The sequence below is a fragment of the Theobroma cacao genome, chromosome 5 (assembly GCF_000208745.1).
Source record: "Theobroma cacao cultivar B97-61/B2 chromosome 5, Criollo_cocoa_genome_V2, whole genome shotgun sequence".
Lineage (NCBI taxonomy): Eukaryota > Viridiplantae > Streptophyta > Magnoliopsida > Malvales > Malvaceae > Theobroma > Theobroma cacao.
This window is the reverse complement of record NC_030854.1, coordinates 34,260,384-34,327,773: the sequence shown is the minus strand read 5'-3', so window position 1 is coordinate 34,327,773 and position 67,390 is coordinate 34,260,384. Positions and strand designations below refer to the sequence as shown.

General features: G+C 35.0%; 11 protein-coding genes across 13 annotated transcripts; 7 read left to right on the top strand and 4 right to left on the bottom strand.

Moving 5' to 3' along the window:
- On the top strand, window positions 1,622-8,723 carry LOC18599812 (protein RRP6-like 2). The gene is made up of 14 exons (XM_007029951.2): window positions 1,622-2,335; window positions 3,261-3,416; window positions 3,640-3,798; window positions 3,873-3,956; window positions 4,467-4,546; window positions 4,659-4,709; window positions 5,300-5,408; window positions 5,886-5,968; window positions 6,073-6,118; window positions 6,297-6,384; window positions 6,468-6,637; window positions 7,127-7,423; window positions 7,505-7,606; window positions 7,848-8,723. Exons 1-14 carry the CDS (start codon window positions 1,622-1,624, stop codon window positions 8,469-8,471), a joined length of 2,763 nt encoding a protein of 920 aa, XP_007030013.2. The 3' UTR covers window positions 8,472-8,723.
- On the top strand, window positions 8,961-11,909 carry LOC18599811 (membrin-11). Of its 2 annotated transcripts, XM_007029950.2 has the most exons (5): window positions 8,961-9,344; window positions 10,571-10,691; window positions 10,812-10,961; window positions 11,314-11,509; window positions 11,594-11,909. In XM_007029950.2, exons 1-4 carry the CDS (start codon window positions 9,091-9,093, stop codon window positions 11,473-11,475), a joined length of 687 nt encoding a protein of 228 aa, XP_007030012.1. In that variant the 5' UTR covers window positions 8,961-9,090; the 3' UTR covers window positions 11,476-11,509; window positions 11,594-11,909. The 2 variants fall into 2 exon arrangements, with proteins under 2 accessions (XP_007030012.1, XP_017977150.1); XM_018121661.1 differs by having other exon boundaries at window positions 11,314-11,848.
- Window positions 14,885-18,422, top strand: LOC18599809 (plant cysteine oxidase 2). The gene is made up of 5 exons (XM_007029947.2): window positions 14,885-15,476; window positions 16,926-17,047; window positions 17,476-17,632; window positions 17,722-17,925; window positions 18,026-18,422. The coding sequence occupies exons 1-5, from the start codon at window positions 15,230-15,232 to the stop codon at window positions 18,157-18,159; spliced, it is 864 nt and encodes a 287-aa protein (XP_007030009.2). The 5' UTR covers window positions 14,885-15,229; the 3' UTR covers window positions 18,160-18,422.
- Window positions 22,541-29,222, top strand: LOC18599808 (probable inactive leucine-rich repeat receptor-like protein kinase At3g03770). Its single transcript, XM_007029946.2, has 9 exons — window positions 22,541-23,246; window positions 23,526-25,060; window positions 25,382-25,515; window positions 26,135-26,375; window positions 26,802-27,007; window positions 27,128-27,177; window positions 27,574-27,685; window positions 28,288-28,580; window positions 28,760-29,222. The coding sequence occupies exons 2-8, from the start codon at window positions 23,707-23,709 to the stop codon at window positions 28,564-28,566; spliced, it is 2,376 nt and encodes a 791-aa protein (XP_007030008.2). The 5' UTR covers window positions 22,541-23,246; window positions 23,526-23,706; the 3' UTR covers window positions 28,567-28,580; window positions 28,760-29,222.
- On the bottom strand, window positions 29,577-33,981 carry LOC18599807 (ubiquitin-conjugating enzyme E2 2). The gene is made up of 5 exons (XM_007029944.2): window positions 33,597-33,981; window positions 33,471-33,496; window positions 32,411-32,500; window positions 32,219-32,307; window positions 29,577-30,181 (listed from the first exon to the last, which is right to left on the bottom strand). Exons 1-5 carry the CDS (start codon window positions 33,719-33,721, stop codon window positions 30,053-30,055), a joined length of 459 nt encoding a protein of 152 aa, XP_007030006.1. The 5' UTR covers window positions 33,722-33,981; the 3' UTR covers window positions 29,577-30,052.
- LOC18599806 (LOB domain-containing protein 20) lies at window positions 34,378-36,066 on the bottom strand. The gene is made up of 2 exons (XM_007029943.2): window positions 35,596-36,066; window positions 34,378-34,786 (listed from the first exon to the last, which is right to left on the bottom strand). Exons 1-2 carry the CDS (start codon window positions 35,977-35,979, stop codon window positions 34,460-34,462), a joined length of 711 nt encoding a protein of 236 aa, XP_007030005.1. The 5' UTR covers window positions 35,980-36,066; the 3' UTR covers window positions 34,378-34,459.
- LOC18599805 (histone-lysine N-methyltransferase SUVR3) lies at window positions 36,618-39,412 on the bottom strand. Its single transcript, XM_007029941.2, has 2 exons — window positions 38,578-39,412; window positions 36,618-37,594 (listed from the first exon to the last, which is right to left on the bottom strand). Exons 1-2 carry the CDS (start codon window positions 39,320-39,322, stop codon window positions 37,206-37,208), a joined length of 1,134 nt encoding a protein of 377 aa, XP_007030003.2. The 5' UTR covers window positions 39,323-39,412; the 3' UTR covers window positions 36,618-37,205.
- Window positions 40,388-44,911, bottom strand: LOC18599804 (probable zinc metalloprotease EGY1, chloroplastic). The gene is made up of 10 exons (XM_007029937.2): window positions 44,380-44,911; window positions 43,414-43,878; window positions 43,129-43,269; window positions 42,816-42,917; window positions 41,946-42,157; window positions 41,715-41,765; window positions 41,560-41,629; window positions 40,901-40,969; window positions 40,750-40,800; window positions 40,388-40,660 (listed from the first exon to the last, which is right to left on the bottom strand). Exons 1-10 carry the CDS (start codon window positions 44,737-44,739, stop codon window positions 40,502-40,504), a joined length of 1,680 nt encoding a protein of 559 aa, XP_007029999.2. The 5' UTR covers window positions 44,740-44,911; the 3' UTR covers window positions 40,388-40,501.
- LOC18599803 lies at window positions 47,492-52,510 on the top strand. Its single transcript, XM_007029935.2, has 10 exons — window positions 47,492-47,662; window positions 48,466-48,688; window positions 48,852-49,009; window positions 49,128-49,273; window positions 49,739-49,801; window positions 49,888-49,980; window positions 50,247-50,408; window positions 51,090-51,181; window positions 51,646-51,815; window positions 51,928-52,510. The coding sequence occupies exons 1-10, from the start codon at window positions 47,569-47,571 to the stop codon at window positions 52,233-52,235; spliced, it is 1,509 nt and encodes a 502-aa protein (XP_007029997.2). The 5' UTR covers window positions 47,492-47,568; the 3' UTR covers window positions 52,236-52,510.
- LOC18599802 (BTB/POZ and MATH domain-containing protein 4) lies at window positions 53,333-58,391 on the top strand. 2 transcript variants are annotated; one of them, XM_007029934.2, is made up of 5 exons: window positions 53,333-53,830; window positions 56,241-56,586; window positions 56,738-57,017; window positions 57,670-57,718; window positions 57,801-58,391. In XM_007029934.2, exons 1-5 carry the CDS (start codon window positions 53,457-53,459, stop codon window positions 57,823-57,825), a joined length of 1,074 nt encoding a protein of 357 aa, XP_007029996.1. In that variant the 5' UTR covers window positions 53,333-53,456; the 3' UTR covers window positions 57,826-58,391. The 2 variants fall into 2 exon arrangements, with proteins under 2 accessions (XP_007029996.1, XP_007029995.1); XM_007029933.2 differs by lacking the exon at window positions 57,670-57,718 and having other exon boundaries at window positions 53,336-53,830.
- Window positions 58,697-65,557, top strand: LOC18599801 (cationic amino acid transporter 4, vacuolar). The gene is made up of 14 exons (XM_018121602.1): window positions 58,697-59,089; window positions 59,567-59,768; window positions 59,937-60,021; window positions 60,136-60,276; window positions 60,405-60,523; window positions 60,607-60,703; window positions 61,755-61,927; window positions 62,032-62,098; window positions 62,359-62,517; window positions 62,650-62,914; window positions 63,307-63,415; window positions 64,357-64,469; window positions 64,813-64,888; window positions 64,992-65,557. The coding sequence occupies exons 1-14, from the start codon at window positions 58,942-58,944 to the stop codon at window positions 65,146-65,148; spliced, it is 1,911 nt and encodes a 636-aa protein (XP_017977091.1). The 5' UTR covers window positions 58,697-58,941; the 3' UTR covers window positions 65,149-65,557.

The following is a 67,390-nucleotide window of genomic DNA, read 5'->3' as shown; positions in this document are numbered from 1 at the left end:
AAATTTAGCCAAGTGATTCTACACCTGTTATGCCATTGAACTTTGCCATAAAGCATGGAATAGTGTTTCCTCTACGTGACAGCATTGGCATTTAGAAGCCAATTGAATGCCTTTGGCTTTAAACTTTAGTTCAATTGGTATTCAACCATGTACAAACCGCCACAACAAAAAGAAAGGACTGAGAGAAATGCTTTTATGCCAAATAAGATTATGAACATTGTCTGCTAGTTATTGTTGACGAATCAATTATCATGCACTTTTAAAAGTAAAGTCATCATGAGAAGTAGATACCTAATAAGCAACATAATCTTTAGAGTTTTCAATAGAAATTTTCATAATATCCTCAATCAAAAAATCAAAGAGTACTACTTGAAATTTTCCTTCATCCCATCCATCATTGTCATTAAAATAGTTAGCATTAAGCATTGAATGCAAATGAAAAAGAACAAAGTTACCAAAAGTTGTTCTCCCATCCAATAATTGTGCTAGGAAAAAAATTTCGCTTTTCCAAAGAATATTCTCTTCAGTAATGCTGCAGGCACTTTTCAATCACTTTCACGATTGAGAGTCATAGAGTCTAGCATTGGTTTGCATTGGTACTTGTCCAGTGTAGTACTTAGCTTTCCTGAAACGTGTCCATAAGCCATTAATCGTGCGAAAACACCACCAAAGTTTGATAAAAAAAGCTTCAAAAGACATCTAATCCACGAAAGCAAATTTTTTTCCCGCAATGTCCAATACATAGGTTTTGAATCTATTGAGTCACACCAAAGAAAACTATTGAATAATCATTTAATTTTTTCCACAACACAAACATTTGGTTTGAGAACTTGTAGAAGGTATATCGGTATTGATGAAAAGACATATTTTATCAAGAATTATTTTTATTAATGATAATTAGTTGATCTTTAATTATTAAAATTTATTTTATTTAAAATAAAAATATAAAAATTTAATTAAATATAATAAAAAATAAAATTTATTTAATTTTTTAAAAATAATTTATGTTAACTTTTTTATTAAAATTTTAATACTATATTTTGCATTAATTTTCATTCAATTTGCATTAATTATTGACCCAATAGAGAGTCAAATTAATGACAAAATATTTGTTTTTAAACTTGATATAAAACATATTGAAAAATCACATAAATAATGTTGATTTCAACTTAAAAAAAAAATATGACAAAAACACATGAATAATAAAAAAAGTTTCTATTTTGCAAGGTTATTATTTTTATTATTATATGTTATTATCTCATAAAAATATTATATAAATAAAAAGATTTAGTAATTGAAAATATAAGTAAAATAGAATAAATCATGCATTTCTTTGTGTATGAAAATTAATTTTTCAATTTTCTAAAAAGATTTCTATCTGATTTTATTTTTATTTTTTTTTACTTTTATAAAAAATAAAAATAATTTGCAACAAAGTAACAATAAAGCTACTAGAAGACAGCCCCCTTTTAACTCTTTTCAGTTTCTTTGATAAAAGATTTTTTTTTCTTGTCTTCCTCGATGGGAATAAAAAAGAAAAAGAGCCAAAAATCCCTAAAACCCTAACCTTTCGTCACCCAAAACCCTAAAAACCAAGAACAACAACATCGATCCAAGAACAATGGAATCCCAATCTGAACCTTCAAAAAGTTTTCAATCTCTTCAAGCCCTAGCTTCAGGCCCTCTCTCTTCTTCTGTTTCCTCACTCTCTTCCTCTTCTCAAACCCTTCCTTCCAATCAAGACTTTCATTTCTTCTACAATTTCGATCAATTCAAGCTCCCCATTGATCAAATCGACAATACGTCACATTCCTTGCTCGAATCCATCGGCTCATCGGCTAAAGCCTGGGGCTCCAACAAGGCGATTAATTTCCCTAACAAAATTGAAAATATCGCCGATGATGAAGCTTATGATTGGACGGTTAATATCATCGACGAATGCTTAGAGCGAGTCGACTTGTACACGGACGAATTTCAAAAGATTAGAAAGAAACAAGAGGAAACGGGTCGGGTTAACGGGGCGGATGCGGATACTGATGGGTTTCAGGTGGTTCACGGGAAGAAGAAGAAGAAAGGGGCTGGTGGGTTAGTGAGAGACTCGGCTGGTGACATAGTGGGTGGAAAGGAATGTGGGGCTTCGAGTTCTTCTGAAGTGAAGGTGAAGAAAGGGGCGTTGGCTGCGGGGACGACGGCAAAAGCGAAGGTGCCGTTTCATATACCAACGATACGGAGGCCGCAAGAAGAGTATAATATACTTGTTAATAATTCGAATCAGCCTTTTGAACATGTTTGGTTGCAAAGGAGTGAGGATGGGCAGCGTTTTGTTCATCCACTGGTTGGTTTTTTCTTGTTTAATATATATATATATATATTTTAAGTCGTTTATTTTCTGTATTTTCTTGGCGTTAGTCACTTTTGTATGTCGTAGTTGTTTTATATTTTCTTTCATAATATTTCTGTATTGTTTGGATAACCCAATTTTGTATCTTATAGGATATATTTTCACAGTTTTTTTGTTTGTTTGGATAAGTTGACGTGTGTTTAGTAGTTTTGATGGTCGTGAACAGGATTAGAATAGTTGGACATATTTGAAATGCTTTTATTTGCACTTTATATATATATATATATATAGCTATTGTTAGCTTCTGATTAGTAATATGTTTGTATATTTTCTGGGGCATGAATTTCTGCAGTGAGAATCATTAAAATAGTTATTTTAGCATTTTCATCGCTCAGAAATGATTCTCACGGACAGAAGAATAAATAAGGAGAAGGCACCTCACATGGTTAAAATTTAAAAAAAAAAAGAAGATGAAGAAGGAGAATATACCTGTCTTTACATTTTCTTTTTAGAGTTAAGGCACCTTACCTGGTTACACAAAGGAAAAAGAATATTAGCAAAATAGATGATTGAGGTAATAGTGTTCCTGATGGTTTTATAGGAAGTCAGTTGTTAAATGAAGGTCATCTTTCTTATTTTCTTTGTTGGTGCAAATGGTGACCATTTATGAAGGTCACCATTTACTAATAGGAACTAGAAGATGGGAATGCTATAATTGTTTTTGAGAATGCTGTTCTTAAGGGCTACCTTAGTAACATTATTTGTAGATGGATTTGATAAAAATTTTCACTTTTATTTGGTTGTTATATCTTGGTATCTCACACACACTCAACTCTGTTCTTGTAAATAACTGGCTGATTTATATCCTGTAAATTTGTTGTGCTTGCCAAAATAAGAGAAAACACTTTTTTTTTTACAGGATAAGCTGTCTGTTATGGATTTTGTGGACACAGATATAGCAAATATTGAGCCCATAAACCCCCCCTCAATTGAGTCCACCCCATTCAAGCTTGTGGAGGAAGTAAAAGATTTGAAGGAGTTAGTGGCTAAATTACGCAGTGTGAATGAATTTGCGGTAAAAATCAGACAGCTTTTTATATGACTTTATGTGTAATGTTGATTCCGCCAGAATGCATGGTATGGTTTAGAATGAAGTGTTTTCCTGGTCTGAAGAAAGGCGAATATGTTTTGGGGATCAGGGCTACCGGTTTGACTGGACTTTCTATGCATCAAACATAGGATTTTTTTAGCATGGGACCTCTTTGCATGTAGTTTAATTTCTGTTTAAATATTCTCAGGTTGATTTGGAGCATAACCAATATCGATCTTTTCAAGGATTGACTTGCTTGATGCAAATTTCTACCAGAACTGAGGATTTTATTGTAGATACTTTGAAGCTTCGAATTCATGTTGGCCCATATCTTAGGGAAGTATTCAAGGATCCCACCAAGAAAAAGGTTGGTCTCTTGATATCTGCCTTTTTTTTTAATGATGAGTCCATTGCATTGTTTGATATCCTTAATTCAACTAGGTTATGCATGGAGCAGACCGTGATATTGTGTGGCTACAACGGGACTTTGGCATATATTTGTGCAATCTCTTTGACACTGGGCAGGTTTTATACTGTCAACCCACCACTTCTCTGAACTTGAAGATTTAATTTGAGAATTTTTTTTAAATTCTTAGTTTTTTGGTATATTTAAGAATTTATGTTTTATGTGGCACCATGTTAACTTTTTCTATGAAATCATTTGTTAGGGTTAACTAGCGTGTGAGAATAAATTAGTGGAAAATGGTATCTAAGACAATACATGACAACTCTGTGCTTTTGGTCCAGATGATTGAACTAATTTAACCAGTTTTATGGATGATTATGACGATGCTATTATCATTGGAACTCATTGAAGAAGTTAAAATATGCTATAGCCTTGAAAGTCTTACCACCTACAACATATTTGTAGAACCTAATTACCATTCACTAAGTGCCATTATTTTGATTGGAAATGCTTTTGCTTAGTTTTGAGTGCAGTTAGAATATACTTGAAGTGATTGTTTTTAATTTGAATTTAAAATCCGTGTTGGACACCTACTGATATGTTGACTTATGCTTTTGCGTGGTCCTCAGGCCTCAAGGGTTTTGAAATTGGAAAGAAATAGTTTGGAGTATCTTCTGCATCACTTTTGTGGAGTTACTGCCAACAAAGAGTAGGTCTTCATTTAAATTTGTTTGATCTTCTTCTTGTTTATACGTGCTACTTCTCTCCTCTTTGATCTGCTTTTCTACCTTCTTTAAGATTGATTAGTTAACTCATTGCAGATACCAGAATGCAGATTGGAGATTGCGTCCTCTTCCTGATGAAATGATCAGGTAACATTGCTTCTGGAACCTGGATCTTTTGCCTTCTCTGTTTCACCCTTCAGTTGCCTTTCTGTTTCTCTCACTCTCTGTAATTAAATAATGTCTAATTGCTGCACTTGCATTAGTCCTTAAGGTCAATGATTGACTACTATTGACCACTTTGTCTAGAAAGAGAGAAAATAAAAGTGATTGCTTTACTTGTAAATTTGACAACATCTTCGATACATGTGTGTCCACATTTTTATTTCCTGTGCTCAAAGTAGTGCTTGCAGTCAAGGCTAAACTCAACACATCAAACTTATCAGTGAAGGAAAAAAATTAACAATATAATTTATAAGATCATCACTACTGACATTTTATATGTTTTATGAGAAACAATCAAACAGTAAGATCTAAATAGTAGTTAGTTTCGAATTATTAATCAATATTAAGTAAAAGCACTTTGCTCTTTATTTATGATTGTACTTTTGATTCTAAAATACTATACTCACTTTAAGCTTGAAGAAAGTTTCAAGGGTCTGTGATTGGAAATATTGAGGAGGAAACTTTCATTGTTGTCTGTCAACTAATTGTTTCTTTTTATAATATTTTTATGACAGATATGCTAGAGAAGACACACACTATTTGCTGTACATTTATGATTTGATGAGAATCAAATTGCTGTCAATGCCTAAGGAATCTGAACACTGTGATGCTCCTTTGGTAGAGGTATGATGCTAAAAATCATTATTTATTGCATTTTCTATGTTGGCCATGGCATGTGATATCATACATATTCTGACCGTTCTAGAAGAAAAGAAGCTAAGAGATTTTAATAGTCTTATTTTTTAGTTACATTCATGTTTGTGTTTTCCATATTCCTCTGGCTTCTGACATTTTATTTTGTTCAAGCAGCAATGTATAATCTAAGCTGAGGCTATGTATTGGAAATTTATGTGTTGATTAACTATTGCATATGAATATAATCTGATTCTTTGGGATACCATGCTTAGGTTTCCTTGAGAACAATGTTTACAGAGTACATGTAATTTTGTTGAATATTTTTTTTCTATAAACTACTCTTTCTCTTTTGGGTCTTCTCCTTTCAAAATAAATTTACATGGATGTATGAATTTGTGTAATTTTTTGCTTTCTGGTATTTATTGTTGACTGTTATCTTATTAGCAAAGGTTTTCTTGCTAGCAGGTCTACAAGCGAAGTTCTGAGGTATGCTTGCAACTTTATGAGAAAGAGCTGCTGACGGAGAATTCATATCTCCATATATATGGGTTTGTTACTTTCTCAACTAGCACACTGCATAGTTGCATGAAATTTGAAATGTCTTATGTAAACTCAAACTAAATAATGGCATTGATTCTGCTATTTGATACAGGTTGCTGGGGGCTGGTTTCAATGCTGAGCAGCTAGCCATTGTTGCTGTAAGTTCTTTTTTTGTTTCATGTACTTTGAAAATAACATATGGATTGGTTGGTTAGCCACAAGAAATGTCCAATTTTAATTCAGATACATGTGTTTGATGTGAAGCCTCACTAGCAAAAATAGATGAATGTGGTATCCTTTTTTTTGGCTTATATGTCTTACTTAAATGGCTTACAGGCACTTTGTGAATGGCGAGATATTATTGCCCGTGCAGAGGATGAAAGTACTGGTTATGTATTGCCAAACAAAACACTTCTTGAAATCGGTAGGAACTTTTCAAGTTTTCATCAACCTCCAATATGTATCTTGGTTTTACTGGTACTTATTGTTATTTCTTACGGGTAAAAGCCAAGCAGATGCCTGTGACTGCTAGCAAGTTACGTCGACTGTTGAAATCAAAACACCCATATGTGGAGCGAAATCTTGGTTCAGTTGTTACCATCATCAGGCATTCTATGCAGAATGCTATTGTGTTTGAAGAAGCTGCTCAACAACTTAGAATGGGGCGTGTGCTAAATGTAAGAGTCATTACACTGAAATGATCATCCTGATACGTTGTTCATATATTTTGTGAATCTGTTCTATTTTTGTCATTATCTCATTGTGTTTTCGCTCTTCAAATGGGTTTTGATTATCGTCCAGAAAAAAAAGAAAGCTTTGCGAATTGTAGTTGGTTGTTCGTATAACTTAATAACTAAGACAACTTATAGCGTCCAATATACAATTATCTATCAAAACTATAAATGAAGAATATGTCGATTAATTGATTCAATATAAATCTGATAAAATCTTATCGAAAAGGCAATAGAAACTCTATGTTATTTGCAAGAATGGGTTGAAAAATTGTTGATTTTGTACCTTTTCTTTGTGCTGCTTTGCCATTACTGTTTGTTTCGATAAATTGGCAATGGGTTGAAAATATGTTAATTTCTAGAAGTACTTTTTTGCCCCTGCTACCGCTTTATCATTACTGTTTGTTTAGACGACTGAAAGATATCTTTTTGCAGGCATCAGAAGAACATGTAGTAGTTAATGAGGGAGCTAAAATCTTACCTCCTGAGACTTCTACAGACTTGACAATGGCAAATGATAAGACAGAAATCACAGATGGTGGCATGGTGGGACCTGCTTGTCCACAAAATAATGGAAGCAGTATTGCTGGAAGTGACAGAAACAAAAATAGATTCTCTTTTGAGCAGCCAATAGCGAATGGTCCCTCAATGTATGCCAGAGAAAGTCTTGCCATCTCAGGGCAGAGTGGAGAAATAAATGCTTGCACAGTTATGCCACCTTCAGCAAAGATTGTAAGTTGTTAACCCTTTCATAGATGCATGGTGATCTATATTTTATGAGTTGCTGCTTGCTAAATTATCTGTTCCATGTAGGATACTGGAGCCACTGTTCAGGTTCTAAAGAAACCAAGCCGTGGCTTTGGGGCATTTCTGGGGAATGCTGCCGCAAAAAAGAAATTTGAAGCTGATAAAAAGGTGAGCCTAGTTATTCTGCTGCAATTTTTTGTCTGCTGCCTTTTTTAGAAAAGTCAATCTCTCTCTCTCTCTCTCATGCGCTACCTGCTGGCATTCGGTTCTTTGTGAAAGTGAAACTTGTCGAAAAGCTCAGCTGCAGTCCATGCACATGGTTTTAAAATAGTTGCATTCCTGTATAATTGCATTCTTTTACTTGTTATTATGGAAAGCAATTCCGTTCTAACTTGGTTTTGCTATTTAGGACAAGGAAGAGAGTAAGTTGGAGCAGATCAGATCTTCAGTGAATCTTTCATTTCACTCATTTTTGGGTACAGAGGAGCAGTCAAAACCTGCAGTGAAGGAGCCAAATAGAGTTCCAGAAGTTTCACAACCTGAAGAACCTCCTGCTGTGGTAGCTACGGAGTCGACTTTAGAAGATATTATAATGTTGGAAGATAATTCAAATAAAGAAGAATCAATTGATGGTAGCCCGGAAGTTACTGGTACACCCGGGGGGGAGAGTTCTGTGGCACCTTCTTTTGAAACAAATAAAGAAGATATGGCTATATCCCTATCTGAGTTATCTACAAGCTTCGAACAATGCTTTGAGACCAGTAATCAAAACAGAAAAATGGTTAAAGTCAAGAAATCAAAAGAACCAAGTGGTCTTCAAATAAAGCCATTTGATTATGAAGCAGCCAGGAAACAGGCTAGGTTTGGAGAAGATGCAGAGGAAGAATCAGGAAGCCAACTCAATTCCGCGGGTAAGAAGAAATGTTCAGCTGTCGGTAGGCTGCAAATAGAAGATGGGAGTAAACAATTTCCGCAAGCTAGACGACGTCAAGCTTTTCCTGCATCTGGTAATAGAAGTGCTACTTTCCGCTGAGGATAAATCATATCCTGTAAGACAAATGAAAAAGAATTTTGCATTTCAAAAGAAAGAAGCAATATCAATAGAAACTGATTGTTTTTTTCTGTCTGATTAGCAGTGGCTCCCTCATTAAATTATGCTACATAAGAAGCTGTTTAGACTTGTTGAGAGGAGAAATGAAAGCTATACTTGAGATTTTAGGAGGCTGAAAACTTCCAAGATAGCTTATTTATTGGAAGTAAATGATTTTTAGATTTTGGATAAAAATTAGAAATGTGGCATTTCATATTTTAATTATATTTGTCTTTTTTCATATAAAAGGAAAAAAAGAAGAAGAAAGATTGACAAAAAACACTCGTAAAAAAGAAAAAGCCAAAGGGTGAAATTGAAATTTTCATTTGCATAACCGGATAAAAGAAAAAAAGAAAATGAAAAATGGCAGTATGCAATTTTAATGACGTGGCGGTATATTATAGGCTCAATGATTGTTCTCGAAAACAAGTTTTTATTACCTGTGACCTGTCCAAACAAATTCAAAAACCGCTATTCGGTGAACACCAGAAATCTCTATTTCCTTAGTCTGGCTCTACGTCCTTTTCTAGAAGAAAAACAAGAGAAAGCTTTTTAGGAAATTATGGCAGCGATCGAAGGAGGAGGGACATTATCAGAAGTCTATCAAAGCGCGCGAAAGCTACTGCTTCGTGCAAGGGACGGGATCGAGCGCTTAGAGAGGCTCGAGAGCTCCGTCTCCGCCGGCGGAGGACTCGACTCTCCCGAGCTCTCTTTCGCCGTCAAAAAGGATATATCGCAGATCCACTCCCTATGCTCCGATATGGATCGCCTCTGGCGTTCCATCGCCGCCAAATCACAACGCGATCTTTGGAAAAGGTATCATCAAACACGTTATTCAATCACATTTTTTTCTAATTTCAGAAAATTAGTTTTTATAATTAGTTGCTAAGGTGACAAAATTGTTATAGTTATTTTATGCAAATTCTTATTAGGCGTTAAATTTCTAACAATTATCTTCAATTGTCAATTTGATTCGTTGTGTTGCTGTTGTTTCTTTTGAGTTTTGATTATAGTATTGTTTTCAAAGATAGGGATTTCGGCTGAGGCCTTGGACAATGGATGTTGTTTTGATTGCTTCTGTTTAAAAAAAAAAAAAAAACTTTCCTAGGGAAATTGCTTATAATGTCTGATTCTTTCAATGAATTCAAGAAATAAATTAATAATAATTTGAATGTTTTAGTTTTAATTTTGTAGGAATTTTGGCATATGGTGTAGTCTTTATAACGCATATTTATTGTCATTTATCATTGAGAATTATGCAGGAGAGGGGGAGGCGGCATGTTTAGAATGCTGAATTGTCAATTACCATACTACTATATTGATGGTTGTTTTACTTATAGTGTTCATAAAAAGAAAAAGAACAAAAAAAAGAAGGAAAACTGGTGTGAAGCCCTGTGATTAAGTTTAGTTTTTCTTATGAATGGTTCAGTCAATGGTTTGCATACTGGGTGACTTGGAACAAATTTCCATAAGACAGATTAGTGTAAGCAACTGACACCTAAGCTTGATAAATTGCAATAGAGGACAGCTTTGCAGTTGCACTAGAAGTCAAATTTCACACTTCATAGACCCAAATATCGAACAGTAGGTTATTAGAAAATCAAATTTAAAACATCTGAAAGAGAACCACCATTTGAAACCAACAGGTTAACTTTAGAAGGAAAACTATTTTGAAGCTTACTGACACAACCTTCTTTACATGCAGTCAGCTCTCTATGTCCAATTGTCAATTATTTTTGAGTTTTAACAAAGTTTCTCAGAAATAAAGACCAACATTTTCACTTGGTTCTAAGTTCTAACTATTTTGGTTACCTTGAGAAACATCTGCTTAGGTCTATGCCTACTGGTTTAGGTTCTTTTTATACTGGGTTATGCTTTGTCCAAGTGCTCTCATTTCCTTTTCCTTTGGTGAAACTTGAAAGGAGTTAGAGCTGTTATGATTTGTGATTTTATTAACTATGCCTATTGATGTTGTTGATAACTCAATATCAATGTAAGTTTGATGGCCTTACATCTTTAGGCTATTTATGTTTTGCCAATAGAAAAGTGGAACAAATGGTGGAGGAGGCTGACTCTTTGAAAGAGAGTCTGGACAAATATTCTATGAGGAATCAGAGACGAATGTTGGAAGCAAAGGAAAGAGCTGAATTGCTTGGGAGAGCTGTATGCAAACCTTTTCTATTTTTGTTTCTGTTTTTCTTGACAATTTGGTTAATATGCTATATGATGTTCTTTTTTGGAAGAGAATTTGATTTTTGTGATGAATTCACTTTATTCATTTAGAATGGAGAGTCAGCTCATGTCTTGAGAATTTTTGATGAGGAAGCACAAGCAATGCAATCAGTTCGAAACTCATCAAGGATGTTACAAGAATCTTTTGCAACTGGAACAGCTATCCTATCCAAATATTCAGAACAAAGAGAACGCCTCAAGGTATACACAATGAGATCCTTATCTCTTCAATATCTATGCTGGCATAGGCATAAGCACAAGAAGTTGAATGCACTCAAATCACATTTGAACTTACATGGTTCAAATGATAATTTAACAAATGCAGTTAGTTAATCTCACAGCAGATCTAATAGTTTTAATATAGGTTAAGTTACTGATTTTATTAGTGGTAGTGGCTATACTTGGGTTTTATTTTCTCTATCCCTCCCTCCCCTGCTCAATTACAAGCTATCTCATACAGAATTACTACCCTATATTAGCATTTTATGGTCTGCATTAATTATTGGGTGCTGTATCAGTTTTTAATTTTAACCAACTTTTGGTTATTGTTCAGAGAGCACAACGAAAGGCTTTGGATGTCCTTAACACAGTTGGCCTCTCCAACTCTGTCTTGAGGCTCATTGAGAGGAGGAACCGTGTTGATAGATGGATCAAATATGTGGGGATGGTTTTGACAGTCATCATCTTGTATTTCTTCTGGAAGTGGACCCGCTGAAACTCTTGTTCAATTCACTTTTCCTCCTTACATGGTACAAACACGTTTGTTTTCTCGATCTCTTCTCATGTTAAGAAAGCAAATAGTACAAGTTTTGATGTGAAGAGCTTTCATATAGAACGGATGACAAAAAATGGACTTTGCCGATTCAAACTTGCACTGAACGGAAGTTGCTGGTTCTTAAAATGCACTCAAAAGCCGAGATATGAATATGTGGAAAGAGTTGCAAGAAAAGATGACCAGAAATATTACAGCTTGCCTACTAACGCTTTATGGATGCTTGATAATTGATACGAGTCAGGATTTTAGATTGTAAGCTTTTAATCATTACTTGAGAAACAGTCATATGTTGGCTAAAAATGCCATTCACCCATCTCTCATAGTGTTACTACTCGAAATTATAAAAATTTACTCAAAAAGTTGCTTGGTGTGAATTGTGAGTCGTGAAATATAGTTATGATGGTTAATGAACCCCAGAAAGAGTTATTAAATTGAGAAACGTACTAGCTAATTGGATGATGAAAGGACAACTGAGATTGGTAAAATCATATGTATTGCTAGGCAAATATCCAAGGATCGGTTCCAGTTGGCTTAAGCCATGACCCAAGAGATATCTATGAGTACGGGTTATGACTGTAGGGCTGTGCTGGGCCCAAAAGACTGGAAAAACGATGAACTATTGGGTCTGGATAAGTTTAATCTGGACTAACAAAAGAGGTACAAATGGAGGTCCCTCCTTTTGTATTGGGATGATGACCCATAATCAGTAGTCAGTTTCATCAATTGTCAACGTCGTTGGAGACTTCACTTTTATCTACTGCAAGTAGGCACGACATGGCCATTGCCACTTGCTAAAAAGGGATAAAACCTTTTAATTAAACCATTCACTGATTTCATTTGTAAGTACTAAAAAGGATCATACAACTTGTTGTTGAATCCCATATGAATTATGTTATTTTCCACCGAAAAATAATTGATGGAAACGGTCTGATTAGACGGAATGACATGGAATATAAATTAAACTAAAGCTCAAAAAGCATTTAATTTTTTTGTTTTAATCTTCCGAGGTTTACCCCTTTTACCATTTCTGAATTAACTTTTCCATTTGAATCCATACTAGTTCCCATTACAAACATCAAATTTCAAATAATATATAACATGAGATCATAGCTGAGTAATGATGCCACCAATTGAGGGATCCTAATATTAAAATTTTCCAACCTTTGTTTCTCCTTTCTACACACAGTCACAGAAAACTGTAATCCCAACAAACAGTCCACTGAAAGCTTGAAAACCATTTGATAAAAAAGTAAAGAGGTTTTAAGAAAAGAGAAATAAAATTACCAAAGATAAAAAAAAAAAAGAAGAAACCGAAATTGACTTTTTGTTAAAAAAAATTCCCTGACAAATGTCAATGCCTTCAAGTCTTGAGGCTTAAAAGAGTCGAAAACAGGTTGGTTTGGTGCTGAAACGTGCCTTGATGCATCCCCCTCTTTGCCACACCCCGATCCCCCATGTGGCTGCCACGTGAAGTTGCTTCTCTAAGTTATCTTCCTATGTTCTAACCAATTTGTCTAAAACACCCTCCCTCCCTTCCTTCTTTTATTTATTTTTAAATAATAAATTTTAATATTAGAGATTCATTAATGCCTTTTCTTTACCTTCACCCTTTGAAAACATTCTCATCATCACCTGTCAAAACTATCCTAACATATTTTTCTTTTCTTCTTCATTTGTCATCCGAATCCAATGCCTACTTTTTCTTGTTACCGCTCCCTGTCCCTGGTTTTGGAAAGTGGGGTCCAGTCTAAAGAAAGCTTAACATTACATGGATGGACAGCTGTGGATGGAGGTGGAGAGGAACGAGATGAACTGACATGACCTCCAGTATCTTCCCAACAAGCAAGCTGCTTCTGCCGCTTTTTCTCACATCCGAAATCTAAAGTACAATACAAACAAGTCTATAAAGGGAGACAAACCATGTCTACCCATCTCACATATTTATTGTGAAAATGAGAAAGAAATTGAACAAATTAATTTGGTAAATAAATTGCTCATTTAAATATTCTTAAATTTTTACTTTTATATGTTTACCAGACACTATTTTAATTAAATGATCCACAGTGTATTAGACATAAAAATTTTTATTTTTATTAAGTGTTTTTTTTTGTTTTTATATTTTCAAAAGTTAATTAGCATTTAGTGTAAAAATAAAATACTAATTGAATACAATATTTATAGTTGATTACAAATGAAGATATGATGAAATGGAAGATCATTCAAGAGGTGGACCATTTTCAATATTAATTTTAATAGTAACGTTATGTTTATATTAGAATACATTATTGTTGTATGGATAATATTTTCATTTTTTTTACATATATATTTGAAACTAATTCCGAAGATTCAGCTTATTTGTTGGATGTGAGATTGACAAATAAATCAGCTAAAGTCAAATCAGTGGAAAATATAATCCATGCTATAAAATGTTCTTAAATAATAGTTTCTTCCCATTTTTTCTCTTTAAAGTTTGATTTTTTATTTAAATTAAAAATTCAACTTTAGAATTTAAATATTATTTTAATGATAAATGTATATATTACATAGCAATCATCCTCCTACCAAAAGACTAACCTAACATGTATACAGTGCTCATATTTATAAATTTTTTAAGATTTCATACATATTCGATGTGAAATTGAAATATTATACTTACATCTTTTGAAACATTTAAACTATTTTAGTTAATTTTTGTTTGAAAGTGTTTCATATAAATTGAATTTAAATCAAGTTCGTTATGTCACGTGATTATTACTTTTTTTAAAAAATTTAACTGATAAATTGTACAACTCAACATTCATAATTTTTTAAAATATAAATATTTGACGTAACAAATATATCATCTAATAATAATATAATTATTAAAATTTAAGTTAGTGCTTAATTAAAACCGGCCTGTCTTAATATAAAATCACGTGTATAAGCAAATGTAAAATAAAAAAATAAAAAAAATCATTTTTTTCCTATTTTCTAGCAAAAAAGTGAAACTAACGACAGCATCTTTTAAAAAAGGCCGCTCACCAACTGAAATCCAGGGCCATTTTCGTCAATTCACCATTCGTTAAAATTCCACACTCGTACGAAGAAAAACCAGGGGTCGCTTAACAGGCAGTTTTCAACTCTCAATCTTGGGGGCGGGAAGCTGCCTTTCCATATCCAAATACACGTAAAAATATTAAACCACAAAAATATCTAAAAAATCCAAAATTAAAAATTAAAAAATAAAACAGACTTTTCCTCATTCTTTTGCTTTTTTTTTTTCACTCGTTTTGCGTTGTTTGTTTTCTTTGCTTTTTATTGCTTTTTTTTAATATATTTTTTTAATTTTTTTTTCTAGAACTAGGAAAAGCTTTTTTCCCCTGTTCTTCATGGCCCCCGGTTTTGCTATTTCTCCACCCTTATATACCACCTTTGCTCCCTACAGTTTTCCGCAATCTTCACATTTCTTCAGTCTTTTCTTCTCTCTTGTCTTTGCCAATATCAAGGCTTATCTTCTTGATTCAAACGAACCAGTTTTCAATCTCGTAACCAAAACCATAAAAAACTCCACTTTTTTTCCTTGTGTTTTTTAAGGTTCTGTTATGGGTTTGGACTGGTTTCTGCTTTGACCGAAGATTATTTTTGTTGAGTTTCGAATTCTAGGTTTTGCACGAAAACAAGTGATCTTGAATAAACTTTTAGGGAGCTAAACTTTATGATGGTTGAGGCTGGTGGATTGGTGGAGCAAAGAAAGGATACTATGACTATGAGGCATGTAAACAGCAAGGTGAGGTACGTTAACAAGCCAATCAAGAAGCTCAGACGCAAGAAGAGAAGCAAGCCTGTTGTGTCAAGAGTTCCTAGACTACTGCCAGAGCTCTTTGTTGCTTGTAGGGAAGTCTTCAAAGGCCCTGGAAATGTTCCTCCTCCTTCTGATGTAGACAAGCTTTGCAGCATTCTTGGTAAGTTACCAGAATTTAGTGTTTTTTTTTTTTAAATTGCTTGATTTTTGTTAGAAACTGGTTTGGCTTTGGTCACTCTGGTGTAGTGCATATTATCCCATGAAGCACTTTATCTTTGACAAATCAAAGAGGCTACGCAGTATTTGTTTTTTAATGGACAGATTCAAAGAACATGTCTGTTGCACCCGGCTTTACTAAGCTACCGAGAATATTTAATGCTTAAATATGGATATGGACCTAGACCATCTAATCTAATAGTAAAGTGAAATAATTTTCCAGTTTTGTCTGAGCTTTATGGATCATTTATTGATGTAGCAGGTAATAGCAGTAATAGTTTTGGTTTTACATACCAAATGCAGATATACTTTTCAAAAGTGGCCGGATAGCCTGGATTCTAGTACTCAGATGTAGTATTTAGGGATGTGTTAAGATTTTTTTAGTGGAAATCTAGTTTCTGTCATTTACTGCTCTTCTAATACACCCACATCAGTTAAGTTGTGTCAAATGTTTGCTTTTAAATGGAATCCTCAATCATATACGTGCATGCCATTTGAAAACAAAAGACATAAAAAGGGGGATCTTTGAGAAGTCTTAGCTGTTTATACATAGACCAACGGGTTTCAGTCATTTGGCACTTGGGTTTTTCTCAGTGTTCCAGGGAGCAATAATGGATGTAGTACTAAAGCATAGAGTCTGATGATAAGAATAAGGTGACCCAAAACAACAGAAAGAAACAAAAAAAGAAAAAGAGAGAGAAAGAGAGATGATACTTGATAATGCTTCTAGATCGGGAATTCAGGTTAGTCGTGGCCTTTTTGCGTCCATAGGTGTTGCCTCTTGAGTGGATACCCAACAGTCACAAAAACTTTTAAGCCTTTTTACTCATATCTTTGCTTTAAGGCCGCAACAATTCTTGTCCCTTTTCAATCCCACGTGACAATGTGATCTACCTTAATGGCTACTTCATCAAAAAAATCTGATCTAATTGTTATATTATATTATTAAACGAAAATTCAAAATAAACTAAGAAATGGATAATCAAAAGCAATTTTTTTTAATTATCTAGAAAATTGATTTAAGTAGGGAAAATCTCTACTATTTTTTAGTATTGGAAAGGATTCTCCTTTGCCCTCTTTAAGGACTACTGATCCTGCCGGCCATGGCTGTATTGGACCCAAAGCATTCATTTCTCAAAGCAATCTATTAAAGCACCTTTAATTTGTTGCATCTTTAAGCTATATTAAATAGTGTGATAAGAAGGGTTTCCAATTTCTATGTGCGCAAACTGGTTTTGGATTTAATGAATGAAAAATTTTGTTGAATATTCTATGCTCCTTGTGCATGGTGTATGAGTTTTATATCATTTTTCTTTTACTTAAGTGATTAATTTAGTTGCATTAGTAATGGAACCGACAATGACATTTTTTTTTTATTTTACTTACTTTGTAGATAGGATGAAGCCAGAAGACGTTGGGCTTAGCAAAAATCTGCAGTTCTTCAAGGCAAGGGGTGCGGTGACAGGGACTCCTAGGGTCACATACACGACTATATACCAATGTGATGAGTTCTCGGTAAGAGATTGGCTATCTCTCATTAATTATTTGGTGATATTTTTGATTGAATTTGAAGCTTGGCAATTAGCCATTAGGCTAAAAGATCAGTTCCTTCAAAATCTTTACTATTTTGGGCTTTGACTGTTTACCTAACGTATACTAGCATCTACTCTTAAGAGATGGAGGTTGGCAAGTTTTGGGTTGCAATAGGCAAGTGGGAGAGGGTAAACGAATGCAAGAGTGTGGAGTCAATGTGAAAACTCTATCAAAATAAGGAACTTAGTTAATTATTTATAAAATTTACGTAGTTTAAGATTATCAGGTATTTTGAATATCACATTTATTGGAAAATGACAAAGTATTGGGAGTAATTTCATTTTCCTTGTTGTAGTCATACCTGGTTGATTTTTCCGCTGCTGATATTGTTTCTTGCTTCTCTTGTGCAGTTATGCATTTTCTTTCTTCCTGAAAAGGCTGTCATCCCTCTCCATAATCATCCAGGGATGACCGTGTTCAGCAAACTTTTACTAGGAAAAATGCATATAAAATCGTATGATTGGGTTGATCCTGTGCATTCTGAAGACCCTGTGCCACCCTCCCAACGTGAGAATCTCTATCTTTGCTTGCGTCGTTACATGCATGCATGCAACTGATTTGAGTCTTGACCTTGCTGTGATTATTCGTTTTTGCAGCGAGATTGGCGAGGTTGAAAGCTGATAGTGTCTTCACCGCCCCATGCGACACCTCTGTGTTGTATCCTACAGCAGGAGGCAATATCCATCAATTCACAGCTATAACTCCTTGTGCAGTGCTTGATGTTCTTGGTCCTCCTTATTCTAAAGAAGACGATCGAGATTGCTCCTATTACAGAGATGTCCCATGCTCAGCTTTCCCAAGTAAGTGAGGCTTTCGATCACTTTCAAACCGCAATCCATGTAAATTCATCTTAGGGATTCTCTCATGGACAATAATTAACATGCCAATTGGATGGTGCAGATGGAGAAACTACAGTGAGGGAAGAAGAAGAGGGTGACCTTTTTGGATGGTTGGAAGAAATCCAAGTGCCAGAGAATTCAAAGATGGATAGAATTGAGTACTTGGGTCCACAGATTGCAGAAACTAGTTTCTAATTAATGTATCTAATGTTAATTACCTTTCCATATGAAAAGAGACGGGAGTAAAAGAAAAAAGAAAAAGAAAAGGTCCAGACTAGCAAGAATCCATATATATATTTTTTATTTCTTTTGTTTTATGCTATGATAGTTAGCCTTGTAGATAAGTAGAAAACATATAGTAAGTGTTTTTGGATGGTTTTCTTGGGAACATTTACACATTTTTCTTGAGAAACTAGAGGCAGTACTGGTTTGCCAGGTTGGGCTCGTGGTTTATCATATCTTTTTCTGTGGTTTTCAGAAGATGGGTTGAGACTCAAAAGATCGATTCAATTTTGACCAGAGAAAGGTTGGCAGTAGGAATAACTTTGTCCACCTATGCCACCTGTTGTCTTTGTGGGTTTAGATATTTTTTTTATTAGCTTGACAAATCCATAGATATTTATACTTGCAAATTAAGGTATTAAGAATCTGCCTCTGAATTAAAAACTAATAATCCATTGATCAATTATGTTATGGTTTCATACGTAACATCAGTTGAAACTTGAAACATGCAATGCGAAGTTTCCCATATTGACGATGCAAATTCTATACCAAGAAGCAAGTATCATGCATTTTTATTTGACAATATTGGATATGAATAAATAGAAGAAAATCAAAGACAAGATTCTGTTGGAATTTGTCATTTGTCATTTGACGGTTTCTTTGTTATGTTTACATGACGCGTGTTATTTCTTAGGTCTATATTATAGACCATAAATTGTAAACAAACCTTAATAGTTAATAGATAGGACACATTTGGCTGGTATCGTGGACCTTTTTCTCATGGTACCAATGGTGTCCAATAACTCACATTTTATAATTATTTAATTACTAGTATAAGTTAGTTAAGTTGGTCCTTCCATTTATGGTTAATAAGTTAAAATGGAATATATTTGAATAATACCTGTGTTAAATGACCGAAATTAGAAGAGAGGAAATAGAAATAATAACTTTTAATGAAAATAATATAAACTTTACATATCTTAATTCAAACTATTTAAACTAGTATATGTGTATTAATCGTTCTCACATATACTCACATCCTATTTAAAGAGAAATATGTGCACACAAATTGACTTGGGCCTTCTGGACATGTAAGGACTGCCTGCCCTTTCCTTCAAAAGCACATCCTATATTGGGCTGGCCCATTTGAAATTGTTGTCTTCCTAACCCCACCAATAGCCCATGGAAAGTAAGTAATATTTTTTTCTCTTTTTATATTTGCAAATTAAAGTGGACCATCACAGTTGTTCTATTTTGTTGCAGTTGAAGCTGTGCTTGATTTCTCTAAAGTTTGCAGAGTTATTTTAACTTGTTACTTGTGTCACGTTTTTAAGTTAAAAGACACGTCATTTTAAGTGAAGAAAACTTTTTATTTATAAATTTAAAATATATCTCATATTTTATTGATATGAAATCTATGATAATTACGTGACCCTAAAAGTATAATGAGCTAAACAAATCTCTTATTTGTGACCATTTTAACGTTCAAAATCGTGCTCCGTTCTCCAATTCAATAATTTCCATCAATACCATCTCTCGTTTGTTCTTAATGAATTGAAAATTTTCGAATTCTACTCATTAAAAGTTAATAGAATTCATCTAGAAATAAGTATTTTCACAATAATATAATTAAAAAATGTTTTTTAATATAAAAAGAATATGAATGATGAAGATTTGTATCCTAGGTGTATTCAAAAGTATAAAGTTCAAGCTTGCCATGAAAGAGACAATTGCAGATTCGTAAAACAGACCTTAAAGGAATGAGAATAACACATGATACACAGGAAAGGGACAAGAGCTACACATGAAGGAATCGAAAATGCCAAAACTATCCTTGTTATGTGTAATGCTACATGCAAAAACCTAGGGGTACCCCAGACATTTTCGTCCACTAGGAAGGAAGGATGTCCAAATCTAAGGCCATTGTAAAGTCACTAAAGAAAATCCAATCTCTCCCATCAAAAACCTTCCAGCAATAAACATTCAATTATATTGGATTTGAAGTTTTGGAATTTTTGACTATTTTCTAAGGAAATGATTCAGCAATGAAAGTGAAAGGCAAAAAGAAAGAAAAGGACATTGTTTACAGGGGAAACACCAGCACCCCCACACCTNAAAAGAAACCTTAAGAATATCTCAAATCTATGGTGAGCTTTTGTTGCTTCATTTTCTAACTTTAATAAGTGGGTCTTGAATTCTTTTAGGAAGTTCCCCAATTGTTAATCCACTCAATTGTACTTTGCCTTTTCCCTGTTGAGTTCCACTTCCAAGCTGGTAGGTGTCACTTTTCCTGCAGGAGCTACCAGTGATGTTAGCCAAAATAATTATGCAAAGACATTTATGAATTCAGTTTTCAACTATGCTGCATCTAATACACTTCACCTAATCAAAAAATAAAAAAAAACCCAACTTTGTTATTTTGGTTGTAATTTAAGTAATCACATCAGAAAGCAATGATAATTTTAAGTTAAATTAGTGAAGTAAACATACCTATTGCATTCTTAAGTTTATATGAAATAATTTGTGTTTTAAGGGAGAAAAAACAGTACAGGTAATAAGGAGATGGAAGTACTGAGAGACAGGCTGGCTAGCGTGACAATAGAAGATGCCTGCTTGAGTTTCAAGATAATAATTCAACAAGTCAAGAATTTGATATATCACCAATTAATCATGCCACATGCTAATTGCACTTGCCAAGAAAAAAATTAGCATTGTCCTTTTTTCTGTCATAAAGAAAATTATGTTCTTTATCATTCGACAGTCTAGGATTCAGTTTTACAAATAAATTTCTGACAAGTGGGGTTTTAAGCCAGATTGCAGAGATAGTAATATTTATGGTTGCTGATGATCTGTGTTCAGTATTTGAATCCTGTTTCTTCTTTGATGCTTTTTGGTTTTGTGTGGAGAGTGTGGGGGATGCTGATAGACTTGGAGAGCATGCATTAATAAAGACACTGAGGTTGACTACCAACTTGTTGAGTTCTGGTAGATTTTTCCTAAAATTTACTTCAGGCAAACAATGTAGAACCACTTTCTCTTTTTTTTTTTTCCCATCTTTAAGCCCAACATGCTCTTACTAAAAATTTCCAATACATGGCAAACTCATCTTTCTTGCAGAGTAACTAGTTCTACGAAAGGTGCAGGAGTATATAATCAAGTCCAGCACTTGGTTTGTTTGTTCTTTTTTTTCGTCTTACAAGGAGGTAATTAAGACATTAATGCATCTACTTTTTCTATATATATATGCAGTTTCTTCATATTGTATGTGCCATCTAACAGTTAAAAGTTAAGTTGAGGGATTTTCAGATATGGTGTAAGTACTCATTGATCAATTAAGAGGTCAAAACAATTACTATACACAAGAAAAAGAATTTGTTGTAGGACACCTGGAACAGCTACTTCAACATTGAGGCAATGGGGAGTAAAATTTGTTGATTTTAGGTTGTTTATTTTAGATTGGAAGCCTTTATAATTTTGCAAGAGATGGGGGGATGGCCTTTGCTGTAGGGCATGTTTGGGTGGCTTTTCGGCCCGCAGATAGGGTCCAGAAGCTTGAGGTACAATGAATAATTGACACAAAGGCGGCTTGGTACTGTGGCATCTTAAATAATCCAGGCTTTTTAATTATAACTTGAATGATTTCCAAGGTAAAGAATAAGAGAGAGTTGTAGCATAACAAGGTCTTTACAACTTCCTACCATATATATATATATATATATATATAAACAAATGATGGGTTAGTATAGTTGCCAAATTTTACACATGGTGTCTCTCAAGAAAAAATAATAATTCTAGTACTTTGCTGAAGCTGGTGACAGTGTTACCAATCTTATAATAATGGAACAAACTAAATCTCAAAATGAGAAGTTAAATGCAAGCGGTGCTAGCAGCAAAGCAGAGAGAAAGAAGGAAAAGAAAAAGGGAAAGGCGCCAAAAGTAACAGACTGAAACATGGAAGTGGGGTCCCAGCTCAAAGTAGACAGGACCTTGGAAAGCCAAAGTTTACCAGACCCAGAAAGCGAAAGCTTACATTACAGTCTGTGCTGATATGCCTTAACACATTTTTATTTACAACATAAACTTTTCAGTAATCCATTGTTTATCCAAATCTGATAAACTTCACTATAACAAGGTTTTGTTATATAACTAAACCTGTTTGCATGGCAATTTGAATTATGGGGAATAAAGGGTCCTTCTATCTTCTGCAGGAATCCTTCTTCTTTTTGTTTTTCCTTTCTTTTGCTTTTATAACTCCAGCCATAGCTTCTCTTTAAGACCCTCTAAGGGGAAAAAGGAGAAAAAAGTACGGTGACAAAGTTATAGAAAGAGAAAGAAACTAGTTTGGGAGTTTCTCTCTCTCTCCATCTCTCTTTTTTTTTTTTTTGTGTTGAGAAGGAAAACGTAAAATGTCGGTTTGTGGGATTTACAGGTCAGCTTTGGTGTGAAATATTTGGCTGTTACAAGTTTCTCTGAACCCGTGTCACTTGGTTGTCTTGGCTTGCATTATCCAGAAACTGACTCTGGTTTTGGAGAAAAAATTTTCTCCTTGTGTCAGTAGGATCCAGAGCTCCCTGAGTAGTTGTATGGTTGATAAGTTTTTGGGTTTTTTCCTTTTTTTTGGGTTGTAGTGTGTGGTCAAAAAGAGTTAGAGGACAATTCTAAAAAGAAAAAAGAAACAAACTGAAGTGGGTTTTGGTTGGGGGGTTTGAGTGTGGTGAACAGGCGAAGTGTGCAAGCAAGTGGAAGTCCACAATCTGAATTTAATTTGAGTTAATTTGACAGTTATGGTCTATTTTTGGGGAGCACTTTCTTTTATGGATTTTGGAAGGGAATTTTTTCATTTTGTAGTCAGAGTTATTGATTCTTAAGACCAGCACTTTCTTCTTTGTTCTATTTTGGAGTCTTTGTGACTAGTTAAAAGTCTCAGGTGCTCTCCAGCAAGAAATTTCGTGTCCTAATTTGTCTGCATTTACCTTTTGAGGAGTGTTAAGAAGAAAGAGATGCTGTTTTGCAGGGCACATCAGTTAAGCTGGGGTCTGTTCAATCTGCTCTCTCAAGAGGTAAGATTTCTATAATTTTTGAAACAAGTTATGGTACTGACCATTGAGAACACTACATAAAAATTGTGTTATAAAATAATAAATGCAGTCAAAACTTCTTATAAGCAATAGGCCTCTAGAAATAATAAATTTTTGTGGACTATATTTGATTTTGTTTGAGTGTCTCTTTAGTGCTGAGTATCTCTACTTGAAAGACAATTATATGCCAAATTTTAAAATCTCAGTTTTCTATTGAGTTTGTTTCTTTTCCCAATATTATGTTGATGGTAATGTTTGCAGAGCTTCCTCAATGTGATCTTGGGAGTGTGAGCTTCAGTGATTGATAGCTACAAACCCTTTCTGCTGTTTCTGCATATGTGGAGAAAATATGGCAAGATTGCTACCAATTTTGAGTTGATGGTATCTCTGCAACTTATGTTCATTTTCTAATCCTTCAAAGCTGCTCAGTGCTTTTCCTCTAATGCCGGTTCTGTGTATGCTTCCAATGGCTAAAGGATTCAAGCACCTATTCCTAGTTCTTGCTATAATCTTCCTTTTAATCCATCACTCAGAGCAACTTCAGTCCTCCCAGACTCATACCCTTTTAAGACTTAAATTGCTTTTGAATTATCCAGATATTTTAAGTAGCTGGAATAGCACCATAGACTTCTGCAACACTGAACCTACATTGCAAGTAACCGTGGTATGCTATGAAGACAGCATAACTCAGCTACATATAATTGGAATAAAAGGAACTCCTTTGCTACCTAGAAACTTTTCCATGGATTCCTTTGTCACAACCCTTGTTAAGCTTCCCGACTTGAAAGTCCTTACATTGGTTTCTTTTGGTTTATGGGGGCCATTGCCCGGTAAAATTGCACGTTTATCCTCACTGGAAATACTTAACATGACTTCAAATTTCCTATATGGAGCAATCCCTCATGAGCTTTCAACTGTAACTAGCCTTCAAACACTCATACTTGATGATAACATGTTCTCTGGTTGGCTACCTGAATGGCTAGGTTCATTTCCAATTCTGACTGTTCTTAGTTTGAGGAAGAATTTATTCAATGGCTCCCTGCCTGATTCTTTTAGCAGTTTGAAGAATCTTAGAGTTCTTGCACTTTCACATAACCACTTCTATGGAGAAGTGCCTGATTTTAGCAGTTTAACAAATCTTCAAGAGCTTGATCTAGAAGAAAATGCATTTGGACCTCGGTTTCCTCAGCTTGGCAACAAGTTGGTTCGCCTTATACTGGGAAAGAACAGGTTTAGGTCTGGCATTCCTTCCGAATTGAGCTCCTATTACCAACTTCAATGGCTGGACCTGTCATTCAATAGATTTGTTGGGCCATTTCCGCCAACATTGTTATCCCTACCTTCTGTTACTTATGTGAATACTGCAAACAACAAACTCACTGGGAAGCTTTTTGAAAATACTTCTTGCAATGTGGAACTAGAATTTGTAGATTTATCGTCAAATCTTTTGACTGGACACTTGCCCAGCTGTCTTTCAGATTCTAAAGACAGAGTCTTCCTGTATGCTCGGAATTGTCTGGCAACTGGAAAGGAAAATCAACATCCTCTTTCCTTCTGTCGAAATGAAGCCTTAGCTGTGGGAATCTTACCCCAGCATAAGAAGAGTAAACTTTCTAAAGTAGCTCTTTCCTTGGGCATAACTGGAGGAATTATTGGTGGAATAGTGCTTCTTGGTCTCATTTTCATATTTGGTAGAAGGTTGAATGCAAAGAAGACAACCAATAAACCTACTACAAGATTGATTGCAGAGAAAGCATCATCAACCGGGTACACGTCAAAGCTACTATCTGATGCAAGTAAGGACCCTCTCTGCCTCTCTTTCTCTATTTACAAACAATCACTCCAAATAGACTTGCATGACCATGAAAGTTATGTTTAGTTGGGTCATAAGAAGACTTTTTCAGGTTGAAGTTCAAATATCAAAGTTTAACAAAATGTCACTCGCTGAATATGAAATTGTTAGATTCAACAACCCTCTAAGCATCTCACTTGTTGGGTTAGTTCAAATGCAATGCAGAAAACAGAAGCAAAAAAATAAGTAAATAAATAATGAATGTGGCCTACCATAGTTTTCATTAGTTGCAATTCTGATCACATGATTTTTGGCTACTTTGAAGGGTATATATCTCAAACAATGAAGCTGGGAGCACTTGGCCTTCCAGCTTATCGAACCTTTTCATTGGAAGAACTTGAGGATGCTACAAACAACTTTGACACAACTGCTTTCATGGGTGAAGGTTCTCAAGGGCAGGTATGCGATATGGTTAACATATACCTGATATTTTCGCATTGTGGCAGCATATTTTACTCCCATGATTTTCTCCAACCATATTCATGAAGTTCTATTTCACATTCGTGATAGGTTTTCTTATTACACTTCCTCTCATACCAGACTTTTCTGGCTGGTTGACTCCATATGACTTATTTTCAGGCTTTCTGTTTTGTAAACTAATATTGGTTTAAATAACCTTTGTCCTTTGTTTCTTGTTTTTTGATCAACCCTTTTGCTTTTTTTTTTTCCTTTTTTAAAAATTTAAAACCAATTGCTGGCCCATTGACTTCTATTATAATGAACTGAATTGAAAGTTGAATGATTCTCTGATATAGTATCGAAGTTTGTTTAAAGTGGTGGACTGATTGTCAAATCCCAATAGCCTTGTCATTGGAAAAACTAATTCCAACACATGGTAAGAAGTGAGCCTGTGCTTCCGCAATTTGCAAAAGCATAATGTGCTTGCATGTACATTGTTGAAATCATTGAATAGCTTTAGTGGCCCTGGTTTTGTCTTTATTCTTATTATCTACATCCAAAATAAGGGGAAAAAAAATTCCTTTGTAAATCCTTTAACATATTCCATTTACGATTTCAGATGTATAGAGGTTGGCTGAAAGATGGCACCTTTGTGGCCATTAGATGCCTGAAAATGAAGAAAAGCCACAGCACTCAAAGCTTGATGCACCATGTAGAGCTGATTTCAAAATTAAGACATCGCCATTTAGTTAGTGCTCTTGGACACTGCTTTGAGTGCTACCTGGATGATTCAAGTGTCAGCAGAATATTTCTCATTTTTGAATATGTACCAAATGGCACTCTGAGGAGCTGGGTATCTGGTAATTCTGAATCTCTATGTTAAATTTTTCTGTACAGAAAATATTTGAGGCTACACTGTTTGAACCCTTCTTCTTTGCACTGGTTTAGGCTACATCTTAGTGAGACTGGACACATGAATTTTCCTCTTGAGGAAATTTCACTTTTTTATTCTTTGTGTGGAAGAATTCTTTTCTGCACCTTTTGCTCATTTGAGTGGATCATTTATAAGTGTGAAGCAATTATCTTGGTTATCAAAATGAGTGACTGGTTTGTTCTGTTTGTTTAGCTGTTGTTCATCAACAAGACAACAGCATCCAATCTGTTTAACATTTTAGAGACATAAAAGCAACATTTCATTTTCCTGTCCTCCATCCAGAAAGACCTGAATGCTTATTTTATCATTTATAGTTTGGATGGTTTGTTATCTCTTTCATTCTGGTTGGCAGAAGAACATGCCAGACGATCACTTACATGGGCTCAACGCATATCTGCTGCAATAGGGATAGCAAAGGGCATCCAATTTTTGCACACAGGGATCGTGCCTGGTGTGTACTCAAATAAACTGAAAATTACTGATATTTTGTTGGACCAGAACCTCATTGCAAAAATTAGCAGTTACAACCTGCCCTTATTAGCAGAGAGTGCAGGAAAGGTATGAACGATGAAGAAATTTTTTTACAAAAAAATTTAACAGATTTTAGTTCTGTAGGGACTTTTTGCTTCCTTGAAGTGAACCTTGTGAGATAATACTTAGTCCTACTCATTCTTGCAGGTTGGTCATGGAACTTTTGCTCTACCCAAGGATCCAAGTAATAGTGCAAGGTTTGTAATGGCAAATCCTGTATGAGACTGAAGTTCTACAGTTATAGTTCAAACAGATATTGTTCAACTAAGATGCCCATATTGCTTTTTAGCGTGTAAATGGCCCTTTAAAGTCTCACGAACAAGTGACTACATACCATCGTACTTGTATTTATCTGTATATGATTTGCTCAGAGGTAAAATTCATGTATACAAGATCAATAACATTTATTTGTATAAGTAAAGACTTCCATTAATTTGAACTCTAATTCTGCACATCATTCTTCCTGTGAAATGGTGCTATCATATTCCCTCCCTCAATGTTCATCCCTGCAGAGTTAAGTCAGTGTCAATAATAGAACCATCTAAAATATGATGTTTCATTAAATTGTTGCCTTTGCTTTTGTTACTTGACAGGGTAAGTTATGACTATAAGGTTGATGTCTATGATTTTGGAGTGATTTTACTCGAAATGATTCTGGGGAGGCCATTGAAAACCAAGAATGAGGTGCAAATTCTTAAAAACCAGGTAAATCATAGTTTTACTTTGTTCTAATTGTGAGTTCCAAGTCTCTTTCCATTTTTTTTTTTCATTTCTCACACCAAAAAAAAGGCACATTCATGACAGACACCAGAAACATTGAAATTCAGATATGAACTTAGAACTCATACAAGTTAGTCTCAAACAGATATATGTGTTACACTTTTAATGACCCTTTTGTCAAAGAGGTCAGCCAAGGTTTTGTAATGTTCATTAAAGGGATCAGGAAGAGGAAGAAGAAAGATTTTCGTTTCTTTTTTCTAACTTTTCCTGGAATTCTAGCATAGGAAGACACAATTATTCTCTTATTCTTGTCAATTGTTTGTCATTCTTTTCTACAAGTACTAGGTTTTGCATTGTTAGATGGAAATCATGAATAATACTTGTTTCTGGCCACCAAATAATACTTGTTTAGCAGGCAATGTTATTTGAGAAATTAGAAGCAACAGAGAGAATTATTGTCATAGCTGCTTCCTAGTGTCAGATAATTGAATGTTGTGTTACCTTTATACAATAAGAACATATATTGGTTTTGACTGTACAAAGAAACTCAAACATTTCCTTATTCATTGTCCTTTAATCCTGTGCAGTTACAAGCAATCTTAGCAACTGATGATGTAACTAGAAGAATGGTTGCTGATCAAGCAGTTCAGAAGTCTTGCTCAGATCAGTCATTGAAGACAATGATGGAAATTTGTGTCAGATGTCTGCTAAAGGACCCAACAGAGAGGCCATCGGTTGAGGATGTGCTGTGGAACTTGCAATTTGCTGCTCAAGTTCAAGACGCATGGCGGGGAGATTCACAGAGCAGTGAAGGATCTCCAGGTTCTCCTTCCCAAGCCCCACACCTTCGTGTTGCATTCCGTTAGCAGTAACTTTTCAGGTATTTCTATTATCAGGTTGTTGAACTTGTTTTTTTGTTACTCTGATTTAGAGTGTCAATGTGAACTGAAATCTGTAATTTCCTTTTGACAAATGATAATCACAAATTGATGAAAGGTAGAATCTAGGGTCTTTCATAATTTCACGCAGTAACTGAAACCTTATAATCTTTCTGTGCAGGGTATGGCAATCACAAGAGGACAGTAAGGAAAATGCTCCACTGGATTGGGAGGATGCAAAAGAGAAAGGTAGGAAAAAGTTTTAATCCAATGGTTGATTGGTTATGTACTATATTTCGAAACTTGACCATCGGATTAAAAAATTTTCCATCATGTCCCCTTTCTATCCTCCCTACCAAGCAAAGCCTCAGGAGGATTTTCTCACTGGTGCTGCTAAATCCTTTCATGCCAGCTATCTAAGCCTTGGGAGCGTTTTTCTCCTCACAGTCACAGGCTCATACTCCTCCCTATATCTCATTTTGTGATTTGTCAAAGTTATATAGTTACTTGACAAGTTGGAAATTCCAGAACCAAATTGTCTATACTAGTTTTCTGAGAAATGCAGAAAGCTGTCTTTTTGCCATACTATCGTCTCAATTCTTTTGCGGTAAGTTCATAATTAAACTTGATAACTATCTGAACAATTGCTGCCAAGCCTGATTGCCATGGATTAGCTGCATCTGCTCTCTATCATTGCTTTGTCGATTATCATAAACAATGTATAGAAATGAAAGAAATAAATCAAATGACAAATGCCCAAAGACAGTTTTGTTTGTAATCACTGAACATTCAACCAGAAGTTCCATTATTTCATATACCTGACATTCCCAGCAGATTGATTAAAATATATGGCAACATTGTCATTCTTTTTTTATGGATATTTTTAAAAATGCAGCTTACATCTCATTCATTCGTTACAGAAAGGGGTCCACAGTATTAATGGCAGTAGGAGGAAATGCAAAACAAAACGTTTATAATCACATTATACCCAACATTAATGAACTCAAAACACAAGTGCATGTTATTCACAAAGATAAGCAAAACAACCAGCAAATCTGACTAGATTTAAGCAAAACAGGAGTTCCTAGCAGCCATTCACATTGTTTGAATTATCTTACTAACTCAATTACAATGAAAAGCTCCTCCAATTCGGTCTCTAAGAGCAAGGATTCTCTTGCCTGGGACATTAGTACTACAAAGATACTCATATACAGACTAGAGAAACTGACAGCTACATTACAAGAAAGATGAGTAAAGAATAGGATTCAACATTCAGAAATCCGCAAAAGCAAAACTGTCTTAGAGGCAGAAATTAAATCATTCAAAGAAATCGTCTTTGCACAATGCACACGAAAACAGACTATAGTACTCCAATCCCTAACAAAAGGTTCGGAAAACAGTCTTCAACTTCACAAGCACCACCAGCATATTTTATTTTCACAGAATGACACAGGTTACTGGTGCTTTACTGGACTCAGTCAGCGGTCCAGCTCTGCTCCACAATTTCACGCACTCTTCGGTTGTATTCCCGCTTATTCTCACTAAACATACGAGCAGCTTCAGAGTTTGCTGGAGAGTTTGGGTTTGGATCACAAAGTAGAGACTGGCAAAAGCACAACAATGTCGTTAGCACCTTTAATTTGCATTAGCTCAGAACCTCTCTCGACTTTTAAGCAAACTAAGTTGATCAAACTGCATAATGACAGTTAACAAGAAACCATTTATACACAACAGAGTCTTGATTGGAGCCCACTTTCCAAATGCTTGCTTAATGTTGATCAGAACACTACAACTTAATCACAAATTTCAAAGTTATTCCAATCAAATGCAATAATTTAATGACTGATCACAGGATGAAGCTGCGTGAGGATCAGCAAGCATCCTAGATCTCTTCATCCACCGTAAAAATGATTAAACTTGATCAAACATATCATGGCATAACTAATTCAGCCAAAATGTGCAAAGCCTTATACTGGCTGCCTACTGACAAGGATGCTGAACCATGGGTTGAAAGACATAGGCTTGCCTACTTTACACGGCTTATAGTCATCGGCGCAAATCTTCCCATGTTTTTTTGAAAAGTAAATGGATAAGATGCCAAGGATATAAGAGTCATTCGTCAACCAAGGGAAAAGATGAAAAAGAGAAATATGAACTGCAAAGAGTCAATAAAGCCTAAAAAGGAGCCACAAAGGAAGGATATGCATGTTATTCCCATTTTTACTCAAAGAATTTGAAAACAGCATGGGCTCCCACCATGCGGAACTAATTCTTTCCTTCTTATTTTTCTGATATTCAAGTTCCTTCCTAAAAAGCTGGCTTCTGCAGATATACCTTAGATTTTAAAAGAATTGGACTTGTTTCTATCTCCTTGTTAACAGTTTTTGGTGCTCTCTTGTATATTTCCCTTCTAGGTAAATACGTAACAGGGCAGCACCCTTTCCGACATTATGACTCATTACTTTCATTGGTTAGAAAATGAAGGAGAGTTGACAGAACAAAGCTCAGGCCATAGTGCCTGATGCCATTCCCTCAAGTATCTTTTGAAAAAGTTAGTGAACATACAAGTCCACTAGCATTATAGAAAATTCTTTGAAATATATTAAAGGCTAAATGCACATATGCCACTAGGACCACATAGGTCACTCTTTTTTTTTATTGAGTCTGTTGATACTCCAGGTCAAACAACGCTATGAGTGATCACACAAGCTTATACTATTAACATCTGACCACCTGCACTCACATGATAAAAAGAGGACATTTTTATGTATACAGGGAGAACACCTCAATCCTTGAAGTTTGGTCCATCATGGGTAAGCACTTTGTTTAAAGCACCAAGACATTCTTACCTATGACAAGAAATTTGATAATGACTACACATTGGACTTTTCTTCAGAGACAAAATACTGTAGGGCAGCTAAAAAGGAGAAATAAACAAAAATAAAAGGTAAGAGGAATATGACACCCTGCCCATTTCCAAATTTTGGCCTACCATTAAATCACAGTACATAACCCTACAGCCTGCATATACAGCATTATATGTTTAGCACACATGTCTCCTCCTGCATCCGTAGTTTATATTGCATTACCCTCACAACCACTCCAGTCCTTTCCGAAGGACTAAAGTTTGACATGTCATGCTTCCACGGTTCAATTATTTTCAGGGAGCCCAATCATTGGCTTTTCTAAACCTTTATGTTTGCCATGTGCCTAGGTTGTCAATGAATCTCCTTGTACGTTTTACATGTCACATCTTTCTTTCCTTTCTCTTATCTTTTTTCTTCAAAAAAAAAAAACGTAAACACTGAACACAGGCACACAGCAACAGTCAAATGACTATGCAGTAAATATTAATAACTGAACAAATTTCAATTAAGGTTTCTCAAATTGATATGCATTAAAAATCTAATTGAGACGACCAGAATATCAATCAAAAGTATGCTTATTGCATCAATGGTTTTTTTGCAGAAATCAGATGAGCAAAGGTGAACGACCCACTCATGTAAAGACATAGATAACTCATAACGTTTTAATTTGAAATTCAACAAAGGGCAAACATCACAGTCAAGGAAGCCATTGATGAGAAACAAAATTTCTTCAGAAAGTAAATAAAAAGGTAAAAAGGCATAGAATGCTGCACCTGGATAGAGGTGAGTATAGCTGCAACATCATATATTGGACTCCACTGATTTTGTAAAATATCCAGACAAATACTTCCGTCTGCATAGACTGATCAAACCATGACTGATCATTAGATGGTAAAAGAAACAAAACAGAAACAATTTGCAGCTAAGGCCACAAATAAAATCAATGAACAACATCTTGTACATACTATTTGGATGAAACATTCTCGAGATGAACCGGACCGTTGGAGGTTTATTTGGATAATCCTCTGTAAACTGCAAAGTCAACTTGAACGTACCTGAGAAATCTCAAGAAATTCCTCGTGTTACATGAGAAATACAAACTAATTTATTATCCTAAAAACATGAAAACTAAAATACCACCTAGAAGGTAAACTGAAAGAATAACCAGGCAATAGAAAACAAGATAACTAGGATACTAGAAAACATGAGATCTCTATACACCATAACGTCAACAATTTTATTGAGTCTTAACCTTGCTAACCCTACCCCATCATACCCACCCAAGCCCCTAAAACTCTCTTTCCAGTCTTTCCACTCAAAGCACCAAGTCATAGCAACAAAATGAATTTCCCACAAATTTTACCATTTGAAAGGTCATAGTTTCAAGTTCCAATTATTAAACGTAACAATTCCACAAGTTACAGCAACAATTTCAGGTAACAGGGTAAGAAAACCCCTAAATTTAAACAAATAGGCAATGGAATGAAGGTGACTTGCTAATGCTTGGAACTAAACTGACCAAACAAACATTCAAAGGCAGATAGCATCAAAGAAAAGCAGAGAAAGTGCAATTGGTATAATAGCCAAAACCCATGATCAATTCACATTAATCAGCATCCACATCAATAGAAAACACATGAGGATCTAAAATAAACTCCAAAGCCATAAACCACAAATACTTCATGGACAATTAAACAGATTCCACAAAGATTCAACTACACTCCATCTTCACCAACTCAAGTAAATCATGTGCGTCTGAATTATGGATCTATGTATGCTAGTTTATGCATGCATGTAGCAAAACACAAAACAGCTCAAATTTCAAGGTAAAACGACCAAAGCAACATAATCAATTGCATAACCCAAAAAGTTATGCAATTCCAACAAAAGTTACATAATTAATGCAGTTCAAATTACACAATTCCAACAAAAGCCCATAAGAAACCATCAATTGCATAACAAACAAAACTAAAAATTAATAAGGTTCAAGAAAAACAAGACAAAAAAAAAAGAACGAATTTTTACCTCCATCCCAAGGAGTATCATCAGGCCTGCCCAAAAAAAAATCAAAAATCAAAAACCATAACCAAATCAAAAAGGGAAAAAAAGAAGCAAATGAAAGACAAAGAAATGAAGAAAATTCAGATATACCCAAAAATAACAGCGTTCCAAAGCATGATATTATTATCTTGAGGAGCCCCACTAATACCAGCAGGTGGATCCTGCTGGAGCCTCTTGAAGTCTCTCATCAGCCTCTTCCTTGCTGGGGTAGACATAGGCTTCCTTCTTTTCTAAAACCAACCAACAGAAAAAAGCAAAAGAAAATAAAAAGAAAACAAAAACCCAGGTTTCTTTTACAGAGAAAAAGAGATCTGAGGGAAATCTAAGAAAGAATCGTCTCTGGGATTTCCCGGGTTTCACAAAAGAGAGGTCAAGCTTGCGTTTCTTTTTTCCTTTCCTTCTCTCTCTCTCTCTCTCTCTCTCTCTCCCTCTCTCTCTCTTCTTCAGCTTGGGAGTGCGGGTTTATTTGTATTTGTACGTGGAAAAGGACGAAGTCGATTTTAGGGAAAAGAAAAATGAAAACATGGGGTAGTGATGATGTGACTGCATGGTCAGGTGAGTTTTGGAACGGGCAAATAGTGTCTCGCCACATCATTGCCGACTAATTGTACTTCTTCTTTTTCTGGTTTTTCTTCTTAATTGTACATATTATCTTCTTTCCTTTTTGTTACTTACATTAACCTAAGCAAGTAGGAAAAATATAAGATTATTCCATTAATTTGTCATTCACCTATATTAATATCTCATATAAACCTTGGTATATATGTTTATGTTATGCTTTTGGGAATGATAATATACGAATAGAAATGGTTTTGCATATAACGTCCTGAGGAGCACTGCATGGGCATGGCACATATGTATTCTCTATATATATAAAAGTTTTATTAATTTTATAATGGAAATGAAAAAGGAAAGACAAAAAAAATCCTAAAGTTTATCTTCGGTGAATAAGTTCATTGGCGGAAAATGGCCGGAATCCGGCTCTCTTCTTCATCATCTTCGTCGTCATGGCATGGCCTGGAGAGCTGATCGAGACGGTCCAGGCTTTGAGAGGATGGTGCAGTTTCAGCCACGAGGTCAAAACTGGAGGTGAAGTTGCTCATGTGGATGAGGCTATTGGAAGCTGAGGAGTTGTTTGAGTATGCTGGCTGCAGCAATCCAATATGCTGTTGCTGTTGCTGCTGCTGTTGCTGGGAGCTTTGGAGGGCATTTGCCATGGCAAATCGACTGTTAATCAGTTGGTTTTGCACCATTGCTAGCTCAGCTTGTAGAGAAGCTACCTGCAAAAAGCATCACAATGATTTTCTATCAACTATAAGCAAATAGAATATATATGAATTACTTTTAGCAATCATAAAGAATATTTTAGCAAATTTTTGGTCAGATTAGCACTTTTTTACTAAGAAATCATTGGAACAATCTTTTGGTGTTGATCTTATAGTTGGTAAAGAAAACTTAAACATTAACCTAGCTAACGATAATTAAAGCACAAATAACTTAATATCTTGCTGTGAATAACAAAATTTTCCTTATAATTTAAGGAAGATCATAATATGATTTTCACTTTTATGACAAAAAACTGTGCAGAGAGCAACTCTTGTCTTGTTTCAATATTAAATTCATATTGCCTAGTCTATATGTAAGCATTAAATTCAATATATGTGACTATACTTTCTTGTAAGGTAAGTAATTACAAGGTCTTAATAATTAACTCAACAATTAGTGCATGACTTTTTATCGCTGAAATTCTCTTCCCAAATAAAGAAAAAAAGTAGATTAATTTCATTTGTTTAATAATTATGACCTTTAATTTGGTCCAGCATAATGCTAATAGAATGAGAAAAACGTGAAGGCGCAGGGTCCATTGGTTCCTTTTCAAACAGTATGCAACTCAAAAGAAGATGTAGGTATAGCAAGAAAACAACTTAGCCAACATCATTTTGCAAACTTTTTCCTGAAAACAATCATCTTCTCCTGTCTTTTTCCCTTGATATTTTTGTTTAAATTCTAAAGATTTAATTGGCTTCCATTGAAAAAACCAACAAAGAGGAAGAAACTAATTACTATGGTAATGCATGTGTAGATTAACCTGTTGTTGTAAAGAAAGTATGGTTGAGACACAACCATAAACCGGGTCCGATAGCCTGGCCTGAGCTTCATACGATATCGTGACCACAGCATCGTGTCTCCGGTTCACCGGAATGTGAAGCAAGAGCTTCGACACGTTACTAGCTCCGAACACCTTGTGCACGGCAGCAAACCTGGCTGCACCCTGGTCTGAGCCAAAGTGGGGTGCAAATATGCACCCACTAATACACTTCCTCCTCAAGAACTTGCATGCCCCACATGGTGCTGCTGGGACTGGGGCAGGTGCCGCCACCACCGGCTCATCAGCCTCGACCAGCATGGTCGCATGCTTGCTGGTGCCCTTCCTACGAGTTTCAGACATGCCATGGCATTGTGGCTCGGCCATTTGAGGGATGTTAGTGTTAGGGTTGGGGTTAAAAAGAGAGCGCAAATGAGAAAGGTGGTGAGTTTGGTTGCTTATATGTGAGAAAAAATGTTGAGGAGGGCACGTTTGTCTCGTGAATGGGGTTGCCAAGAGAACTGTGGTAAGCTTCCTTTTCTGTCTTTCTTTTTCTTTTGTCTTTTTTCAAATATAAAACACTTTATAATATAAAAACTAAATACAGAAAGAGAGCAGGGGCGTTATGGTTGGTGGAGGGGTAGTGAAATGGGAAGAGGCTGGGTGGTGTGAGGGGCACGTGCAAAGGGAGTGGCTTTGTTTGAGCTGGGAGTTGGGTCATGGTTAAATTAGTAGTTTAATGAAGGTGTTAGATATGGGGATTATATAAAAATGGTAAAAGAAAGTAATGAGAAGTTCATTTGTAAGAGTCGAGGAGGGTTGTCTTTATGGGAGGGCACAAGATTTGTGCTGCCCGTGGCGTGTGGGATTAGTAGCTTGCTACCAAACTTGCAAGGATGTCATGCCATGAGTGAAGTTCCAAGCTGTGAAGTTTCAGCCTTTAGTCCTTTCTTGTAGTAACGATTTATATAAGAGGAAATTGCAACATCTTATTTGCGTTCTTCAGCTTCATTTTCATTACTAGATTTAGTAATAATTCTTCTAATACTCGTTACAGAACAAAAAGAAAGACTCCTATGTCTGAGTAATACAAAAATGGAACTGAGAATAGTTTTTCCCACTGAACTTGTACCATGCCAAGCCAACCAAGCTACAACAAATGACATCTTAGAACAGACATTCTCTAGCTGTATTTGAGAAAAGAAAAGAAGAGTAAGAGAGCAGGACAGAGTAGATTTTCTGAGACAAACGAAATTTTACAAAATTGTTAACAGTTAACAGATAGAGAAAAAGATCACAAGTTGTTGCTATTCAAGTACAATTAGCAAGCTAGGTAATTTATGCTGTCAAAAGGATGAACTTCAATTTTGCGTTCACTGAGGGATTAGAGTTTTGAGTAAAGAATTCTTAAACATTCAAAAGTTAAAAGTCCTGGTGCTCTCCTTGTACTGTCAAAAAGCAAAGGCTCTAGCATGGTTCTCTTGGAAAGACACAGCAGAAGATTAGCCCATCAATTGGGCATAGCTATACATTTAGACAATCAATATACCTTTTGTGAACATCACCAGTCAATTGTGCAGCAATGCTTTCTGTTAATGACAGCTTGGGTGCTTTCAAGTATGTTCTGAAGGTAAAGTTCCAAGACAACAAGAGCTTCCACAGAAACATTGCAAGCCCTTAGGCTTAACTCTAATTTCCCCATAGCTAAAAGTGAGCTCCTCATCTTCATTTATGTCTTTTGAAGCAAAGAAACAAAGACGAGGCAACAAAGCTCCTGAGCTTCTCACAAGTACTGTGGATAGATTACCACCATCACAAGAATGGTTAATGAAGCGAGCAACATTTCCGACTCTTGTGGCATCTATATTAATCCTTAAGCATGCCTTCCCCGATGGAAGATGTTCTCTCACAACTAGAAGAGCGGAAGAAAAGTGGCCGCCTGAAGCAAGTTCATCATAGATTTGTTGCCTCCTCCTAGCTTCTTTGGTTGTTAAAAGCTCACCTATCCAACCAAATTGCAAAGAGAACAGCATTTAAGGACTGATCTCCAAAGATACAAATCATGTACCAGCTGTGCATAACTGAGGAATAACAGACACAATTACTTCCATCCAAAATATTTCTCGCAGAAAATTTTTCTAGATAGCTTGTTCTTCTAAATGCTTTGAGGACACTGAATGATGTGCACAAAGAACAAAACTAAAGAGAGACGATGAAGAGGAGGTGAAGAAACAATTACAATTAAAGCCTCAGCATGTTGTCTCCAGTTAGGTTTGCAACAGCTTTCTGAATCATGTAAAAATTCAGCACCAATATTAATCCAATAACACTAACATGGCTTTCTGTTTAGCAGAGCATAGAAAGATTAAGGTCGTATGACAGTAAGAACCAGAAAGCAAGAAGGTGCAAACGGCAACAACCAGGAAGCAGAAATGGGGATGATAGTATGATACAAGGCAAACCATCAGCCTGATCAGTAAGAATTAACAACCCCAACTTTGCTAAAGATAGCAAGTTGTTACACATTGGTGACATGAAGCAAAATAGCGTGGGGCAAAAAGGGGGAGAAACAGAAAGCTAGCTGCATTGCTGGAGGAGAATATTATATCATGTAGCCTGCATTATTAATTTGTGATGGTGCTGTCTTTATATTATGTGCATACATATATTCAAACTTCAAAATTTCTATGCTTTCTACAAGTCATCATATTGTTTTCTTGTAATGTTCAAGGATTTCCCTGGCATTAAGCCCTGACCAAACTCATGCTTCTATTCTTAAAAACAGAGCCATCTTTTAAGAATCATCAATTTACCCAAAAAAACACATACAAGTGACACTCTTCTGACAAAGCAACTAAATTTAACTGAGAGAAAGATACTAAAACAGTAAATCATCACAACCTTTCATATTAAAAAATTTATTTTGGGGTAAAAATATATGTAACTGAAGGAAAAAAAAAAAGGCTAAACTTTCAAATTAGGTACCTGCATACTCACAGACGAATTGCCCCCGCTGAATCCATTGAGCAGCATATAAGCTCCAACCTTTTCTTACATCTTTCACAATCTTCAACTGAACTCGTATCCCTCTCTGACTCGGCCGATTCCCACACTCCAACCCGCATCGGCAACTCGGTCCACACTCACTCAGTATCCCCATCCACTCGGCCCCCTCCAACTCCATGCACGGACATCCAATCACATTATCTTCAGTCACCTTTAAACACCTCTCACACACGCACGCCGACTCGCCCACCACACTCACCCACATCGAATCATCAGCCACTCGACTCCGTTGAAAATAAGCACAACCCATTTCAGCATCCGAAGAGCTCGACCCGGAAAGAGCCTGACCTTGCGACGAGTTGGGACCGAGTTGACTCAGTAAGTTGTTGGGTCCCCAAGATTGACGCTGTAAATAAGGAAAAGAAGGAGAGGGGATGATTTGAGAAGGGGTGTAGATGAAGTAGGCATATGGGTATTGATCGACTGTGTTGTGAAATGGGATAGGAAGGTTTTCAAAGGATCTGGAAGCGTCGAGGGAGCGGTGGAGAGTGACGGAAAGGGCGAGTTGGTGAAGGGTTTTGCAGGTGAAGGAGATGGTAGCCAGTTCTTGAGGGTTCAGCCATGGAAGGATCAGGACTGCGCATTGAAACAATGGGTGGTTCAAGCCTTGGCTTTTTGGGGCTAGTTCGTTTAGGTGCGATTTTTTGGGCGGAGGCGGCAACATGGAGACCGGAGAGTGATCTGGTTTGGTTTGTTTCGGTTTAGAACGTTAGAGCTGCTAATTATGGGATGAGTTTGGGCTAAAAGAAATGATTACATTTGGATTTGTTGTTTCGACGTCAAAATTATTGATGAAAAAATAATATATTATAATGTTTGATACATAAGATAAAGTATTGATTAAAATTTTTAAAAAATTTAGTACACTTACATGTTTTTTAATATAAAATTTTAAATTTTGTCCTTTAAAATAATGAATAATATTTGGATACTTATTATTTAAATTTTAAAACTATGTGAGATTACTAAAATTGTATTTTTTGTAATAATACTTAAAACTATTAAAAATAATCATATTTTATAATAATTATGATTTTTGTAATAATATCTAAAACTATTAAAATCAATTATTTTTGCTGCTCAGTATGCATGAACGTTACAAAGAAAAATGGACATTGTGATTGCTCTAAAGTTCAAATTAAACAAACACCAAACTTACTTCGAGCCGGCAATATTTGGCGCTTCAAATAAGGAAAAGAAGGAGACATAATGATTTTTTTAAAAAGGGAGTGCAGATGAAGTAGGCAAAAGCGTACTGATCCACTGTGTCGTGAAATGGGATGGAAAGGCTTGTAATGGATCTGGAAGCGTCGGGGGAGCGATGGAGAGTGATGGGACCGGCGAGTTGGTGATGGTGAGGGGGATGATTGCTAGTTCTCGAGGGGTCCGCCATGGCAGAAAATGGTTACAATTGAATTTGTTGTTTCGGCCTCAATTTTCTTTTTCTTTCAAAACTTGCTATTGAATTTGCATTGTTGCTTATGATTATGAATGATCCTTCAAACGAATCACTGCCGATGCCAATCAATTGCCAAGCATTCATATCTAATAGACGACAATTACCATGAAAGAGAACGAAAGAAATCCTGTTGAGGAGATGTTAGACCAATTTAAAGGTTTAATACTCCAATGAATCTGGAACCAAAAATTATGAACAATGAAGAGAAAATGATGAACGAGGCAACCAAGAAAAGGCAAAACAATAAGGAGAATGATGTACAAGAACAGATACAAATTGAAAACATGACTTGCTTTGGCTATTATTTGAATTTCATATGGCTTTATATCAAAATTGGCTTTACTAAAATTTCTATCTCAATATCCTACATAATAGTAACATATATCAAAATGTGTTTACAAGGCCTATACCTAGCTCTTCAGCTAGCTCATCCCATATAGGAAGCAGCGTCAATACAACAAGGAAAATAGCTACTGTAACTGCCGTTTTCCTCCACGTTCCGACCTCAGTTACATCATTTAAGCAGGATTTTTCTGGAGTCCTCTGAGCGATTGTGATTAAAGTAAAATGATCAGAAAGATGATTTTTGATTGTACTTTTTAAATTCTTTTACTAAGTTTTGATTGGCATACCTGACATATCAGCACATAGAGCCCCCAAGGAAGTGATAAAGGTCCTCCAATCTGCAAATAAGATAGAAGAGAGTAGCTGCATCATACAAAAGATAGAGGTAATTGGTTTATAATGCACGGTCCAGGATGACTCTAACTAGTAGGCACATACCACTCCTAATCCAAGCAGTGTGTAAGTTGTCAGACCAAACCCAACCAATGCACCTTTTCCGAAAGCACCCTGAAAAAAATGTGTCTATCATAAATCTTGGACATAGAATGAGATAATTAAAGCTAATTCATGCATGATCAAATTAAAGTTGCCATATCTCAATTTGTTTATAACACTTGGAGCGTAAATAACAGTCTAATTAGAGTACCTATACATGTCAGAACAATATGCGTATTAGCAATTGGCCTTTATGACAAATAATAGAAATACTCAACTATTAGAGCATTAAAAGAAAAGAAGAGTTGTTGACATACATTTTCCCTTTAGGCTATGAAAGGATAATTTCTTTATAGAAGTGGCAGGAGGCTTACCGCCCCATAAATTATATATTTTGTTTCCCCTGTTTCTTATACTTCAATCTAAATTTCCTCTATCCCTATCCCTGATTTGACCCTATTATCTATATTCTCTCTACCAACCTACCCTGGTAATGGTATGATTATCCCAAGATATCATCAAAGCTTGAGGATGCACAGAAGAGAAAAGGCTAATGACTTGAAGACGCTAATTCTTCCGTTCTCTCTAATCAGTATGATGCAAAAGTAAGGGAGAAAAAAGAATAATAATTCTGCAGCTCTAAGATAGAGAGAATAGGGTACCTGCACAGCCCTGCCACCATCAAGACATCCCACAGGAAGCATATTAAAAGCTGTTGTGGTTAAGCCACACCTGCAATGATAACTTGTATAGTAAGCATATCGAGAAATCCAGACTAAGATTTAAGGTAAGAAGATAATCAGGAATTAAACCCTACCATCCTGCAATCACAAGAGGATGAATCGATACTGTTGCAGCATGCATTGCCCTGCACATTGACAACGTAATTTGTCCATTAAATATTTTCATCACAAAAATAAGATCTCAATGACCTCACATGCTACATCTTTTAGATTCATCCAAGAGGAATAGTGGAAAACAACATCATTGGCTCCTTGGATTTCATCAAAGCTCATGCATTTAAAGCTGTTGAAGCAAAAGGACATACGCATAACCAAGAGTCGCTCTACTGATGAGCCCAAGAAGCAACGAACCCTGAAACAGCATACTAGGAACCTGCACCAAGTCCCCAGCAGCATCAGGATTTGATGAAAGCAACAGACCAACAGCAAACATGGAAAAGGACAGTGCAGCACCAGCAAATGGGCCCGCAAGGGAAATATCAACTTTTGTACTCCGATCAGGAAGAATAGATTTGAACTGCAGGAAGTAAGAGTTGAGGAACACCTTCAGAGATAGCACTTGAAAAGATAAAATATTTCAGTTGGATATTCCTCATTCCTTGTATCAAGTCAAGCCAAGAAAACAGATATAGAGAGATAAAGCCGAAAATAACTGAAGAAAGGGTCAAGGAAAATATTTGACAGTCAAGAATATAATATCTATGCTGTGCCTGAAATGTAAATAAGATATTATATTTCAGGAAACAAAGACAAGGTCATTTTGACCCTAAGGAGGAGAAGAGGGGGTAAGAGGGACAGTGACAAGAATGAAGTTTGTTGAGAGAGATATTTTGAATCATCCAAAGATGAATCTCAAGACAATATGCTTAACTTAAGAAACCATAACAACTACACATCTATCACTACTGATCATATAAGGACAGTTTACACCACATGAAACAAAGGCTTCAAGTTAGTGGGACATTGGAATTATGAATTTCTTGCTCAATTCTCAATGTAGCCCATACAGCTACAAATTAAGTTTGTGCGTCTTGTGGCTTGAATATCCTATTTATACAAGAAGGGAACCATCAGATGGTTGAACAAGTGCACCTCGTGAAGACAGAAAATATTTAAAGTTAATCAGACATAGCATTCTACCTTGAGTTGCCATACAGGAAATAAGTCACACTCACCTGAGTAATTGCCCCGAAACTTCCAAGAGTAATGTTTGGAATGAAGAAAGGAATGCTTAGTTTTACTTTCTTTGGAAAAGCAGCCAGAAAGTGCCCAACTTCCTGCAGGCAACAAAATTCATGAAATAGAAAAGTCAAACATAAGTGCATTGTAAATGCTAAAATAGATCGAGTTTGGTGATGTTACATATAGGCATACAATTTTTATAAAATATATCAGACACAAAACTGATTAATAATTGACAAATTGCAAATCTAAAACTGGAAAGGGAAACTGGCTCTGGAAACCATCAAAAAGCATGGATACGCATACATGAAATAAAAGAACCCCCAAAACACCATATGCTAGGGGCAATGCTGACTCCACAAATGGGTATAGTAGTTCCATATCTGGTGGTTCAATAGCATTTGGATCTGTAAAGTATTTCGCAATCTCTGGAGGAAGTCGGTTTATCTGTAAAGCAGATTGCACACTATCAATATCTGATATCCAGATTGACAAAGATGGTATATCCAGAAAAATGCAGAAAATATAACTTCTTCTATATTCTATAGATCAATGCATCAATGTCAAAGTGTTTCTACGAAAATGAAATACCTGAGATGCAATACCTAACTCCACACTGGAACCTATAGTCAGGAGGAACAGCAAAAGAGCTATCACATATTGCCAAAGGGTAGTTGGCCCAGGTTCAGAAACCTCTTTCCTCAATAAACCAAAGCTAACACGTGGCCCACCACGTGGGTCCGGTGCTTCTGAATCAGGCTCCTCAACCATGTAAAGATTGTATTTATCACCCATAATCTCAGCCAATTGAGTCTGGAGTTTGGTAAACACATCTTCTCTTTTTCCTCTTATATTTCCCAGAAAAAGGATGCCCTCACCAAGGTCTCCAAATGACTCTTCTTTAGTTACCCAAAATGTTGAATAGCCAAAAAGCTTGTCCTTAATGAGCTTTACATCAGAAGGGTCAACTTTCTCAGGTCCAAGAAGCTCCATCAATTTAAAAGAATCAATTTGGAAATCACTGTAGCCTGATCCAAGAGGAGCTATATTTGGTGGCTGAAAAAAGGAAAGCATTGATATATTAGAATCATAAATGTCATTGCATATCTTACAAACACGCACTATTCTCACAAACATTCACTCTCTTCACTCATCCCATTATTATGTACAAAATTTAGCTACATATATTCGTTCATATTAAAGAAAGCTTCACTTGGTTGCTACTTACAAAATATTACTTGCTTTTTAAAATTAGTTTTTTGCTCCCTAAAAGTTGTTGAAAAGAATCAATTAAAAATGAATAGATGGCAAAGACGCAGCAGCAATTCTAACATAATTGTTCTATATAACAGTAAAATCAGGCATTTGGTTTGCCATGATAATTTAATTTTTCTATGAACATTTCTCTCCTTTTCTTTCTTTTTCCTAAAACAATTTTTTGCACTTATTTTTTAACTAATTTTCGCCCAAAATGGCAACTAAATTTATGCCTTTAAAATTTAACTATTAAAATATCACTAATAAATGCAACAATAAAAAAGAAGCAAAACACCGTACCCTTGAGGAAACAGACGGAGGCGGGTCATTGCCGATGCTCCTCTCCTCCGGCGCTGTTTCTCCTGTCGGCGACGCCGTCGTGACGATGGATTCTTTAGATGAAGAAGAATTATTCTCCTTAACGTCTCCATCATTATTGGTGTAATCACCGTCATCATTATTACCGCCGCTAAAACATCTGATTTTGAAAAACTTTTCCTGTGAAACTTCCTTGGAAATTATTCCTGTAAACAAAAGACACAAATTCCTCTTCACTTTCCTCGACTCGAAAACTTCGACGCGAACTCTTTCGCGGAAGATTGAACTGGAACTGGAGCGGAAATTCACCGCGCTAAAACTACAGCTCGTGAGAGTTCCCATCCAATCCAAAACCTCCAAGCAAGTTACTTGTAAAAAATTGAAAAATGAAAAAGAAAAAGGTTCGAATTTTTTTATTTTTTCTGGGTTTTGAACAGAGAGTTGAGCTCAATGTTTTATCTTCTTCGTCGCTGGATATTCAATAAGAAATATCTTTTTGTGCTTTTTTGTTTTTTGTTTCCTTAATTGGATTTTGATCTTTGCTAGTTTGACGGCTTGTCCTAGTTTATTTTTCCACCTGGATATGTGGGTCCTGGTTAATTTATCCAACTGCAGGATTTTTTTTTTTATAGTTTCACGTCAATTACATTTTAAATGCAATGTTGATTAATTCCTTTTCTCTGAAGATTAATGTTGATTACTTCCTAATAAAGAATTAATGAAATTTGATTGATTTAAACCCATTATATTTTTAATTTTCATTAGATAATGAACATTTGGCTAACGTCGAATTCAAAATTTAAATCTCTTTCTTTTAATAAAATAATTAATAAAATTTGAGAATTGATGATGATTTTAAAAAAGGTAAAATACTCTAAATTTTTAAATTTTAATTAAAATTTCAAACAGGTCTATTAAATTTTAAAAAATATTCTCCATTCCAAAAATGTAAATACAATTAATAAAATTTATGAAAAATTTAAAATATTTTTTTATTTTTAATTTAAATTTTATTTTAAAAAATAAAAAAATAGCACCTAGGAGCACTTCCTCAAGGAGCACCTATTTTTTAAAATTAATAAAAAAAATTAAAATTAATAAAAAATAAATTTATTATTTTAATATTATCACGTCATCAAATTAATAAAAATACTAACAATTAATTAACAACTAAATCTATCTATTTAGTTGAAGATATTTCTTTAAAACGTAATGCCTATTTCAAAAACTAATAAATCTATTTAGAATTTCGATTAAAACATAAAAAAATTGAAGTATTTTACTTTTTTAAAGACTATGTAATTTTGTAGTTTTCTTATTCTCGTTTTGTAAAAAGACTTGTATATAATACATAATATTTAAAAATTTTGAACTATTTAAAAATTTTTAAATAAATTTTTATTTTTTTATTACATTTAATCAATTTGTTATATTTTTATTTTAGACTAAATAAACTTTTATAACTAATGATTGAATAAATATTGTTAGTCAAAATAATATTTATATTTTTACGTCATGTAACATATTGACATATTTTAATGAATGATGACATGATATAATGATATATCCACATTACATTTTCACTTTTCATATTAACGTAAAATAACAAGTAATATTTTTTTTTCATTGATAGTCAATCAATCATAGTCACAAAACTTATTTGTTACAAAATAAAATTATAAAAACTTTTTTTTTAATTTGGGAAAGAGGGATTTGAACTTTGCTCTCTAAGCAGGAATATTATGCATCAATTAATAAGTCAAATATTTGAGGTATATATATAAAAACTTGATTGAACGTAATATAATAATAAAAATATGTAATACTTAAAAAAACTTTAAACGAAAATTTAAATAAATTTTTTTTCTTTTATTATGTTCAATTAAGTCTCTGTAGTTTATTTTCAAACCAAATTACAAATAAATCATTATACTTTTATTGAGTTAATTAAGGTCTTATGATTAATGACTAATTTAGTCAAAATGTCATATGGTATACTCACAAGTCATAATTGATTATAATGTATCATACTAATGTGACATTATAACATGCTCATATAATATTTTCACCATCTATGTTAATGTCACATCATTGTCATATAAATATAAAATGATAGATGGTATTTTGACTAATGATGATTAATAAATCATTAGTCATCAGAGGTTATTTGATCAAAAAATAAAAATATAATTACTTAATTAAATACAATAAAAAAGTAAGAACTTATTTAAATTGTCTTAAATAGTTTAGAGATTTTTTTTAGTATTATTCCTAATAAAAATTCATTTACATTTTTTTAATAGATGAATAACTTTATAAAAGTATTACTTATATATTTAAATTACATTAATTATAAGCTAAAACCATTCCAAGTCCATTTAGAGGAATTAACCAATTCAAATTTGTGAATTTAAAGAATAGCTCACTTATTCTTTCCTTTGATGCTTTCAAAATTGAAACACATATTGAAATTTGAATCTAATTTTAGTAACTGATCAAATTCATAATATATTATTAATTTTTTTGGAATCTACATTATTTATCATTTTGTTAATAATTAGTTATAAGCTGCTACCTTCTATATATAAAAAAAAAACCTTATATGCTACTAGCTTTTTTTGTTAATTTATCAATAGGTCAAAGAAAGGGTTTATATATGTCATATGTGTTTGAAGAATGTTGAAATATTACATTAGTGCATAACCCCTAACTTTATTACTACTTTAATTTAGTAATTGCCTTCTCATTTAATTTTTAATGAATCTTTATAATTCTATCTTATGGTGTTCCAACATAACTTCAAGTTTGCTAGATTTGTAGACTGTAAAATTTAATGCAACTTTGTTTTATTTGGAACTTTCTATGCAATTTGTTTTATTTTATTACCTGAAACATAATTACTGGTTATTGTTGGTATGTAGTTGTAAAAACTAAATAAATATCTATACAAAAAATGAATAATTATTTAATCACGTGTCTAATTCGTGTCTTAACATTAGTATTGAGTTAATGTTAAATTACGCTACGCGGACGTGACACGTAGCTGAAGTTGGTATTAAACAAAGCGCGCTTTCCTCTTAAAGTTTCCTTTCGCCTTCTTTTTCAAGCTCCCTTCTGCCTTTTTCATTTAACTCAGAGAGAAGAGAGGCGGAGGAGGGGCTGAGACTGACGATGGTGGCCTTTTCTTCTCCTCTTCTCCTCTTCTTCTTCTTATTCCCTCTCTTATTTCTCGCACGGGCTTCTCATGTGACCACCCACTTCAAAGGTATCTTTCTTTTTATTCATTTTTTATTTTTTCATTTTCCTCATGGGATTTCAAACTTTAGATAGTAGCATGCTATTTGGTTGCTGATTATATGATGGAAAAGGAAAAAGGGTTTAGCGAATTTAGTTTTGGTTTTTTCTTTTTAATTTTCGGAACAGTTTTATCTTTCAAACGGGCTGTTCTTCATTGTTTGGTTTGAATTTCTGAATCGTAATGCTTCAATTTGTTTGATTCCCGAGAAAATATACGAAACCAGAAGAAAACCAAGAGTTTGGTTTTTGATAAATGAAAACCCTCTTCGAGTACTTATCTATACTATTCTTTGGCTTCTGAGAAAAGTGACTTAATTTTCTCATTTCTTATCAGTGAGAATCAGTTTCCCACAGGTTTCTTTAGGCCTTCCTAGAAAGACGATAGCTTTAATATAAATAAATTACTAAGTTTAGACATGTCACATGTGGGATGCTGTTTACTTTGGTTGGAAGGGCTTATAGGTATGGGAGGATTCTAGTACTATTTGTATAAATGTTTGGATTGAATGATGAGCGGATGCTTTGTAATTAATTTAATTAAAAAACTGAACCCTATCAATGTGTCTTATAGTTTTGCCATATAGACAATGTATAAAGCAATTTGAGAGCGGGGAATGGGGATATGTTGGTTAGTCGATGGCAATTTATAATGTATGGCTATGGTTCATGTGTTTTTGTTCTCTTGCACTCTTGCTGTGTGTGTTTTTGTTCTCTTGCACTCTTGCTGTGCTTGTTTGTGTGGTTTCACCTATCATGGGTTTTAAATTTCAGGCATTGACTTGGCAAGTCCAGCCCTAGATGTCACCCCAACGCCCCTTTCTGGGCATTCATCTGTTCGTGGTTCCAAAGATGTTTTGTTATGTGATCGAGTTCAAGTTTCTGGTCAGCCAAGGTTAAAACTTGGGAGTTATGCCAGTTGTTTTCGGGTTACTTTGGCTCCATCTGTCTTAATACCAGAACGATTACACAGCAAAATACAAGTTTGCTTTCATCAGTAAGTCTTGACTCTCAATCTACTGTTGCATCTGCTTTCTGCTTCTCCTGCATCCGTCTTGTCTCCTATTTGCCACACATGTACAAAAGACACCTAGGCGATGCATGAGCATACTTCAAAAGTTTGTTGTGACTTTTTGGGCCTGACTGACAAAGTCTTGCAGGAATGCTTCACTTGGATTATGCAAGTGTGAGAATGATGATTGGAAGGCGGTGCAAAAGGGGATATGGCACACTGTCATGTCACCTTATGATGATCGATATATTGATGTGAAGTTTATCGGCGAAGTGTCTGGCTCTGTCACAGTTGCTGTTGAAGAAGGTATAAATCTTTTTATTTGCCTTTCTTTTAAAAGAATATATATTTCTTTTGATGGCGATTGTTAGTTATTTGAAATTTTAACTTTAGTTTTAACCTTAATTCTTTACTGTTTTTGCAGACTTTCAGCAATGGCGGCTTTTTTTTCTAGCTTTGGGATTTGTGTTGTTGCTGTTGGCACCATTTGTCAGCAGTTGGGTTCCTTTTTACTACAGCAGTTCAATGGCTATTGGCATTTTTCTTGTCATTATAATCCTTCTCTTTCAGGTATATTGGCTTTCTTCCACAATTTCCTTATGCCTTTGTTGCTTTTCAACTAAATCTTCCTTCTTATTTTGACTAATTTTTCTTAAATCTCAATGCTATCATAGAATATATTTTTTGAAATTTGAAGTACTTTGTCTTACTCTGTTGATTGCAAGAAGCTACCGATTTTGATTCCATGAATTTTAAAGAACATGGATCTATATCATTGTTCCAGTGCTGTGCAACTTTATGGCTGCAGTCTATCAGTTTACTTCCTTACTTAGAGCTCATTAATTGAATTGCTTGAATATCAACTTTAATGCTTCCTCATCAGATACTCATTGGTTGACATACTATGGTGGGATGACCTTGCAACTACTAGTTATGGATTTCCATAAATATTTACCACTTCTAATTTACACCAGTGCCTTTACTGTCTTAGCTTTGACTTTTCACTGTGTGTATGATTTTCATTTTACCAAGCAGGGAATGAAATTGCTGCCAACAGGAAGGAAAAATATCTTCTATCTCACAGTATATGTACCAATGGTGAGTCTTTCTTTTCATTAATTAATTAATTAATATATCATCTACTTTGTGCGGCCGATAAGCTTACTGTTTTATTTTTATTTCAGCTTGGAGCTGGATCTTTTCTTTTACATCAATTGTCTGCGTTGGTAAATTCAATCCTTGTCAATTTTGGGCTGAGTGAAGAGATGCATAATCCGGTAGGTCATTAAATTCAGCTGAATCAGTTCTTCATCCTTCCCCCTCATTGGAGTTCAGTTTTTCACCACAAGATGTTTAATATGGCTCCCTCCCTTTATTGTCCACAAAAAAAAAAAATGGAGAAAGAAATAACTTTATTATTTATGTGCATGTGATTCTTATTCTCTAATAATTTGTTTGTGGTTAACTTGTTCTTTTTTCCTTCAAAAAGATGGTGGTATTTCAAAGTGGACGAAGTAATTCTTTCTGCTTATTTTGGTTACAGGTTGCTATATTTGTATTGGTTGGAATTATCCTTTCAGGAGCTGCTTTGGGGTACTGGATTGTAAGGAAATTCGTGATCTCAAAAGATGGAAGTGTTGATGTTGGTGTTGCCCAGTTTGTAAAATGGGCCATGCGCATCCTTGCAACTACTTTTATTTTCCAGGTATGCTTCTCCTACTTGTGGTGGCTGTATTAGTTGATGTGCAACCTAGGCTATGTAGCAAGTTTTCTCCTCTTTAGTTGGGACTTCCTTTAAAGCAGGAGGTTGCTTCTGAAAAGACCTATAAGAGGGTTGGCGATAATTATGTCAAATACAGTATTGTTGGTAATAACCAAGCAATTGCTCAAGGAAGGATAAATTGATTGACTGATCCCCCTTTGAAAATCTTTCCTTTAATAGGAACTAAAAAATTATAATTAGATTGTTGATTAGCTGCTTTTAGGTTTCAGGTTGGACACTTATTTTGAGATGGACCTGGCATTGTGTGCCTCTATGACTTAGCCTTGCCCGCTTAAATGTGTTAGGTGTTTGTCATGGGCTACTTTTAACTAGATCCGCTCAGCCATTCTTCACCTGCCCTGACATCCAAAGTAAATGCACTTGCATGCCATCTGCTGGTTTCGCTGTGTCTCTTAGATAGATAAATAATATCCCTTAAGAGTGAAGGGTCATTGATGTTTAAATTGTTACTGATGCAAAGTAGTCCTTTATGCAAAATTTATTATTGGCTAATCGTATTTGTGAAGCTGGAGAAGGGAACAGTATTAGTATCTTCAATCTGAGGTGCAGTGGTGTCTTATGCTTCTTCTTTTTTGTCTTGCACTCTTCTTATACTCTTTCCAGAGCACTCTTGACACTCAGCTGGCAATGGTGGCAGTGGCTTCTTGTTCTGCTATCTGTTATCTTATCACTTCAGCAAAAAGGAATGGCCATATGTAAGTTAAACATAGCACGTTTGGTTCCTTTTTTATGTTTTTCATGTATATGTATCTGCTGGAAGACCAATGATTTTGTTAGTCTATGCTGTTAATGTCTTTGCTGTGCAGTATCAGTATCGTGTTGAATTTGTTCATTTCAATTAATAGTCATACCAATATATTAAGACTGCCCCTGAGTTTGTTTGGATCTCCTTCAATACATTCACATGGTGGGTGGTGCAGTACATAAGCATTCCCCTTTTCTTTTTCTTGAAATGCACATAAGCAGTTACTTTATTTAGATTACCATAATTAACTCAGTTACTTTGTTTAGATTACCATAATTAACTCAACTTCTATAAGGTTTTGAAATGTTATAGCATCACACTGTCTAATTGACTGTTAAATTCAACAAATGGTGGTAAATCTAAGTTTTCATTCATAGCCATGATTTATTTGAATAATGAATTTTGATTATTCAGGCACCAACCACGTTCAGGGTACGGGAGTCCTTGGCTGCACCAGTCGAGGCAGGGAACAATAAAGCATGGTCGTGCTGAATTTTTTAGTAGGAGTCCAAGAATGGATTCTAATAGGAAGGTGTGGAATAGTCCAAAGACTTCACCTGTATGGAGTAACTCTCCTGTAAAAGGTACTTTATACTAGTGCATTTTTCGTGGAGCAGCATTTATTTTTCTTTCATGTTTTGGTTAATATTATTGATTTGATTGACTTGTTTGACTTGTTTCCTTTTAATGTTGCAGGTGTGGTTTCATCACCACTTGGTGAAGCTGCTATAGATCATCAAGATTACTATTCAACCTTTCACAAGACGCGATATCGAAAGAAATTCACAAAGCAAGAATGGGAGGATTTCAGTCGGGAATCGACCCGGCATGCATTGGCACAGTTGGCAGCATCGCCAGAATTCACTGATTGGATGACTGAGCATGCTGGCAGGATAAAACTCCTTCCATGTGATAGTTCAGACGAATCAGTGGGGAGCAAAACAAGTTCTACAGATGAGGACAATGAAGGAAGCAACAGTCGATTCAGATTGTTCAGTTGGTAGCAACTGAGTAGAAAACAATGTTAACTATTGAACCACTAATGTAAAGTTATCTTAGGAAATTAAAGGGCAACAAAGAACTGTGGGGAATGTTTTAGGAATGATACTGTTTCTGTTGCATCATGTTGATTTTCTGAAAAATTTTCTAACAATATGACGGCGGTAGAAATCCTTGTATGAGTTAAGATTAATTTCTGCATAATGTACAGATGCTGCAGATAAAAGGGCAGATTTGTTTCATTGACTAATTAATTGCAACTGGAATTAGATTTTCGGCTGCTGTATTTGCAAAATTTCTGGAGCTTCATAAGGTATATCCTATGCCTAAAAATACGACTAGATACTGGTACATGTGAAATCCTGAAAACGAAAGGGGCAAAATTCAGACTAATGGGAATGGTTTACTTCTTAGGAAATGGGAAAAAGAAATGAATTGAACATATAAATTGTTCTTTCATTCTTCTGCTTCATTTGTGCATCTATACCATTAAGGTTGTAATTAATCTTTTTATTTGAGGCTTTGATTCCTTGTTTATAGTTATAAAAGCGTGTTTTCGGTTTTTTCTTATCTCAATTTTTTATTTCGTAATATTTAATTTCACATCGAATATAAATGTAATTGATAACGTCTATATAACAGTCTAAATATAATGTCTATATAAAAGTATAAATAAATCACTAACTTAAAAGTTTTGAAAATTATATAATTTAGGCTTGATAAAAGTTATTGAGTCCAATTGATACTATGAGTAAGCGCATTTTAATATTTTTATTTTCAAATTTATATTATCTAAAAATTTCAACGAATCCAGATTTTTTAAAAAAATTGTTGACTTCATATAGGGACAAAAATATTATTAATTGATATTTAATTTAATAAATCTACTGTTGAATGATAAGATGGTAATACATTATACATATATATTTGTTATTAGTTAAAAAATAAATTGTTTATAAAATCATTCAACTCCTGGGCCCGTACTGTATTTCCGGCCCATTTTTACCTTGGTCTCCGAATCAATCAGGTCTCGTCTCGCTCCACACCATGAGATAAAGCAATAAACCAAAAAGATATATTTTTAAGGTAAAAACCGAGAGACGTCCTTTCCCAGCAATCAAAACGCTTCATAATTTCCTGTTTTCTTATATTTTCCCTCACTTTCCCGAGGAAACAGCCAAAATCCCAGAAACCCCCCCCCCCCCCCCCCCCNCCCCCCCAACCCAATGCCTTCACCGTTGGGTTCACCAACAAGCTCCCGGTCTGTAACCCAGACCGTAAACGGCTCCCACCGTTTCACGATTAAAGGCTATTCCTTAGCCAAAGGCATGGGCGTAGGCAAACACATAGCCAGCGAGAGCTTCACCGTCGGAGGTTACCAGTGGGCAATTTACTTTTATCCTGACGGTAAAAATCCAGAAGATAATTCGACTTATGTCTCGGTTTTCGTAGCTTTAGCCAGCGAAGGCACAGATGTTAGAGCTCTTTTTGAGCTAACCCTTTTGGACCAAAGTGGGAAAGGGAAACATAAAGTTCATAGCCATTTTGATCGTGCTCTTGAAAGTGGCCCTTATACGCTCAAGTATAGGGGAAGTATGTGGTAAGAAATTGGTTTTTTTTAGTGGTTTATTTATTTATTTTTGGGTATTTCTTTATCTTGATTAATTTTTTTTTCTTTTTTGAGGATTTTGGTGGAATTTTGCTAATATGTTTGGGAAATAAGGTTTAGAGAAAGAAACGTTATTGAAAAAAGGAAAAGAAGATTGATTTCTTTTTTGAATTTTTGGTGCAATTTTATTTCTCTTTGGATTGCTTTGGTTGCTGGGTTTGTAGAATTTTTGGAACAGTGTTAGAGAAATAAGTGTTAAAAAAAGGGAAATATGTGAAAAGACTGATGCTTTTGAAGGTGTGGAAGTGAATGGGAAATGATTATTTGATGAAAAGGGTATGATTAATGCATTAAAAATTCAGGTAATTTTCCCTTTTGGCCTTAGATCAAGTGGTAAGGGTGGCTTGGGGAGTAGAGATATTAGGTTTGAGTCATAATGCTCTCTCTTGTACCATGTAAAATTGAGGATAATTTTGATAATTTCGAGTTGTTTGGTTTGTAATTGTTAATTTTTGTTTTGAGCATTGTGATGGATACTTTGGCAGAATTTTAAAGAGGTTTGTGAAGAAAATAAATAAGGGAAAAAAGGTACTATTAATGAATGAAAATTGGGATTATTAGATAGGGTTGATTAATAGAAGGGATTAATTAGAATGGATTGTAGATGTGTATGTTGAGTAGTATAGCTGGGAACTCTAAATTTTGCAAGTGCATTTAAGCATATCCAAAGATGATATAACTTTTCTTTCTGAGTCAAATTGAAGATGAAGTGTCTGCTGCATTACTGAAGCAAATAATCTTGCCAGAAAAAAATGGAATCTCTTTTAGGAGTGATTGTCATGTTAAACTAAAATCCAGGATCATAAATTCATAGAATTTTCATTTTGGCCAAAGCCACATCTTACTCTTTAAGTTTTCTGAAACATAAGTTACTAAACTATCAATGCAGGTATTTGACTCTGCATGCTAATGGAGGAGTAATTTGATGGTACGATTTTTAGAGATCCATCAATAAATTTGTTAGGAAACATTCTTAAAACAAGCATTTGTTTTAAGTGGTAAAATAACAAAGAAATGGTCTGTCTATTTTGGTTAGTCATGACATGCAAACTCTGTCATAAGTTCTTGATGGGAATATAACTTCACCTTGACACTAGAATGGACTTAACTTCATTTGAAGGAAAAAAAAAAAACTTAAAACAGTGAATAGAACTAGGATATGGACAGAATGATTAAAAGGATAATAAAATAAGAAATGTTAAACCAAAAGGAATAGATAGCAGAAGAACTGTTGGCGCAAACAAGTTACTGATCCAGCTTATTGATGCACCAGAGTTCATGGGAAGTATTAAAATATAGGGATTATCCATCTCCCATTTGTACAGCAAAAAGAAAAAAAAGGTTCTTACAGAAATATGCCTCTCAGCAACGATATCCACATTCAGGCATTACACTTCCATAAACTTCTTGATGTTTCATGCAAATTGAGAGGCATGATAAATGATTTTGCTTTTCCCTTATGCATCTGTCTCTCCCGGCCTATACATGAAACAGGAAATAATAACTTATCTCAGTGTCTTAATCATGCTTCTTTTCTATAGATTTTTGCTGCCATTCATCTCTCTTTTTCTCTTGGTGCCAGTATGTTATGAGGAGTGCAAGGAAGGAGATGAGGAGATGGAGGAACATATATGCTTTCTTTTTCCTCACACAACTAGCGTATCTCTTGGATTAAATACTTTGGTCCACTTATAACATATCAGAATGTGCTACCTTTTGTACCTTTAAGGATCATTAGATGTTTTATCTTTTAAAGTTAACATTTATTATTTCTTCATAAGATGAAATCTGAACAGATTGTGCTCACTACTCAGTTGTTTTCTTGATCAACAAAATTTTACCATGTTGGGAATCTGTTCTCCTAAAAGCTTCTCACCTTTGATGTTTGTCCCAATCACTTTTTCAGTTGTAACGCATAACCATGTAATTGCTTTATATAGCAAGTATCTTTAACGGAGAGCTTGCTAGCCTTAATGTCTTTTATTGTCCTGCCTATCATTAATTGTTAAAAAATATAAGTACAGATCATAATGGTAGTTGTTTATTACCTATTTCTACTGATTTTCTTTCTTCTTTCGTCATAGAACGTGGGAGATATGTGTAAGATATACATTTACCATCTATAACCAACTGCAAAACTGACTGTTTACCGAATTTACAGTTGGGCCTGTCTGCTAGTATTAGTGAATTATTGCCTCACTTCTTTTGGAACCATGGTTCCTTTTCCACTATCTTATTTGAAGGAATTAATATTCAAATAATTGCTTTCCTAAGTTTGGACATTTGACTCGTTTTCACTTTCAAAGGGTTGAAATTAATTTGATGCCTTCTTTGTTTTCAGGGGGTACAAGCGTTTTTTCAGGCGGGCTATGCTTGAAACATCTGATTTCCTCAAGGATGATTGCTTGAAAATAAATTGCACTGTTGGTGTTGTGGTTTCAGAAATTGATTGCCCAAGATTGCACCCCATACAGGTCCCTGAGTCTGATATTGGGGCCCATTTTGGCATGTTATTGGAAAATGAAGAAGGTTCAGATATTACTTTTAATGTGTTTGGGGAAAAATTCCATGCTCACAAGTTAGTATTGGCTTCTCGGTCTCCTGTATTTGAAGCTGAATTTTCTGATAGGATGGAAGAAGATAATAACGAAATAGTTGTTACAGATATGGAGCCTAAGGTTTTTAAGGTAGCATTTTCCACCTTATTTCCCTTTCCTTTGGATTTGGTTGTAATGCTGCTTAAAAATTCAAGTTGGCTCACTTGATATGGCACTAGAGCCTAATGTCTGACTGGTTGTTTTTATTTTCCTAACATTCTTTAGCATGTGCGTTGGGCAGGCTTTGCTTCACTTCATATACAGAGATACTCTTATTGACGATGAGGAGTTCTTAGGGACTAGTTCATCTTGTATGCCATCTGTATCCGATGCATTAGCTTCAAAGTTGTTGGCGGCAGCGGACAAATATGACTTGCCTAGACTTAGACTGATGTGTGAGTCTGTACTCTGCAAGGATATATCTGTGAACTCAGTTGCAAATATTTTAGCCCTGGCCGATCGTTATCATGCTATGGATCTAAAATCTGTTTGCTTAAAATTTGCTGCTGAAAATCTTGTCGGTAAGTTCCTTTTCTTTTTTTATTTATTCCTTTCCAGGTATTATGTTATATAGAACATTGGAGCAATGTTGCCATGTGCTGGGCAAAGTCTGGTGTCCCTTTTATTACAGTCTACTTGTATTCAGATCTGAAAATGTCTTGAGATGATGCTCAGCATTCAGATTTTTAATGAATTTGAAAAGAGTTTAATATTTGGTTCTTTAGATGGGTCATTTTTTCTGTTCATGGTCCAGGCAGCCTGCAGACCTGGCCTGTTTAAGGTTAGCCTTGGCTATGTTTTTCAAGCCTAAGCCTGGCCCTGCCTCGTCCATGGATAAGGTTGGTGTCCAGAATTCCAGATAATCAAAGCTGTTGTCAGATAAGATTGTGTAGCCATTCTCTTATGTCCCTATGTTTTAAGAATGAGTCCTCCAGGCCTTTTTCTTTCCTTTTTTTTTTCCGTTTTTGGGGGTAGGGGTGATGGATTGTAGGGTCTTTGGAAACTGTCATGCTGCCCAGTTGGTGAAATGATTGCTCTGGCTTCACTAAATGCATGTTAAACTGTCAATTGTTAAGTTGTTTAATTTTGATGGACTTCAATTTGACATGTCAAATGATGTTAAAATTTAAACAACTTTGGCATATTCTGTTTATAAAGTTTTTTGCTCTTCAGGAGTTCCTGAAGTTAATGAAAAACCCAAGAATCGAGAGCGGAGCTTAAGGTTTTCATTATTACTATAAGCTACTTTTCCTTAGCATTCTAACTTGTTGTGCTACCTTTACTGACTGCTCTATCTGATGCAGCTGTTATGCGCTCGGACGGTTTTGAGTATCTCAAAGAAAACTGCCCGTCACTGCAGTCAGAGCTCCTCAAGACAGTTGCAGGATGTGAGGAAGAATTCAGTGGTGGAGGAAAGAGCCGAAGCGTGTGGGCACAGTTTTCTGATGGTGGTGATACGATTGACAGGAGTGTAAGGCAACAAACCTGGGAAAACGGAGGGGAACAAAATCGAGGCTTGTGGGTACAGCTTGAAGGTGGTGATGCCGGCGAGGGGAGCCCCAGGCAAGAAGAATGACGTTTGGAAACATGGGTACATTGTTTGTCAACTAACATTGAGGACATTAGATGGGGGTAAAGGAAAAGAAAAGAAACTGTGGAAATGAGAGGAACAGTAATAGTTAGGAAACATTTGCCTCTATCTTGTGAATTTCTCTTTTCTTTTAATGTTACAGGTCTTGATGTGGTATGTTGTGACAGTGACTAAATTATGGTGGCAATGTACTTAGATGATTGCTATATGCCGGTACAGTGCATGGACTACAGTATCATTTGCTTAAGAGTTTGTACAAGTAAATTACATAAATTAGAAAAAAAAAAAACCCCTTGAACAATCTTGTTGATCTGTACTTTGTCTATATCTGCATTTACATACAGCTTTCTTCTGGTCCACATGAAGTAGTCTGTCTCTAACCTATATAATTTGATTTAATTTTAATTCAAGTTATGATTTTAAGCAAAGAAAATTATTTTAAATAAATTAGTAAAAATAAACATTGGATGAACCTAGATGTGATTGTCTATTCCAAATTTCTATAAGAAAATGGTACTATTAACGGAAGAGGTTGCGGTTGTACGGGCTTTTTAGCGGGTCATATAAAAACACACGCAACCATCACTTGCACGTTTCTCTCCACAACAGTTATCTCTCTCTTTCTCTCTCTGTCAGCTTAGTTTTCTATACAAATAGCAAAGAAATCCAATATCAAAATCTGCCCTTTTTGTTTTCTTGAACATTAATGAGAACTGGGGCAGATGGGTTTCTTGCAAATTGATCGAAAACTCAATCTTTTTATTCTTTATTGATTCTTCCAGCAAACGAACCGGTAAAAAAGAAACAAAAAAGCAAGAGCTTTTTTTTTTGTTTTTTGAAGTTTGATCGTTAATATGCGAAAGAGGAGTGAAGTACTATTTTCAAAGTATTCAAAGGGTTTAAAAAGCTTAGTTAGAAGAAAACAAGTTGATTCAGTTCATGTAAGGAGAGAAGGTCACCAGTTAGCCAGGCAACTATCTGCTCTTGACCTTACTGCCATTGGTATTACTATTGCTATTAACTTCAAAATGCTGTTTGGAACTTGGGTTTATTTTATTTTTTCTTATTTTGTTACATAGTTTGAGTTCGTTGAATTTTGCTGTATCGGGCATATCAGTTTGACTATGTCATTTCGTTTTTCGTTCGTTTTCTTTTGAAGCAAAAAGTTGGCTGTTTCTGTGAAATCTATGTATAAAGGAAGTAGTTTTTAATAATGGAGATGGAATTCTCTCCTTTGAAGGAAGTAGTCATAATCATAGAGATGGAAGTAGCGTGACTGTATATTGAGATTGTTGAATTTGGCCATATAGGCATATGAATATGTTTATGTTTTCTCTTTTTTTAACCCTTCAGTTGGGTGGTTGCTGGTTTCTGGGTTGGTTTTCTTTGAGGATTTTATTTGTCTATGAACTAGAGTGACTGTGGGGTTTCGATGTTCACACACCTTGATATTTGTTAAATGTATGTACTGTTAATTAGGAGTAGGGACAACCATTGGAGCTGGAGTGTATGTTCTAGTTGGAACAGTTGCTAGAGAGCACACAGGACCTGCTCTTACTGTTTCATTTCTAATTGCTGGATTAGCAGCTGCTCTCTCAGCATTTTGTTATGCAGAGCTTGCTAGTCGATGTCCATCCGCTGGGAGTGCCTACCATTATACATACATCTGCATCGGGGAAAGGTAATCTAAATCCTTTGGATCATTTTATATTTTCCTCAAAGAAGAATCAATATACTTCATTACTTGCAGTTATTAATAAACTGAGGACAAGATCCAGAATATCAGTTATAGCACCATGTTTTGCATCTGCTTTAAGTTTAGTAACCTAAGCAATGTGGATACTTTCAGTGTTGCTTGGTTGATTGGTTGGTCTTTGATTCTGGAATACACAATTGGTGGTTCTGCTATTGCTCGCGGCATATCTCCAAATCTAGTGAGGATTTACTTCTAAGTATTTGGTGTAATTTATTGTATGTACAATGCTGAACATGTGGGAGAACCTCACATCACACAAATGTTGTAACATCCTCAGTGCTGTACGTTTCAGGCCTTATTTTTTGGGGGTGAGGATAAGCTGCCTGCTTTTTTGGTCCGTCACACTATTCCTCAGCTTGGTGTTGTGGTGGATCCATGTGCAGCAGTATTAGTTGTTATTGTCACCATTCTGCTGTGTGCTGGAATCAAGGAGGTAGCCTATTGGTTTACTACCCATAGCTGAACACGTTTGTAATGCTTTTCTTTTTCGTTTTGTGTGTCCTTGTGTTTTATGTGTACGTAATTTTTCTGATTGCTTTCATTTAACACTTGATGTTATAGAGTTCACTGGTACAAACAATTGTTACAACAGTGAATGTTTGTGCCATGCTTTTCATCATAATAGCTGGTGGATATTTGGCTTGCAAGACTGGATGGGCTGGCTATGAACTTCACAGCGGGTAGCTATTGTGTTTTTCGATCTACTTTGCTTAAGTTGTGCATGGTTTACTCTCCTGTTTATGTATTCCTTTTCATTTTGCAGGTTTTTCCCCTTTGGCGTAAATGGGATGCTTGCAGGGTCTGCTGTTGTGTTCTTTTCTTATATTGGTTTTGATGCAGTTACTGCTGCAGCTGAAGAGGTATTACCAAATTTTCTAGGTGCCATCCTGCCATTATCTTTCATATATTATAGATAGAACAAGCACCCTGAATACTAAGATTTCCAACCCAAACCCTTTAAAATATCAAAATTGGATGATGTTTAAGATGCTGGATTCAAGGGAGTGCTAATTATTATTATTTGCCTCTTGCAATATGATTTTCAAATATTTTATGCATGGGGGTGAAGAATTCTTCAGGAATCTTTAGTGCTTTCATGGTATTTGATACTAGCCCTGGAAACCACATGATTCTGTTGTTAGATTTCTTAAAGATACTTCTTTTACCTGACTTGTGTACTTCTCATATGGCATGGAAAGTTGTTATCTTTTCCATCAATTAATCATCTCAGTACATCTAAGTTGCATCAGGGTGACCTTCGAGTTAAGATGTTCTATTAGGCTAAATTGATAGATCAAATGTTGAATGTAAATCTGCTAACTTGAATTTCTTAATAATATAGTAGTTTTCTAGATTTTGCAAAGTGTAAGGTAAGGAAGTAAATTGAAGAATGGTACTGGTGAACTCCATGGTTGTTCCATAATCTATTGTTTCCATCTGTCCTCCCACCTTCCCACCCTACTTTTCTTATAAATGGCCCAATCATTAGGATAAAAAGTTTGTATGACAAACTTATGTAAAATATGTAAATGACTACTTGTAATAGTTTCCAGCATTCACTTTTTTTGAGAATGGTGCTAGTCTTTGTTTTTTTTTTTTTCTGAACATACCTCTCTTATGTTTATTCCTTCTCTTTCTATAGATATATTTTTTTTAGAAAATAGGATTTCATTTTTAGGATTGTTATTGTTTGAGATTATGTATTTAGAACAAGCTGGATGACAGGTATGCAATCTGTGCCTGTGTGCAAGTGGAAGTATATTCTCAATTGGATTTTCATATGTGATGAAAGCTGACATTTCCTTTTACATAAAATGAATTCTTATAATCTGACAGGGCTGCTTATTATAGGAAATTGGTCTAATTCTGATTTTTTTTTTCTTTATCTTTGTTTTTTCCCCTTCATGACAGGCAAAAAGACCTTTGCGAGATTTGCCCTTGGGCATAGGGATGACTTTGTCTCTATGTTGCATTTTGTACATGCTTGTATCAGTTGTTATTGTTGGCTTAGTTCCATACTTTTCATTGAATCCAGACACCCCTATCTCCTCAGCATTTTCTGCCAATGGAATGCAGTGGGCTGCGTAAGCATTATATTCTTTTGGTAGTTAGTTGTGTTTGTTCATTCATTAAGACCTTTTCTGCAAAACTAACTTTTGAACTCCATGTTTGATATTTATAATTCTAGATACATAGTCACAGCTGGGGCAGTTACTGCTCTCTGTGCAAGTTTGATGGGTTCTCTTTTTCCTCAGGTATGTTGGCATTTCTGGTTGGTAATTTACAATCATAATTGAACATTAACTACTTGACTGGGGAAAAGTATCAAAGTAGCTTTAAGCAAAAATAGGTTCTCTGAACTTAACATTTGAGTGAACATTTGGTTCATCCTTTTATTGTTGCTTAACTGGTTCTAAATTTGCATGAGGATGCAGTGATGTATAAGTTTGTTAAATTAGAGATTTTGCACTTGTTTGTAATTCCAAAAACTGACTTCATATTTATACTTCTTCAGCCACGACTCTTGATGGCAATGGCTAGGGATGGATTATTACCCTCATTCTTTTCAGACATCAGTACACACACCCAAGTTCCTGTAAAGAGCACAGTGACAGCTGGTACCCTTGCTGCAGCATTGGCTTTTTTTATGGATGTGTCACAATTGTCAGGGATGGTAAGTTGAGTCATGCCTATGAACTTTAAACTAGAAATGTTACATGGGAAAGAATGTATGTCTCTTTGGATAAGCATGATTCTGATTTAAGAGTAGTGTCGCATGACATACTTTTTTCCATCTTTGGTGCAGGTTAGTGTAGGTACTCTGCTTGCATTCACTGTTGTTGCTATTTCAATCTTAATACTCAGATATGCTCCTCCAGATGAGGTGCCACTTCCACCATCACTTCAACAGTCTATTGATTCAGTGAGAATGCAGCTCGATGATGATAGTCAGGGGACAGGAAGAAAAAATTTTAACGGTGTTGTTGACATTGTTGAGCAAAGTTCTCATCAGTTGGAGGATGGGGAAGCAGAAATTCAATGTCCTCTTATTCAAAAGCAAATCACTGAAGGTAATATCAAGACATACAAGTTTCAGATGGCCATGGCTCAGCATGAATGAAATTATGCAAGGAAAATTTTGATTGTGACACTTTAAATATAAGTTATATTTGTTTAATAAAGAAGCCCTCAGAAATCCCTTCTTAAATAGAGAGCTTTCATAGTCAAAGAAGTGAAAAGTGCTTGTCCTTGGCATGTTTCCTCAAAGACATTTGCTGGTCTATTCTGGATTCCTTCTTGTTATCCAGAATGTGTGTTACCTTTATTGCTTTTGCTTTCAAAATTTGCAAAGCCTTTGTTGTTTATAACAATGCATTTTTTTAAGCATGTTAACACATGTATTATTCATTCCTTGAATATTTAGAATACTTCTTCAGTGCTTTGGCTTCACATTCATCTACAGATAAACAAAATCAACAGAGGAGGAGGAAAATTGCAATGTGGAGTATAGCCCTTTTCTGCATAGGTGTTCTTGTTCTCACATCTGCGGCTGCTGCTGAATACCTTCCCAGGTTTGTCAGCTTTTTGGAACTCTTCTACTTAAATAATTTCTTTATCTGGTGCTTGGTGGTGTCATTCGCAAGCTCACTCCCCTTCCCAGGAGAAAATATTTGAAGAAGCTCTGGGAGCTGACTCATATCCCATGCTTGACTGGACTAGTAATTTGTGGTTAATCTGAAGAGCTCAGGCTACCTTCACAAATTTACATTATTGCTTATGCACATACTGACTGGACATTTTAAGTTAAATGCCTTTAGCTTTAGTGTTGGGGAGGCATCTCACTAATGTGAGGTCAAATGTTTGATTGGGTGCATTATGGTGGGAAGGGAATTTTTATTTCATTAAAACCAACAATAACCTTGCTATCATGTGGAGGATGGCAATGTAATGACAAACATGACATGAGTTATGCCTTATTCACAAATCATAATAGAGTTTCAAAGAAGAGAAAGTTTGTACTTTATGTTGCAACTACCTGTTCATAAGGCTTCACTATCACTTGGGGTTTTTTGTGTGTGTGATTTTGTTCAACTGGGGCCCTATATATACGCAGACACACAGACACATGCACATGTAATTATATATTCTTGCTGAAGGTTTTAAAGGGTCTTTACCAAGCTAACATCTATCTGCAATTCCTTTAAGGTCTGATATGGGTCTGTAGTTCATTCTTACAGTTTAATTGATTAAATTTTATTGGGTGAGTCTTCTTAACTCAGTTTGAGGTGAAACATTGGAACTCTAATTTCAGAACTTTCAGGATGGTTGGATATGATTTTAATGTGCTTAAGGTTTATAGGCCACATATCTTATTTCTTTTCTTTTATATTGATGCGTAAAAGATCAAAAGGTTGAGCATTTTCTTCAGTGTGCAATGACACCTTAAGTAAGATCTGTCATAGTTTGCAATTAAGGTTTCTTATGCCTTTAACCATTGTGTTGGTTGTACCAGCCTTCTTCGTTTCACCTTGGGGGCAGTAGGTGCAGCTATTCTGTTGTGCAGTTTGATTGTTCTGGTATGTTTAAACCAGGATGAAGCAAGGCACAGCTTTGGGCACACAGGAGGTATGTTCAAGTTTTATGCAATGAACATGGATGAGAGTTTAGGATCAGGGCATGGTATTTATGTCTCTCATCTTTAATTCTTTCAGATCGCTTTAAAGCTTCTAAGATTATTCCTTTGCAAAGGTTATTGAGTTGTTATCTACCAGTTTGATGGTCTTTTTGGAATTTTTTTGAAAGTTAAAAAACCAAGTGGAATAGTTTTTGGAGGAAAATATGTCAAATGCTGCTTTTTTCTTATCAAAGGCATGAAGAATTTTTATTCAAGGGGAGTTTGAATGCTGTTATTAACTTAAAACACTGCCACTTTATAGGCTTATGAATTGATTTATTCATCTGTTTTCAGGTTTCCTTTGCCCATTTGTTCCCCTCTTACCCGCTGCTTGCATTTTGATTAACACATACTTACTGATTAGTCTTGGGTGAGCACTTAACAATACAATGTTCTCTTCCTCTCATTGAAATGAACTTACTGATATTCTGTCTTTTTAATGTTTGATAACCCATATGATACCCTTTCAACAGAGTTGACACATGGATCCGCGTTTCAATCTGGCTGATTATAGGGTCATTGATATATATATTTTACGGATGGAACCACAGCTCACTCACAGAAGCAGTTTATGTTCCTTCGGCATATGTTGATGAAATTTACCGCGCATCATCAAGTCTTCAGGTGTAAACTTGCAACTCATTAGTTTGTCTTTAAGCATCACTTCTTTTTTACAACAAGATGCTTCTTTAATGTATTACTGTATCATTATTAATCTTTATGGTGTTGCATAGTGATGAAATTGAAACCAGTCTTCTGATTGTATAGCAATATTGTCACGATGGCATAGGCCCCTTCTGAATTGTCCCTGCTGAAAGCTGTATATAGCCTTTAACCTCAACTTATTTTTCTATATATTACTCCTTTTGTATTAGGCTGATTCAAGATTGTTTATCCCTGGTGGGGAAAAATGCTGAATGTAAACATAGAAAAATAAGTTGGGAGAGGATTCTCAATGGTGAATCTCCCCTTGATGAGTTCAAGTGCCATTGAGTTTTGACTAAACTACTTGTGAATCCAATTCTTAGCTTATTTTCAATTTCAAGTTATCAAATATTTAGGCTTACATACTTTAACTTGAATTAGTAATTCAGGTTCTTGTGAATTAGTAATTCAAGTTCCATTACATACTTTTAACTTGAAAAATAAGATGAAAGCAAAAATAATGTTAATATCTGGATCAATCCAAAATATTAAATAAATTTTTATTATGTTTAATTAAGTTTTTTTACTTTTATTTTAAAATCTTTAAGTTTTTATAATTAATGTTTAATTAATTTAATTAAAATTTTATTTGTTGTTTTTAATGTCACATGATATTAACGTAAAAGGTGAAAATATTATATATTAATGTCATCATTTATTATGTCATATTAACATATGTAGTATAAAATGACAAGTAACGTTTTAATTAATAATAAATAATTTATTTGATTTAAAATAAATAATGATTAAATAAAAAATAAAATTTTTTGATATTTTAAAAAAATTTAAATATTATATTAAAAAAATATTATTAAATGTCTTAATTCACGTCAAATTATGAATATGAAGGTGTCGAGTTGGTGACCCGTTCAATTACTAATAACGTCACAATTCATAATGTGTATAAGACAACACAACACAAACCATTATAAGAATCACCACATAATGAATTCGCTGAGGGTTGAGAAGCAGCCAGCTGACCCTTTTATCCTTTTGACTTGGTGTGCTCAAAATTACGTCGTTTTGTACCTGTAATTTCCAGAAATTCCATCTGCTTTCTTTATCAACATGTTACGACTCCTTTGTAGTGTCTTATTAACTATTTCTGTCTTGTCCATACACATTAATTTTATATTATATTATATTATTTTATTTACTTAGTTTATCTGCAAGTTCCAAAGCCTTTGAGCTGCAGAACTTACGTCCCATGGGTAAACTTTGTTTTAGCTTTAACGCGTCATTTCCATGGTCATGTCTAGCACTTATTTCCTTTCAGTACTACCGGCACACGCAACAATAATTCAAGGAATAATGCGAAGAGATCTCCACATCTTTGGACCGTTTTTCACTTATTTTTGGATTTTAGATAAGTTTCCATCCCTTACATTGTCATAAACTATACAGGTCAAAGAATGAGAAACAAAATTTTGAGGGGAAAGTGACTCTAATTTTGCTGAGTTACTTGCTGCCAAAGAAGCAATACTTATTGTTGTGGCATCAACTTGATAAACTCTCACTTGAGAGTGACCCAACCAATATGGTAAAGTGGGTCCAAATTCATCAACTGCTTGCAAAGGTGAGTCAATGGGAGATTGCCCACATCTTGCATTCTGCAAATGAGGAGGCTGATGCATTAGCCAAAGGAAAGGGTCTGGAGGTTACAAAACCTACTGTGGGTCAACAGCCAAGGGGTCCAACAAAACGAAACAGAAGGGGCAATGTTAGCACATCAGATAATCCTTTAGTTTACAAGGGATTCACACATGAAAGGTATAAACTAAATCAACATATCTAATTGGTTGCTGTTGGTTGCTGGCAATTTATTGTTAACAGTTTCATTGTGGTTCCTATTTTAGTGTTAGTGGTAGTTTTTCATTTCATGCTGTTGGAGGTTGTGTTTCCACTCTATTTTATTGTTAGTGGTAGTTTTCTATTTCATGTTATTGGAGGTTGTGTCTCCACTTTTTCACTTTCTTGCTTTAAGGGTGGTTATTCCACTAAGTTGTAGTTAAAAATGAGTGAAGTTAATAAAAGAGGTTGTTTAGAATCTATTCAAATTTTTGAATACTTAAAACTCAAGAGATTTGCAGGTTCTTTTTAACGAACCAGTACTACAAATATAGGTCGAAAAAAGAAACCTTTCGCCCAAGTACCTAGTGTACCTCAA

Bases quoted from the DNA above. Each gene is read 5' to 3' on its own strand.
- LOC18599812 (XM_007029951.2), top strand. From the start codon at position 1,622: ATGGAATCCCAATCTGAACCTTCAAAAAGTTTTCAATCTCTTCAAGCC. The intron at 3,957-4,466 runs GTTTTATACTGT...CGTGGTCCTCAG, and splicing joins ATCTCTTTGACACTGGGCAG to GCCTCAAGGGTTTTGAAATT. The intron at 6,638-7,126 runs GTAAGAGTCATT...ATCTTTTTGCAG, and splicing joins GAATGGGGCGTGTGCTAAAT to GCATCAGAAGAACATGTAGT.
- LOC18599811 (XM_007029950.2), top strand. From the start codon at position 9,091: ATGGCAGCGATCGAAGGAGGAGGGACATTATCAGAAGTCTATCAAAGC. The intron at 9,345-10,570 runs GTATCATCAAAC...TTTTGCCAATAG, and splicing joins CAACGCGATCTTTGGAAAAG to AAAAGTGGAACAAATGGTGG. The intron at 10,692-10,811 runs GTATGCAAACCT...TTATTCATTTAG, and splicing joins CTGAATTGCTTGGGAGAGCT to AATGGAGAGTCAGCTCATGT.
- LOC18599809 (XM_007029947.2), top strand. From the start codon at position 15,230: ATGATGGTTGAGGCTGGTGGATTGGTGGAGCAAAGAAAGGATACTATG. The intron at 15,477-16,925 runs GTAAGTTACCAG...CTTACTTTGTAG, and splicing joins CAAGCTTTGCAGCATTCTTG to ATAGGATGAAGCCAGAAGAC. The intron at 17,048-17,475 runs GTAAGAGATTGG...TCTCTTGTGCAG, and splicing joins ACCAATGTGATGAGTTCTCG to TTATGCATTTTCTTTCTTCC.
- LOC18599808 (XM_007029946.2), top strand. From the start codon at position 23,707: ATGCCGGTTCTGTGTATGCTTCCAATGGCTAAAGGATTCAAGCACCTA. The intron at 27,008-27,127 runs GTATGAACGATG...TCATTCTTGCAG, and splicing joins TAGCAGAGAGTGCAGGAAAG to GTTGGTCATGGAACTTTTGC. The intron at 27,178-27,573 runs GTTTGTAATGGC...GTTACTTGACAG, and splicing joins GATCCAAGTAATAGTGCAAG to GGTAAGTTATGACTATAAGG.
- LOC18599807 (XM_007029944.2), bottom strand. From the start codon at position 33,721: ATGTCTACCCCAGCAAGGAAGAGGCTGATGAGAGACTTCAAGAGGCTC. The intron at 32,308-32,410 runs GTATGTACAAGA...TGGTTTGATCAG, and splicing joins GAGAATGTTTCATCCAAATA to TCTATGCAGACGGAAGTATT. The intron at 30,182-32,218 runs GTGCAGCATTCT...TGCTTTTGCCAG, and splicing joins CTATACTCACCTCTATCCAG to TCTCTACTTTGTGATCCAAA.
- LOC18599806 (XM_007029943.2), bottom strand. From the start codon at position 35,979: ATGGCCGAGCCACAATGCCATGGCATGTCTGAAACTCGTAGGAAGGGC. The intron at 34,787-35,595 runs GTTAATCTACAC...TGCTTTTTGCAG, and splicing joins TACTTTCTTTACAACAACAG to GTAGCTTCTCTACAAGCTGA.
- LOC18599805 (XM_007029941.2), bottom strand. From the start codon at position 39,322: ATGTTGCCGCCTCCGCCCAAAAAATCGCACCTAAACGAACTAGCCCCA. The intron at 37,595-38,577 runs GTACCTAATTTG...TTGGTTGGATAG, and splicing joins ATTCGTCTGTGAGTATGCAG to GTGAGCTTTTAACAACCAAA.
- LOC18599804 (XM_007029937.2), bottom strand. From the start codon at position 44,739: ATGGGAACTCTCACGAGCTGTAGTTTTAGCGCGGTGAATTTCCGCTCC. The intron at 43,270-43,413 runs GTATTTCATTTT...TCTGCTTTACAG, and splicing joins AGTTAGGTATTGCATCTCAG to ATAAACCGACTTCCTCCAGA. The intron at 42,158-42,815 runs GTGAGTGTGACT...TACTTCCTGCAG, and splicing joins GTTTCGGGGCAATTACTCAG to TTCAAATCTATTCTTCCTGA.
- LOC18599803 (XM_007029935.2), top strand. From the start codon at position 47,569: ATGGTGGCCTTTTCTTCTCCTCTTCTCCTCTTCTTCTTCTTATTCCCT. The intron at 49,010-49,127 runs GTATAAATCTTT...CTGTTTTTGCAG, and splicing joins CACAGTTGCTGTTGAAGAAG to ACTTTCAGCAATGGCGGCTT. The intron at 49,802-49,887 runs GTGAGTCTTTCT...TTTTTATTTCAG, and splicing joins TCACAGTATATGTACCAATG to CTTGGAGCTGGATCTTTTCT.
- LOC18599802 (XM_007029933.2), top strand. From the start codon at position 53,457: ATGCCTTCACCGTTGGGTTCACCAACAAGCTCCCGGTCTGTAACCCAG. The intron at 53,831-56,240 runs GTAAGAAATTGG...CTTTGTTTTCAG, and splicing joins AAGTATAGGGGAAGTATGTG to GGGGTACAAGCGTTTTTTCA. The intron at 56,587-56,737 runs GTAGCATTTTCC...TGCGTTGGGCAG, and splicing joins TGGAGCCTAAGGTTTTTAAG to GCTTTGCTTCACTTCATATA.
- LOC18599801 (XM_018121602.1), top strand. From the start codon at position 58,942: ATGCGAAAGAGGAGTGAAGTACTATTTTCAAAGTATTCAAAGGGTTTA. The intron at 60,524-60,606 runs GTAGCTATTGTG...TTCATTTTGCAG, and splicing joins GGCTATGAACTTCACAGCGG to GTTTTTCCCCTTTGGCGTAA. The intron at 62,099-62,358 runs GTATGTTGGCAT...ATACTTCTTCAG, and splicing joins TGGGTTCTCTTTTTCCTCAG to CCACGACTCTTGATGGCAAT.